Source organism: Antechinus flavipes, chromosome X, assembly GCF_016432865.1.
Source record: "Antechinus flavipes isolate AdamAnt ecotype Samford, QLD, Australia chromosome X, AdamAnt_v2, whole genome shotgun sequence".
Classification (NCBI taxonomy): domain Eukaryota; kingdom Metazoa; phylum Chordata; class Mammalia; order Dasyuromorphia; family Dasyuridae; genus Antechinus; species Antechinus flavipes.
This window is the reverse complement of record NC_067404.1, coordinates 1,500,853-1,572,941: the sequence shown is the minus strand read 5'-3', so window position 1 is coordinate 1,572,941 and position 72,089 is coordinate 1,500,853. Positions and strand designations below refer to the sequence as shown.

The window sequence follows — 72,089 nt, the reverse complement described above, 5'->3', positions numbered from 1 at the left end:
TATCCACTTCATTACAAGCCTCTGAATTAATGCTTGACTGAAAAAAACCCACATATAGTTACCAAGAGAAGCCATCCTTGAGATCCGCCAAGAAAGGTCTGTCTTTACTGGAGGGCTGGGACGGTTTTAGATCGGGCGCAGGCGGCGGGCAGCGGCAGTGAGAGCACGGGAACAGACTGGAGAGGGGGTGGGGAGTGATTGCAGCCGTCTCTGCGGGGAGAGCTTCGCTACAGGACTGGATACTTTGCTCCGGCAGCAAGTCAGCAGCCCAGCAGAGAAGCTAAAAACACTGGGGCTGAAGAATACAACCCCAAACAGCTGGAGTCTCCCGGGACCTGGCCACCCCCCCCTTCCCCCCCCACAGTGACTCAGCACGTTCTGGGATCTCAGAGCGCGCGCAACACAGTCCGGCTAGTGCCTCACTGCTGCCCCCTGCAGTCTGTAGAGGAAGCTCGATAACACACCCAGCCCCCCCCCCCCCCCCCCAAGAAAGACTCCAGTTTTTTCTGTTTTTCTTTGGTAGTTTGTCTCTGATTATTAGACAGAATGAGCAAGAAGCTGAAGAGGACTTTAACCCTTGACAGCTTCTATACAGATAGAGAGCAGACTCTAAATCCTGAGCCCAAAGAAAGAACACTGGGAAACGAATGTAAACTATCTGCATTTTTGTTTTTCTTCCCGGATTATTTATACCTTCTGAATCCAATTCTCCCTATGCAACAAGAGAACTGTTCGGTTCTGCAAACATATATTGTATCTAGGATATACTGCAACATATCCAACATATATAGGACTGCTTGCCATCTAGGGGAGGGGGCGGAGGGAGGGAGGGAGGGAAAAAAAATCGGAACAGAAACGAGTGTCAATATAAAGTAATTATTAAATAAAAATTAAATTAAAAAAAATTTTCTCTCTGATCTGGGTGTTTAGAATGATGTTCCTATATGTTTTCCTTGGAGAATCTCTTTAAGGCAGCGATTTGTGGATTTTTTCTATTTCTACTCTTCCCTCTTGTTCTAATACTGCAGGACAATTTTCTTTAATTATTTCTTGTATTATTTTATCAAGATTCTTTTTTTTAATTGTAGCATTCAAATAACCTAATTATTCTTATGTTTTTTACTTTTTGACCTGTTTTCCAGATCTGTTTTTTTCTTATTAGATGTCTTACTATTCTATTTTTTCATTCTTCACATTTTGTTTTATTATTTCTTGGTCTCTTATAACCTCAGTGGCTTCTCCTTGCCCAATTCTAATTTTCAAAAAATCATTTTATTCTTTAAGACTTTGTATCTCCTTTTCTAGTTGGTTCATTTTCTTTTAATAATCTTGTTTTTCTTGAATGGTTTTTATTTTTTAAAAGTTTTTTCTCAATTTGATTTTCAATTTGACTCTACTATAAATTCGTTCTGGGCAGGTAACATTTTAATGTTACTTTTGGCATAGGAGAGGCTTTTACTTCAATATCCTCCTCTGAAGATGAATCCCAGTCTTCTCTATTCCCATAATAACTTCCTATGGTTGGATTCTTTCTCCTTGGCTTGTTTCTTCTTCTTCTTTTTTTAAATGAGAACTTATTAGTGTAACAACCTCTAGTCCTGGGATGAGGGAGGTACAGGAGCTTCACTTCAGTTCTCCCCTCTGGCTTGGAACCCCAAACCAAGAACTTCATTGTCCTGATTATAATTCTAGGTCCAGGAATTAGCTGATTACACCCAAATTCTTTTCTTCCTTGTGTGATCCACTTTGGTATGGATAGCATTTTTCATACTAAGTGTTTCAGAGTAGACTTGGATCATTGTATTGCTGAGAATAGCAAACTCACTTGCAAGTGAATATCTCACAGCATTGCTGTTACTTTGTACACAGTAAGTTTCAGTTTGAATTAACTTATGGAGGACTTTCCAGTTTTGTTTTTTTTTTGAGAGCATCCTGCTCATCATTTCTTATATAACAAGTATTCTGACATAATCATATACCTCAGTTTATTCAGCCAGTCCCCATTTACTGAGCATCCCTTTAATTTCCAATTCTTTGCCCTGGAAAAAGAGCTATTATAAATATTTTAGAGCTATTATAAATATTATAAATATAAAATTATTATAATTATAAATTATAAATATTATAAATATAAATATTAAATAAATATAAATATTATAAATATTATAAATATAAAAAATTTATAATATTATAAATATAATATTATAAATATTATAAATATAAATATAAATTATTATAAATATTTTAGGTTCTTTTCCTTTTTTCTTAAATCTCTTTGGGCATACATGCCTAGTAGTGGTTAAGTCAAAGAGTACGCACGATTTTATAGCCCTTTGGCCATAGATCATATGTTTTAATCATTTATCAACTGGGGAATAATTTATTTTTTAATATAAATTTGACTCAGTTCTCTACAAATTTGTGAAATGAGGCCTCATCACAGACACTTACTTCAAAATTCTTTTGATAATGTTGCTGACTGCACTGTCTCCCTGTTTATTCTATTCTCCAACTCCTTTTATCCTGTTTCTCCCCAAAAGTGTTTTGTTCCTGACCATCCCTTGCCCTACTATGGCCTCTTTTATCACCCTCCCCCCTTCTCATGTTCTCTTCTCCTTCTGCTTTATTGCAGGGTGAGATAGATTTCTATACCCATATTGACTGTGAATGTTATTTTCTCTTTGAACCAATTTTGATGAGAATTAGGTTTACTCATTCCCTTTCCTTCCCTTTTTCCCCCTCCACTGTAAAAACTTTTTCTTGCTTCTTTTATGGCAGATAATCTACACTATTCCACTTCTCCCTTTCCTTTTCTCCCAGTGCATTTCTATTTCACCCCTTAATTTTATTTTTTTAGATTATTATCCCTTCATATTCGACTTACACTTGTGCCCTCTGTCTATATATACTCCTTCTAGCTGCCATGATAATGAGAAAGTTCTTGTGAGCTACAAGTCTCATATTCCCATGAAGGAATGTAAACAGATTAACCTATATATCATATATATTATGATTTTCCCTTCCTGATTACCTACTTATACTTCTCCTGACTTCTGTATTTGCAAGTCAGATTTTCTATTTGGTTCTGCTCTTTTCATCAAGAATGCCTACAAGAGAACCGATCAGTTCTGCACACATATATTGTATCTATTGTGACCTATTAACATGTATAGGACTGCTTGCCATCTGGGGGAGGGGGTGGAGGGAGGGAGGGGAAAAATCGGAACAGAAGTGAGTGCAAGGGATAATGCTGTAAAAAATTGCTCAGGCATGGGTTCTGTCAATAAAAAGTTATAATTACTAAAAAAAAAAAAGAATGCCTGAAACTCTCCTTTTCCTCAGAAGGATTATACTATTGTTCTAGGCAGGTGATTCTTGGTTGTAATTTTAGCTCCATTGCTCTCTGGTATATCATATTCCAAGCTTTCTGGTCCTTTAATATAGAAGCTGCTAGATCTGGTGTTGTCTCCTTGAACTGGGAATTATAGAATTTGGTTATGATATTCCTGGCAGTATGCATGTTGAGATCTCTTTCAGGAACTCATCAGTGGATTCTTTTAATTTCTACTTTATTCTCTGGTCCTAGAATATCTTGACAATTCCCCTTGATGATTTCTTGAAGGATTATGTCTATGCAATTTTTTGATCATGACTTTCAGATGGATTAATAATTCTAAAATTATTTCTCCTGGATCCATTTTCCAGACCAGTTGCTTTTTCCAATGAGATATTTCTCTTTTTTTCCTATTTTTTCATTCTTTTGATTTTGTTTTATTGTTTCTTGATTTTTCAAAAGTCATTAGCTTCCATTTTCTCAATTCTAACTTTTAAGGAATTATATTCCTCAGTGAGTTTTTGTACCTCCTTTCTCATTTGGCCAATTTTGATTTTTAAGACATTCTTCTCCTCATTTGATTTTTATATTTCCTTTTGCCTCACTCTAAATTTTCTTTCCAATTTTCCCTCTACCTCTCTTACTCAATTTTCAAAATCCATTTTGAGCTCTTCCATGGCCTTAGATCGATTCTTAATTTTCTTGGAGGTTTTGGATGGAGGAGCTTTGAATTTGTTATCTTCTTCTGGGTATGTGTTTTGATCCTCCTTGTCAAATAGTACCTTTTGATGGTCAGAATCTTTTCCTGTTGTCTGCTCCTTTACCCAGCCTATTACTGGGCTTTTAACTCTAGGTTAAGGTAGGGCTCTGTTTTCAGTGTACTGGTGCACTGTCCCAAGCTTCAGGGGTTTGTGTGACTGTTTTCTGAGATCTTTCCAGGGACCTGGACTGTGAGCCAGCATCACTACTCAGATCTGAATATGGGCAAAGCACAGAGTCCTTCCATGGTGCAGGTAAAGAGGCCTCTGCCATCTCCTTCTGACCAGCTGTTCCACTCCCTTATCTGTAAGGTGAGACTTTCAGAAGCTGATGTTATTGCTGCTGTCTCTACTGCCACCACTAATTCAGAACTCCCAATGCCCACTCCCAGTTTTCTGTGCTGGCACGGCCTTTCCTGTAACTGATTGTTCTCTCACCTTGGTATAACAGACCTTTTGTCTGACCTAAGTTGTCTTCAGCTGGAAAATTGTTCTACTCTTGTCTTTTGGTGGATCCTGATGCCCTAAAATGTTTAGAGTCATGATTTTAAAGGTATTTGGAGAGATTTGGGTAAGAGCTCAGGCAAATCCTCTGCCTTTAGTTTGCCATCTTTACCCTTCCCACCCTGATGCTGGTTCCTTGGCCTTGTGATTATATTCAGCTCAGGGTAACAATGCCTTTCTTTGCCAACTACTCACATCTGATGGGCATCCGTCCCCTCCCACTTTTCCCGCCATCTTCAGGATGGACAGATCCTGTATCCTTGGTCACAGTCTCCAGAAAAACTGCTTATTGGGACATAGAGAATCTCTGTCATGAGCATAAGACATTGTAAGTATGGAAATGAGAAATCCCCATTCTCTCAAGACAAAGGAGCTTTCAGAAGCCCAGGTTTCTCTCCAAGAAAGGAAGGAGACAGCTCAGGGACTGGTCACTGTCATAAAGTTTCTGGAAGGGTAGTGCTGGCACAGGACCTGGTTACAATGCTGTGAAATAAAGCTATTCTCCCCTCCCCAGCGCCATGTTGTTGTTATTGGTGGGGGGGGGGTCAGTTGAAGATACAAGGGTTAGAGTTACAGTTGGGGGTTAGAGTCAGTAGGATTAGGGTTAGAATTGGGAGGCAGTGTGCATTTAATAAAAGAATATTAACTGACTTAGGTTATCTCTGTGATCAGGCCAATCAGAAGATTTTCCCACCTGACATTCAAAGGGCTGTATAATAGTTTAACACCTTTTAAAGTGTTAGGATCTGGGAAGAGGAATGTGTCTAATGGTTGTTCTGGGATGTGGGGGGGGGGAGTAGAAGGTTGTCTCACAGGGCCCTTAGTTCAATAGGCCCAGAACTTCAGGGATAGAAGAACATGTGAGGTGTTTCATATAGGCCCCAGACTTGGGTAAGCAGAACCCATGGAGATGGGTCCCTTAGAGCCATGTCCAAACAATAGTTAGTCATCTGATCTCAGACTCTCCTGCTCTGTTCCCTTCTTCTTGGGATCAGCAAGTTAAAACTACATTGGTGTGTGTGTGTGTGTGTGTGTGTGTGTGTGTGTGTGTGTGTGTGTATGGGTGGGGGGAGGAGGGACTGCCATGCAGAGAGGCAAAGTACCTGGAGTTAGAGTGATACAGAGCTTGAGAAAAGTGAATGAGGAGGCATCTTGCAGGAATGTTTAGGGCCCTCTCTGAGGGTTCTCTGAGATTCATGTACTGGAGGAGAGCTGGGGGCTGATCTGCTATGGAGACTTGGCCTTTTATAGAACCATTTAGAACAGGTCTGGGTTCCCCAGGGATCATGGAAGTCTGTCATATTGTCTGATCCTTGCCTGCAGAAGTGGGCCACAGAAACTCCCTTGGTCTCAGAGCTGCCCCGTTTGCTTTCTGCTAGAAGTTTAGTCAACACTGGGAAGACCAAATCTCCATCGTACCAGGAACTGTGCTAAGCATTGGGAATGTAAATGTAGGAAATGGTGAGGTAAGTCATCCTAGAAGCCCTCCAGAAGTTAGGAAGAATCCTCAAAACCTAGCATGGTTCCAGCAGTGGATACTTTCCAGGTGTGAATTCCAGAGCTGATGTGATCTTGCATGTTGAAGAGTTTTGACTCAGCCTCTCCTAGACTCTTTACACACCTAAGTCTGTGATTGCAGTGGGATGGAGTGGGGATGGCAAGTAATATTCCTAATTTTCATCCACTTGCCAGGTGCCTTCCTGAGGGTGACTAGCATTTCACAGGTGTTGTTTTGGACCTTATTCCTGCTACATCCAGTGAAATCTGGCTTACCCCTTCTAGGCAGTAAAGACACTCAGATGCTAGTCTAGGCTCCTCCAAGCGTTTAGGTCACTGTTCTCTTGGAACAAAAATTACAGGGAATCAACACATTATGACAGAATGTCAAGCACAGCATTTGATAACCCTTCTACTTATTTCTCTCTCCCTTTTAGGTTCTATCATAAAAGAGAAAGTAGTCTGGTGCTGTCCTCACTTCAGCAGCCCCATCTATTCCCTTCCAAAATGCAGGGTCATCAATAGCAAGAACAGCACCAGAGGTAAAAACTTGTACCTCGGCCACTCCAGGCATCGCATACACCAGTACGTACAACCAATAGCTGCCTTCTGAAAATAATGGCAGCATGGCCAGTGAGGTAAGCATTTTTCCAATACTTGTTTGACGGGTGAAGGTCTATAAGCAGAAGGAAAAATAGCAGCTCCAAAGTTTAGGTGATACAACACCTCCCAGCACTGGAGCCTTTGTTCGGCTACTCCAAGGAGATATTCCCCAGGAGGAACCATACAGATTCATGTACACGACTGGATTTTGTCCTGACAGTGAAAGACACGCACCATGGGCACATGCTTTTCCCTCTAGACTTGCCAGAAATCTACTTTTGTATGCAAGAGCTTCCTAGCTCTGGTCACCTGTCCTTTTGCGTTCTCCTCTCAAAGAGCCAGTCATATGTGTTCTAGATGGGGGTCATGTTCACAATGATTGCTTTTAGCAATAATCCTCAAACTGAATCAATCTGTGGTTTTAAAAAAATTGATCCATAGTGTATCCTGCTATTTTATTCTGATTTGTTTTTCCAACATGATGTACCTGGCAGATGAAGGGGGTTACTTCGTAATACTGTGAGAGTGCTAATCAATATTAATCTGGGCCACACCAATTCCTACTATCGATTTTCTACTTTTGCTACTTGATAGACCTCACCTTAGGCAAAGGCAGATCTGTTCTTGTAACAGAACATGATCTTCCAGGATAGTTAGGAAAAGCTGAGGGAAAGGCAAATGAAGTTATTTTTCCTTGACAGAGAGTGGCAAATAAGAAGCCAACGTTATTTGCCAATGAATCAGCCTAGATGTTCTCTATCTAGTCAGTATTTATTAATGGCCTGATTAATTCTTAATTGATTGATTAATTATATTATTGTTACATATTATAATTAATTATTAATGAGCTAAGCATTGGGGACACACAAAAAGGCCAAATACAGTCCTTACCCTCAAAATCTTTACAGTCTAATAGGAGAGACAATGAGTATGAACAAATAAGCTATACACAAAACAAATACTAAATAATAAAGGGAGACACTAACATTAGGAGGGGTTGGGGAAGACTTTTGCTAGAAAGTGGGAGAGGTCAGTAGTTGGACCAGAGGAATGAGAACATTCCAAGACTGGGACAACCAGAGAGAATTTGAGAGATGGAGCATTTGTTTAGTGGAACATTCAGGAGACCAGTGTCACTGGCTGGAAGAGTACATGTCAGGGAGTAAGGTCTAAGAAGATGAGAAAGGTTGTAGGAGGCAGGGTTATGAGGGCTCAGAATGCCAAGCACAGTATTTGCTCCTAGACTTTATTGGGGGCAGGGGATTGTCATGGTTCAATGTGTGTTTTAGAAAGATTGCTTTAATGACTGAGTAGAGGATGAACTAGAGTGGGGAGACTGGAGCCAAACAGATCCACCACCAGCTGTTACAAAAATTCAAGTATATATTGATATCATCTCCTGAACCAAGATGTGTGTGTTTGTCAGAGTCAGAGAGGAAGGGGTGTATGTGAGAGAAGCTGCAAAAGTGAGATTGATAGACCTTGGCAACAGCTTAGATATTGGAAGCAAGAGATAGTGAGAGTTCTGGAAGATTCCTAGGTTGTGAGCCTGAGGGAGTAAGAGAACATTGTTGCCACCTCCATTAATAGGAGGCAGGTTTCTAGGGAAAATATCAACAATTTCAGATATGTAGCTGATGCCATTCTGATGGCAGAAAGTGAAGAAGAATTAGGGGTTAGGGGAAAAGATAATGAGTTCTATTATTGGACATATTGAGTTTCAGATTCTGATGGCTATATAGTTCAAGATGTTTGAAAGACAATTGGAAGTGTGCAATTAAAGAGCAGTAGGGAGATTGCAGCAGGTTAGATAGATTTTGAACTAATCATTATTTAAGATTTCATTGTGTGAAGTCCCCATTTGGATTCCTATCTTTTGTTTGTTGTCTCAGATTTAATTTTTTTCATTGTGTTACAGTCTGTGAAGAGTGTGTTAGCTATTGATACTTTTTTTTGCATTTGTTTGCAATATCTCTGTGCCTATCTGGTCAATTTTTATAAAAGTTCCATATTTTGCAGAGAAATATGTATATTATTTTGATGTCTCATTTAGAAGATTTCACAAGTCTTTTAAATTTAATTTAATTTAATTAATTAAATCTGGTTTCTCCAGAGGTTTATTCAGTTTTCAGGTATAAGTCCATCAGTTGGCTTGGGTCAGTCTGTGTATCTCATATAGATATTGGTAGGGAAGGAATATTGAATAGATACTTGAGCATTTTCCTCCCCAAATGGTTGTGGATAGATTGCAATTGTCCTTTTTGTAGACTGTTTAGTCATTATAATTACACAATGTTTAACTTCATTTTATTAGAACAATCTTGCCCTTCCCCCCCGAGAATAGATGTCTAGTGCAAAGAAACACAGAGCACATAAGAAGTCAGAAGAATGAGCCAATTTGAGTGAGGGACTATACTTAAAATACAAATGGCAGTCAGGAAAATGGAAACCCATTCCACTTGCACCCAAAAGGAATGGGTTACCGCCAGCCAGTATTATTTGGTGTGGTTTTTATAGATCTTTTATCTGTGAGGGAATGAGAATATGAGAACTGGAGACTGGTGCTAGTGGGAGATGGTTGGGAGGGGGAATGGGGATACCTGGGTAATTGCCAAGCAGTTGACTTGTGGGAAAAGAGACTTTTGACAATCACTTCGTCTCCATGGGAACTCAGGGGTTCTGATGGGCTTTTTACTTCCTTGGGCTTTCTTTATTTAGTCAGTCAATAAACATTTATTAAGCACCTACTATGTTCTAGGCAATGAGCCAAATGCTGGAGATACTGTTGTTGTTCAGTCATATCCAACTCTTTGTGACCCTATGGACCATACACCAGGCCTTTCTCTCCTCCACTATCTGTCAAAATCTGTCCAAGTTTATGTTCATTTTTTTCCCATGATACTATCCATTTCATTCTTTTCGACCCCCTTTTCCTCTTGCATGCAACCCACATCAAGATCTTTTCTAATGAGCCCTGTCATTTCATTATGTGGCCAAAGTACTGAAGCTTCATCCTCAGTATTTGGATGAATAACCACTGAATAACTTGAATTATTTTTCCTATTGACTGATTTGATCTCCTTGCTGTCCACAGGACTCTCAAAAGCCTTATCCAGCACCACAGTTTAAAAGTGTCGATTCTGCTGTGCTCATCTTGTCCACCTCTCACAGCCATACATTGCTACTGGAAAAAACATAACCTTGACTATACAGACCTTTGTCAGCAAGGTGATGTCTCTGTGTTTTAGTACACTGTCTAGATTTGACCTAGCTTTCCTTCCAAGGAGCAAGCACATATTCATTTTATGGCTCCCTGTAGTGATAACTTAGAACCCAAGAGTACAAAATCTGACACTGTTCCCACTTCTTCTTCCTCTACTTGCCAGGAAGTAACGGGACCAGTTGCCAAATGTTAGTTTTCTTTTTCTTTGATATTAAACTTGAAGCCAACTTTTTACCCTCCCCTCTTTCACCCTCATCCAAAGGCTTCATAATTCTTCTTCACTTTCTGCCATCAGAATGGCATCAGCTACATATCTGAAATTGTTGATATTTTCCCTAGAAATCTTAATTCCAGCTTTTTATTCTGCATATAAGTCAAATAAGTAAGGTGATAGTAATATACATCCTTGTTGTACTCCTTTCACAATCTTAAATCAATCAATTGTTCCATGTTTGGTTCTAACTCGCTTCTTGGCCCACATCCAGGTTTTTCAGGAGACCAGTAAGATGATCTGGTAGTTCCAATTTTTTGGGAACTTGTCACATTTTGTTGAGCCACATAAAGGCTTGAGTGTAATCAATGAATCAGAAGTACCTATTTCCTCAAAACTCCCTTGCTTTCTCCACAATCCATTAAATGTTGACAATTTGGTCTCTAGTTTCTCTGCTTCTTCAAAAATCAGCCTGCTCTTTTGGTAATTCTCATATTATGTTGAAGTCTGGTCTGCAAAATCTTTAACTTTTTTCAGCAGACAATTGGGTTAAATGACTTGCCCAGGGTTACACAGCTAAGACAAGTTATGGTTCTAAGGACAGATTTGAACTCAGGTCCTCCTAGCTTCAGGGCTAGCACTCTATCTCCTGCACCATCTAGCTGTCCCTTATCCTGCAAAATCTTAAGCATCACCATGCTGATGTGTGAAATGAAGGCAATTCTTCAGTAATTTGGAACATTCCTTGACATTACCCTTCTGAGGATACAAAGCAAGGGTATAAATGGGTCCCTCTCCTCAAGGGGCTCAAAGTCTAATGGGAGAAGAAGTGCATAAAAAAGAAATTGCGGGAGCAGGGTACCAACCAAAGGAATGTTGCTGGATGGGAAATGAAAAGATGTCTAGCCTGGGCTCCCCCCTTATATAAGCAATCTAGGAGATGTTCTCCATTATTCCCCTTCTACCTTCTGTAGTCAGAGGGGTCATAGAGGCAGGGCTATTTAACGCAATTCCAGGCTTCTTAACCATTCCCCTCATTTTCCTGGATGGATCCTGGAGAATAAGTATAGGATCCCCTTTCCCTTTCTTCATAATCCTGATCTATGTGGTAATAGCTCCCTATTCTTTGGGAAGAATGTGTGCCTACTGATTTTCTCTTTTGATCCAGAAGCAGCATGAGTTGTCTTGAAGGCAAGTGCTCACCTATGTGTTGTGCTCATAGCCCCACCAGTGGCATAAAGAAACTGAATTCCAATCTTGGTAGGGGAAAGGTGGGGGTAACAGTAAGGGCGTGGGGGAAAGGGTAGGTCAGGATTGTAATTCTCAATAGCAGTCAGAAGCTCTGTAATCCAGCCTATGTACTGAAGGAAATCAGTACAGATGGCCAGTTCTAGCAGTTCCAGAAAACGATTAGAGCTCCCACAGCACTACCCTCCTCCACTGTTAGAGGGACCGCTCTGGCCCCTAAGTCAGCCTTCTGTCAGGGGCCCAAGTGCTACCAGGGAGAAAATGCTGACATAAAAGGAAAGAGAAGCAGTCAGGTGGCTGGATAGGGGAGGGGGAGAGGTTGCAGGTGAACCTAAGCGATCATTGTAGATAGAACATCTGCTAAAACTCTGGTGGAGAGATGCCCTTTTAACTACCTAGTGCTGGTATAGGCTGGCTGGATCCTTGTATGATCAACTGAACTCATCCTCCTGCTGTTTTGTTTTGTTTTTGAGCCAGCTTCTGTAGTCTAAAAAGGAAGATTAACTTTTGGTCTGAAAGTTTGAGGGACAGGAATGTTTGGACAGTTGAAATTTAATGAGTTTCCTCAAGACTGTTTAGGAAACTTCCCAGCTTTATTGTAAAGCACAAAATCAGGGTATTCCAAAAGCAGACTGAATTGTAAGCCTAACCCTAAAGGCCTTGGAGTCAGCCAAAAATACAAAGGAAAAAATGTGGACCCTATCCTTAGCCTGGCCGATAAGCCTGACAATAGGTAGAAGCTGCTAAACCAAGTCTGCCTCATCCTCTCACAGAAGCATCATGCTGTTAATGGTAGGCTGGCAGGATTTGACTCCCTGCCACTGATTCCCAGCAGTACCACCTGTGGACTGTGTCTCCCTGATTCCTGTGTGGAGGTTTCTCTAGCTCCCTCCCCAGGTCCTCAAAGTTGGGGGAGTGTCTCCCCAGCCAGCTAAGCCAGCTGTTGATTATTGAGGCAGGAGGGAACTGGCAGCCTGGCTCATACACAGTGATGGGGTCTTGGGCTTAACTCACCCTCCAGGCACAGCACCTGGTGGAGATCAGGGAGCTGAGGTAAGAGCTCACACCTTTCGTCTTTTAAAAATGTTTTTCAACCTCACTCAGGGCACAACAATGAGAGTTTCTGTATAGTGGCTTCTCTTTCCTTGTTTTCTGTTTCTAAGAGGGAATCAAAATATAGTCTGGAAATGGGGTTGCCCTTAGGAGCCAGGGAAAGCTTTTGCATCAGAATGGCCCAGGTGGGAAGCTTGTGTTGTGTATTAAGGTTCAATGTGGTTGTTGGAGCAGATAGGACAGTGGTAGCGACAGCTAAGCAGACTGCCAGAAGAGCCTTTGCGTCTTGAGAAATTAACAGATTCGTTAGGATGAATGAGTTGGTGGTGTGGGGGCCACTGTCTAAGATCCCTCCCCGGTACCCACACCATGTTTAGGTAAGCTGGTGCAGAAGGTGGACCAGAACATCTTCTCAAGCATTTAGGGTTAGACTTAAGCTAGGAGTGTGTCTCAATACCTAAAGCCACAGTAGAGTCCCTCTTCAGAGGGGTTGGGTTCAGGCCATTAGGCCAGTTCAAGAAAGGCACTCAGTGTGGTCCTGTTAGTGAAGTTAATGGGCTACTGTTAGAGCAGTGCCTCTCTTTTTAACTTGGATTTCCACCCCTTCCCCCCGTGGACTTCAGGGGAGATGGGTAGGTGGGGGTCATCCCTTGCAACCCCTACTGCAATCTCAACATAAGGACTATCAGATTGGGGTGAGGGGGTTGGTGCTGAGGCTGGGATTCCTGATTACCCAATGGTTCCAGGCCATCTGAACCCTTCTTTCCATCCTTATCCTGCCTGATAATGGACAAGAGGGGTGTCCCATAGTTAGAAAGGGTTTCTCTGAAAAGGAATTGATGAGTGTCAGTGTAGTCAAAAGGTTCACCTGTTACCTCTTTAATTTCTACTCCTTGGTGTAGAAGCAGGCTAGCTAATCAGCCTCTATGTTCTACTGGTAGCCATTAATGAAGCTCAGAATTTCTAGATGTTTGAGCCTCTGCCTCCTTTCCTTTTGGGGTTTTGATGCCTGGCTGCAAGGAAGAGTTTGGGGGGTGAAAGGCTAAAGGGTCAGCAGCAACAAAAATGCTTTTGAGCCATGGAATAGACCTGCACTTAATTCTCTGTCATAGCCTGGCAAGATGGTCTACAGGACTCTAGCCTTAACAAGTCCATCTCTGCAGGCTCCTCCTTATAATTTCAGTTTGAGCAGTCAGCTAAGTAATAAGTGCATGGTCTTGCTGACTTTGGTATTCTGTTCAGATAGTGTTTATCTTAATGCAGAGGTTCAGAAATAGAACCACGAAGCACATAAAACAGTACAACTTTATTGAAGAGATATAGTTGTATGGAGGAAGGCCATTCAAGAAGGCTAGTGGAAACGGCTTGGGTCCACGGGAGCTAGGTGGAATTGGGCATACCCCTTTGGGGCCCAAAAGGAACAGGACCTCCACAACCAGTGGAGGCAGAATTTTTATCTGGATTGTGTTGCACCAGACTTTAGGGAAAGTGAAGAGCCTGGAGCTGGGAATGTGTTCAGGGTTTGTTGTTTGTCCTTTGTTCTTGAAGAGGATGGATGATGTCTTGTCAAGGGGAGGAAAGACTCCCAGGAAATTGGTAGCTGCTTGATATTCAAATTCCCTGTTGGCAAGAAAAAAATTCCTTGGACTGTTATTGCTAGTCTTACTCTGACAGGGTGACTCAGGTGAACTTCCTTGAGACATCCATGTTTGTTGGTTTATCTGAGTTACTGGAACTGATGCTTAGGCAAGAGTAAGTTCTCCTGAGCCTCAGTGAAGCCACCATAAGGATATAGTTCCAATTATCTATGAAATTCAGTATATGTTGATTAAGTACTATGTGCTAAATGCTAGGAATTTCTGTCTTAAAGGAGCTCATGATCTGAATGAGGCAGCAAACAACAATGTAGACAAGATAAATTGCGGCAGGAGGGTCTCAGAGAGAAGACTTTAGCATTAAGCAGGATTCAGAGAAGCTTCTTGCAGCATATGGGATTTTACCTGAGACATGAAGGAAGGAAATGAGGACTTGGAAGTCAGAATTCCTTTGTTGCGTCCTCTTGGCAAGGAGAAGAGCGCTCAGCAAGCGTCCAGTGTTTCTGTCCAATCTAACAAAGGTCTGCATGTACAAAAGTGATTGCCCTGGCCAATGCTCAGATGTCATGTTGTAATCCCTCTCCCAGGGATTAGGTTCTGTGTCATTGGCTCCAGCCCCCCCCCCCAATAATGTTACTTCAGCTTTAGGGGAGGTCACCCCCAGGTCCATTGAACTATTTAACATATTACCTTTTACAAAAGAATATTTACTTCAAAGGTACAGCCAGAACAAACACCAATATTTTCCTCAACACTTGGGAGCATAATTCCCCCCTTATACCACCTTGTACTCTGGGGAAGGGGAGGGGATTAGGTTCACGGTATAATAATAATGAAAAGAAATAACATTTATTTAGTTCTTAATGTGTGTCAGGCACCGTGCTAATTGTTTTACAATGACCACCTCATTTGATCCTCACAACTCTGGTGCTATTAATATTCCTATTTTACTGATGGGCAACTTGAGGCAAATGTGAAGTAACTTGCCCAGGGACACACAGGTAAAGTGTCTGAGGCAGAATTTGAGCTCAGATTTTCCTGATTCCAAACCCCAACAGTTCTTATATGGCACAGAACCCCTAACTGGGGCTCCTCAAACTATGGCCCGCGGGCCAGATGTAGCAGCTGAGGACGTTTATACCCCTCACCCAGGGCTATGAAGTTTCTTTATTTAAAGGCCCACAAAACAAAGTTTTTGTTTTTACTGTAGTCCACCCTCCCAACAGTCTGAGGGACAGTGAACTGGCCCCCTATTTTAAAAGTTTGAGGACCCCTGCCCTAGCTTCTCAGGCTTTTTCTGATAGGTTAGCTAGCTGGCTCCACATCTAGCCTAGAGGCAAGATGCCTCCAAAGGTGTCATGGCTTGAGCCCCCAGGCCCAATGAGGACTCCATCACCTGGGTCTAGAATTGAAAAAGACAAAAAAACTTAAGTGGCAAAACAAAATCTCAGCCTCAAGCTAGTTTCTAAGTGTCACAGAGGGAGAAAGTGAAAGTTATCTTTCCTTCTTCTCAATCAGTTCACAGAGGCAGTGAAGGAGCACCACCGAGTAGCAGGATCAGGAAGCCCAGGTTCAAGTCAAGTCTCAGCCACTAACTGTGTGATGCTGGGCAAGTCACTTAGCTTTTGCCATCCTAATTTTCCTCAAAATTCCTCAAAAATTGGGATGATAATAGAACCCATCTCCCAGGGTTGTTGTGAAGCTAAAATGGCACGATAAGTATAAAGCACTTAGCACAGTGCCTGGTACATAGTAGGTATCTGGTAAATGTTGTTTTTATTCAGTTTGTCCAACTCTTCATAACTCCATCTGGGGTTTTCTTGACAGAGATACTGGAGCGGTTTGTCATTTCCTCCTCCAGCTTGTTTTATAGAAGAGGAAACTGAGACAGACATGGTTAAGGTTATGAGTGACTTACCCAGGATCACACAGTTATTAAGTGTTTGTGATTTAAACTTCCATCCATTCCGTCCACTGCGCCACTTGCTGGCCTAGTAAGCACTAGCTTTCATTAACTATTATGGTATGCCCACTGTGGGTAAATATGCTCTTTAACCCTCATCTTGGGGGAAAAATGCTGATCTTCCCAGTCATATGGTTTTGAAGATGCAGCCTATTGCAGCTATGGAGCCAATGGAAACAGCATGTTGCCATCCATATGGTAAGGGAATGAAAGATTTTGGTTTTGGGGTTCCCCCTCCCCAATCAGGGTGCTTCCATTTTAGCTGATGTGGGAATGTGCAGCCCTCCCTGCCCCTCCCCCCCCCACTTGTAATCTCACCGAGTTGATTGAGAGGTCTATCAAAGCAGTCAGAGATTCTCCTGATTACCTCTACCATGCATGTGTGTACCATTACCTGTAACTAGTGCAATGGACTAGTCTCATGCTTCCCAGTGCATGCAATCCCATGTTATTCAAGTGTGCAAACCAGATCCTCTAAGAATGGATCTGAGTTCCATTCTGCCCTCCACAGCTCGAAAATCTCCGTCAACCAATCAGCACTATCCAGGAGATCCAATCTCAAGTGAAACAGAATTCAGGACCTAATCAGAGTGGAGGTTATGGACAGGCTGATACCTGGGACCTCAGGTGGGATTTGAAACGTTTTAGCTAAAACCATTTACCACAAAATTTGGCGGTTTACTTCAAATTTTTGAATGAAATTTTTATTGATATTTTCTGGGTTTTACATTATCATAAATATCTTCTCTCCCTCCCTCTACCTCCCAGAGAGCCTTCCCATATGACAAATGCTATTTACTACAGAGGAGGAAGAACTGATTACTATATTGAAACATTCTGAAAATATGGTCCATATGTGACTCCTGTGGATCTGACTTCTCCACCAAAGGCTAGATTGGAATTGGCTTCTCATATTTCTTCATTCGAGTCCTTCTTGATTGTTAGGATTTTATTTACTTTTGATTCTTTGATGTGTCATCATACTTTCTATTTACATCACTGTATATTTAGTCACTGCATAGTGTTTTTTTTTTTTTTTTTTTTTTTTGTCTCTGAAGACTTCCTCTGCATTGGCTCATATGAATTGTTCCAGGCTTCTCATACCATGCACTGTTTCACATGCACAGGAATCTCCCATTACATTCTGGCGATGTCTTTCTTAGCCATTCCCCAATTAATTTGTTTCTAATTCTCAGATATCAGAAAAGGTGATGCTATAAATATTTTGGAGTATATGGGAACTTGCTTTTTATCAATGACTTCCTTGGAGTATAAGCTGAATCTCTGGTTCCTGAGATGCTGTTTGTCCTTCATTTTCGAAGAGGGCCAGTGACATCACAGGGTGATGTCTTGACTAAGACTGAATTGTATTTAAGTGAGGCAGAGTTGCACAAAATCACAGCCTCACTTTCTCTTCCAGCGGTGGGACAAAGGTCAAGAAGAGTGGAGATGGCTCCAGATGCAGTGGGGGACCTTAGCAATCTTTGAAGCCTGACTAAGCTCTGAGCACTCCACAGTGCCTGCTTGGGTCACCTTCATAGCTGTTGAAACAGGTTGTTCTCATCTGCCCATTCCACCAGGGGAAGTCTTCACATGCGTGGCATAGACCCTTCCCTAATTCACTGATGAATTTGAAGCCTCTTGAATACCCTCAATTTGATTTAGCTCATTTATCAAAGCAGTTTAACTGGGATGTACCTTCTGCACATTGGGACAGCTTCTTGGAGCCACGGATAAGAGTTGGGTGATGGGTAGACACCAAAGATGAATGAGCATCTTTGTATGGGGTGTTCAGAGAGGACTAGTACCTCTGGTGTGAAGGCCTGCTGAGACTTTTTCAAAAGATCTAAACACTTTAGTCACTTTATTTGCATAATTATAGTTACTTTCCAAAATGGTTGCTCTACTTCACAACTCTAATAACAAGTATCAATGCACTTCTCTTTTTACAATCTCTCCAATGCTGACTTGCAATTTTTTTCCATTTTTGTTAATTTGCAGTTTGAAATCTCGAGGTTTTGATGTGCATTTCTCTCATTAGTGATTTGGAGCAGTTTTTCATTAGATTATGAATACTGCACAGTTCTTTTAGCATTTATTTATTGGGACTATCTATCTGATATATATATATATATATATAGCCACAGATATATATATATATATATACATATATGCATACATATACAGGTATATATGTATACATGTATGTAATTTGGTTTATGAATATGTGATATATATCTTGAACACCAAAATCTTATCAGATAAATTTGATACAAAGATTTTTCCATTTATTTTCTTTACTTAATTCTTTATTTAAAAATATATTTTAATTTTATTATATATTTCCTAGTCAAATGTAAATTATTTTAAGTAATTGTTTTTTTTAATTTGGAATTTCAAATTCTCTTCCTCCTTCTCCTATCCTTCGAGAAGCCAAACAATATAATACCCATTATACATGTGAAGCTATGCAAAACATATTTTTATATTAGGCACGTTGCAGAAAAGCAAGAAAAATAAAGTGAAAAACTATAAGTTTCAGTCTGTACTTGCGTTAATCACTTCTCTCTCTGGAGGACAGGAGTTTTTTTTTTTTTTTTATAATGAGTCCTTTGGAGTTGTCAAAGATCATTGTATTAATCAGAATAGCTAAGGCTTTTAGAATTGACTGTCTTTACAATATTTTTGCTATTACATAAATTTTTCTGATTCTGCCCATTTTACATCAATTCATATTAGTCTTCCCAGGTTTTTATGAAACCAACTCCTTTGTTAATTTTTTTTAGCATAATAGTATTCTGTCACAATCATATATCACAACTTATTGAGTCATTTCTCAATTGCTAAGCATCCCCTCAATTTCCAATTCTTAGGCATCACAACAAAAAAAGCTACTATAAGTATTTTTGTACACATAGAACCTTTTCCTTTCCCTTTTCTTTTTTTGATCTCTTTGTATACAGACCTGGTAGGTGATTTCCTTGGGTTAAAGGGTATGCACAATTTTATAGACATTTGGACATAGTTCCAAATTGTGCAGAAGCTATCCAGTTTCAAGTAATCCAATTAATATGTTTTAGCTTTCATAATATCTTCTATCTCTTATTTGGGTGAAAGTATAGCCCTTAACCATAGATGTGAGAAATGGGTAATGTGTTTCTCCTCTACTTTTTAAAAAAATCTTTAATAGTAAGGTCTTGTATCCATTTAGAATGTCTTGAGAGAAGTGGTATAAAGTGTTGGTCTAAGCTTAATTTCTGTCAGACTAGTTTCCAGTTTTCCCAGAAATTTTTATGAAATAGGAAATTTTTCCCTCAATATTTTGTTTTTCACTTTGTCAAACATTGCGTTACTGCCTTCTATTGTTTCTGAGTCTCCCTTGTCCAGTCTGTTCCATTGATCTATCTCTCTATTATTTAACCAATAACAAATGGCTTTGATGACTGACTGCTGCTTTATAATATTTTAGCTCTATATAAAATTTTAGATCTAAAAATGCTAATCTCCCTTTGTTCTTACATCTCATCATTTCCGTTGATATTCTAGATCTGTTGTTTTTTTACATGAATTCTGTTATTCTACTACATTCTGTTACCAAGTTTATAAAAATTTGGCTTTTTGTTTGGTAATTTGATTGCTATAGCATTAAAAGTGTAATTAATATTGACATTTTTATTATACTGACATTGCCTACCCTTGAGCACTGACTATTCCTCCAGCTATTTACATTTTTCTTAAGGAAATACCTTTTTAAAAACATTTTGTAATTGAATCTGCGTTTTATGCAGTTGTCTATTATTTGGAATTCTATTTCCTTTTCTAATATTGGTTTTTTGTTTTATTATTATCTATGTAGAAATGCTGTTGATTTTTGAGGATTTACTTTGCAGCCCATAACTTTGCTAAAACTATCACCTCGGACTCTTTGCTGAATCCCTGATGTTTTTCAAGTAAACCTTCAAATCATCAGCTAAGAAAGAGTTTTAATCTCTTCTTTAACTATCTTTATTCCTTTGATTCCTTTCTAACATTTCTAGTACCATGTCAAATAATAGGAGGGAGATTAGAGATTCTCACTTTACCATATTCAATGGAAAATGTTCCATTGTATCCCCATTATATGTGATGCTTGTTTTTTATTTCAGATTGCTTTTTATGACATGAAAAAGGTCCCTTTATGCCTTGACTTTGTAGTCTTTTTTTTTTTTTAATCATAAACGAGTATTGTATATAGACAAGGCTTTTTTTGGATCTGAGATGATCATGAGGTTTTAGGTATTTAAGTTTTTAATATGATTAATTATGTTGATTGTTTTCCTACTGATTAATCATTCTTATATCCCTGTAATAAATTCTACTTGATTAACATAAAATATTTTGTGGATATATCTTTGTATAGGATTTTATTAAACATTTTTAAGTCAATGATCACTAATGATGTTGGCATATAGTTTTATTTCTGCTTTTTCTCTTTCCTTTGTTTAGGTATTAATATTCTATTTGTTTTTAAAATAGATTCTGCTAAGTGTGCTTTCTTTCTCAATTTTCGAAAATAATTTCTGAAGCATGGTCCTAATTGTTCTCTAAAAGTAAGATAGAATTCTCCTGTGAATTGGGTCCAGAAATTTTATTTTTCCTGCCTTTGGTAGTTTCTTTACATTTAGGTCTATTTCCTTTTCAGAGATTGGGCTATTTAAGATCTGTGTCTAGTCATCTGATAATGTGGGTGTCTTATATTTTTGAAAATATTCTTTTTTTTTCTTTTGTTTTCTCATCGTGGAAGAACTGTGCTTTGAGTTCTTGATTTAGTTTGATTATTCTTTTTATTTCTTCTGGTTTTGCTATGATTTCATCTTGTACATTTGTTATTTTATTTTATTGATTTTCTTATTAATCAGATCAAAGGTTTATCAATTTTATTACTTTTTTAAAGAAGCAACTTTTAGTTTTATTTGTCATACCTATGCTTTTTGTTTCCAATTTATTCCCCATCTAATTTTTAATATCTTCTCTTTTTTGCTTATTTTGTTTTATTTGTTGATTTTATAATTTTTAAATTCCTACACAGTTCATTAACCTTTTTGTTTTGTTAAATATATATTTGTAATGAAACAATTTTCACCTGAGGATTGTGTTAGCTACATCCCAGAAATGTTGGTATGTTGTTTCATTATCACTTTCTTTTCCTTCAATTTATTGTTTTATAATTTGTTCTTGGAAACTCAGATGTTTTCATTATGAATTTGGATGTCAAGATATTAGAAGCATATACATTTATTCCTGAGAGTGATTCATTTTTCTGTGATTCCTTTCAGCACAATATGCTTTCCTTATTTATCCCTTTTTATTTTTGAATATTTGTTTTTGCTTTACCTGCTTTTTTGGATTCACTTGATACAGAGTAAAGTTCGTATTTATTTTTTTTTTTCATTTCCTCAGTTTTGTTGTGTAAGTCTTTTTAAAAAAGTATTTCTTGTAAGCGCAAGATTGTAGGGTTTTTTTTTTATCCAATCTGTCATTCTTTTACGTTTTATTGGATTTTTTGATCCATTTCTTCCATCTGTCTCTAAAGTTGATATTTTTCTGGTTATGTTTTTCTCCCCTTTCCACTATGAACACCGTATTATGCTTCTTTACTTATTTTACTTTAATTTTTTTTAAACATGGTTCTGTTCCTACTAGCTTTCTTCATCTCCTTCAATTCCCTCTTTAATTTGATACAACTTTTCCTTTTGGGTTTTGTTTATCAGTTTATTTGCTTACAAATCTATTGTTTTCTCTTTTGTTTCTTTGATAAGCACTTCAGATTTCAGTTATTCTAGAATTATTTTTGCCACGGCAGACCAAAAATTCTTCCATCATAATTCTCGTTTCTCTTTTAAATCACTCAGAAACCATGTTCTCCAAAAAATTCCACAGGATCCTTTGTCTCATCAAGTGTTGAATCAAGTTTCTTCATTCTGTAGTATTCACAGATGCCTGAACTTATTTACTAGATCTGGAGACCATATTTCCTTTTGTTGTCATTGTTTTCCCTGTTCATTAATCTAGTTATATTCAAGGTCTTGGAGATAGCTTTCTTTTCCCCTTTTTTTCCTTATTCCCTTTCTGACTCTCCCCTACAATTACATTTTCTTGGGATCTGGATCTCAACATGTCTCAATCTCTTCCTGTGCTGGATCATTCACACCTTACCAGCCTACTAGATTTCTGCCCTGGACAGCTTTTAGGTGGTCAGAACTAGCTCCAGCTGGGTGCTGTGCTCAGGCTTGATGGAGTGCTACACAATTCCCCCCCTACTCCCTCTGATGTCCCACTCCCTTGATCCTTCAATTCTCTGGCCTGGCTTAAGTTGTTTGGAGCTGGGCAACATTGGTATTTCTCAGTTGCAGCCCCTGCTAGACTTTTGCTCCTGAAGGGCTATGGTCAATCCAGCTCTTGAGTCTTAAGGCAATTTTCACAACCTCTATGACCTTGGAAATAGGGATGGGGATCTGGGGCTTAGGGGTAGGTTTTGATGTCTATTTCTTGACCTTGGCTCTGTTACTGTAACCTCAAAATCAGTAGTATGGAAGGTGGTGAAGTAGTACAGAATGAACTCAAGGTTGGTGAGTGTTCGCTTTTATTGTTGATTTTTTTGTGAGATGGTGTATGTGTGTGTGTGTAGTGTGTGTGTGGTGTATATGTATGTTTGTGGTGTGTGTGTGTATATGTGTGCGTGTGTGTGTGGTGAGTGTGTGGTGTGTATGCATGCGTGTATATGGTGTGTGTGTGTGCGTGCGTGTGTGTGGTGTGTGTATATGTGTGTGGTGTGTGTGGTGTGTGTGTGTGTGTGTGTGTGTGTATGTGTGATCTTGTTTTTGACTTCTGGGTGTCCCAGCTATGGAGACAGATTAAATTGCTTTATCTTTGGTGTGTAATTTCTCCTTTGGAGAAGTTTGAAAGTTTCTTCTTTGGAGAAAATGTCTAGTCTATCATCTTGTTACTCATATGAAGTCCAGTTTACTTCAAAATTATTAAGCAAGTTTTTAATAATATTTTATCATTGGTGACCTGTTTTATTGGAGGATATACACATGTTTATTTGTTGTTTTAAAGAATGCACAGGGGGTGGGAGGGAGCTAGATGGTGCAATGGATAGAGCACCAGCCCTGAAGTCAGGAGGACCCGAGTTCAAATCTGGTCTTAAACCTCCTATCTGTATGACCCTGAACAAGTCACTAATCCCAATTGCCAAATTAGCCCCCCCCCCAAAAAAAAAGAGAATGCACAGGGATTGTTTATACTATATCGTACTTCTTTTCCTCCAGTAGACGCTTTCTAGCTAATCATCTGCAAAGAACCATATAATCTAGGACTTGGGTATGCTCAATTCAATCCAGCTCACATGAAGACTGATTGGTCCAATTAAATACCAGAGAATACTGCTTTTTGGCCATATGACCTAAACCCTGCCCTGCTATACAGGTACATAAGCAAGTACTCAGTTATGAGAAAATGAACATTGCTACTAGTGATCAGCCTTCCTTAACATGCTAATAAAACTTCTGATTTCCTTTGAGTGTTGGTCCTCTTGATGAGGTTTAGATTTGAGGTACCCAAATGAAATTAGGATTTCTGGTGGTCAGGGAGTTAAATAAGGTTTAGTGGCAGTGCAAGGGCAGGGAGTTCTGAGGATTCCCTTTCTGGGGCGCAGTTCTCTGTAAAGGAATTTACAGACCCGAAAACCTACGTTGATAAAAGAGGTTTATTATGGGGATTTGAAGTTAGGAAATAGGTGAGGGTAAAGATAAGAGGGCACTGGAAACAGTATTCCAGTAGGCAAAAGCTCCTTGGGCTGTCAAGCATGGTATGGCTGGCATGTTTGGAACCTCTGCAAAAAGAGGGTTTTAGTTTGGCTCTTTTATAATAGGGGGTTTTGGCTACAAGCTGAAGGGAACTCGTGGGTGGAGTCCCAGCTTGGCTCCTTGCTGGGTTTCAGGTAGTGTTAGAATTTGAATTGAATTCAGTGGGTTTGAGGACTGAGCCAACTCCACCTAGATAACAAAGGTGAAACTGTTTGTGCTTGGGGTGGAGTCCTTCACTGAAGGTTTTCTCCTTTAAGGATTTTCAGTTTTGAGGTTCCCTTTTCACTCTCACCCACTTGTAGACAAAAATCTCCCTGGATACTGAGGAACCCACAATGAAAAATTTCTGACTGTTCCCTCGTTGGTTACGAGCAGAGACAGGCTTCAAGTTCGTACTTTTTGACTCCCAAAGACCAGAGGGCTCTCTCATATGGCAGTGAATGAATGGAATATTGCATTTGACACCAAATCTGTGATTGAGAGATTTTCCAAGAGACAAAGGATTTTTTCTGTGCTCCTTACTTCACTTGCATGGATACATGCTGCCCAGATGCCAAGTCAAATTGTGCATGAGCTTCACTGTTTCATGTATTGAGATCCCTCCTATGTCCAAGGACATGGTCCCTAAGGAAATGAATGGGTCAGCAATTTGCTCTGTCCCTAACCAGCCTACAAGGATGAACATAACAGGCTGGAGAACACATGGCATTGCCCTTTTTTTAATAGCTTTTTATTTACAAGATATATGCATGGGTAATTTTTCAGCATTGACCCTTGCAAAACCTTTTGTTCCATTTTTTCCCCTCCTTCCCTCCATTCCCTCCCCCAGAGGGCAGATTGACCAATACATGTTAAATATGTTAAAGTATAAATTAAATACAATATAAGTATACATGTCCTAACAGTTATTTTGTTGTACAAAAAGAATCGGACTCTGAAATATTGTACAATTAGCCTGTGAAGGAAATCAAAAATGCAGGTAGACAAAAATAGAGGGGATTGGGAATTCTATGTAGTGGTTCACACTTATTTCCCAGAGTTCTTTCACTGGGTATAGCTGGTTCAATTCATCCCTGCTCTATTGGAACTGATTTGGTTCATCTCATTGTTGAAGAGGACCACGTCCATCAGAATTGGTCATCATATAGTATTGTTGTTGAAGTATGTAATGATCTGGTCGGCATTGCCTTTTATTGCTGACTGCACTAAGCTACCCACCTGCCCAGCTCTACCCCATATCTTTAGTATACATTTCTTCAATGGCTTATCAATAAGTCAACCCATAAGCACCCCATTCAACTCCTGCTTCATCCCAGGCCTTGCACTAAGTGCTGGAGATAAAGAAGATAAAGAAGATAAGCACTCCTTGTCTTCTAGGGGCTCACAGCCAGTGGATTATGGATAAACAACCCACAAACAATTAGGTACAGATTAGAGATCAGATAAAGAGAAAACAATTAAGAAAGAAGACCCCGGAATTAAGAGGAGTTGTGAAAGACTTCCTGTAAAAGGGGATTTAAAGGAAGCCTTTAAAGGAAGGTTAGAGTTAGAAAGGAAGAGGGAGAGGCTACATTCCAGAAGTGGGGGACAACTGGAAAAAATGCCTAAAGCCAAGAGATGGAGTGTCTTGTTTGTTGAAATGACTGGATCAGAGAGTACAGGAAAGGAATGAGGAAGGTAGGGCAGGGCTAGGTTATGATAGGCTCTGAACACCAGACAGCATTATTTCTGGAGGCCATAGGGAGCCACTCAAGTTTATACTGGAGTAGGGGGAGGTGTGCCACAGTTGGATGTATTTATGTTAGGAAAATCACTTTGGTGACTGGAGTGGGGAGCAGCTTGAACAGGCAGTCCCACCAGGAGCTATTACTATAGTCCAGGCATCAGAGCCTACTCTAGAGTGTGGGTAGTGTCTCTAACCCTAAATGCTGGAGGTAAGAATATCATCTCCTTCAAGGTCAAAGGGATTAAGTAAATCATCATTCATCTTTACATTCAGGTACCATACCAAGCGTAGAACCCGGCTTATAGCGTACACTTAAGAAATATTTTTGGAAGTGGAGTCAGATGGATGATTATTTCGGCCATGAGATGGCACTGTTGCTTCACTGAACAGAAGGGCTGACCAAGGACCCTGGTGGAATCTTTCTGGAGCTAGGGTTCCATCAATGACCCCCTTTAAAATATGAGAACAGTAAGAGTAAACATAGCTCTCGTTTCTCTGGCCTTCTAGACTTCAAAGACAATTCTCTTCCAACAGTCCCAAGAATAATGGGGTTTACTACTATGAGAGGGTCCCAGTGCTTCTCAGGAGAGGAGGGAATTTCCTTGACCCCATGTGTTGGGAAGAGACCAATTTTTATGGATTTACTCAAAGAAACATTTACAAAATGTTTACTGTCCTTACCTACTTGTGACTGGAGTGTCCCTCTGTCTGGAAAAGGTTTACTCAGGAATATCAAAAGAAGAGTATTCCAGAAGAGTATTCATCAGAGACCAGGCAAGATAATATAGTAGGAGGAAACTACAGGCCAGTTCTGCTCCTCCCCACCAGCAGCAACTGTTCCCTAAAGATCTAGCAAATTCAACAGTCCTGATCAGGAACACTGAAAAAAAAAAAAAACCAACAGTGATTCCTTTTGTTTTTCCTCTTAGGTAACCATAGGAAGATGAACAGAGGTTCGTAGGCCCTGCACATACTTATGTGCCAGACACTGCTATTTGTTGTCGTTCAGTCTTTTCAATTGTATCCCATTCTCTGTGACTCCATTTGGGGTTCCTCAGCAAAGATCCTGGAGAAGTTTGCCTTTTCTTTCTTCAGCTCATTTTACAGATGAGGAAACGGAGGCAGGTAGAGGTGAGATGATCAGCTTAGGGTCACATGACTAGTAAGTGTCAGGGGCCAGATTTGAATTCAGGAAGAGGAGTCTTTCTAACTTCTGGCCTGGTTCTCATGCCTCCTGGCAACCCCTAGCTGCCCTTAGGCAGGAAGCCACCACCCAGTGCCCTTCAGTGAGAGGGCACCAATTCTGAGCTCTGTCCCACAAGAACAAGAAGTTTTATTATGGGAGAGGTCTGAGGAATAGGATTGCTTGTATTTCAAAGGTAGGCCCGAGATCCAGTGGGATATGAAAAAGTTACCTGTGTGAGACTAGGAAAAAATCTTGGGCCCAAGCTTGTGTGATGTGCCAGGAACAAAAACAGAAATCACCATCAGCTGTCTTGCTCTCTCCCCAGGAGCAGAATGTGGTGTGTGGTGGGGAATAAGGAGGGGAAAACAGAGAGAAAAGAGTGGAAAACACCCTTTTAAATTGGATTTGCATTATTATAGTTTTCTTAAGACAATAAACAAAACAATGAATCAAGCCCCAATGATTTCCTTCAGCCTTTGCTGATTTCTGAGAATATAAATGTTCACACAGAAAATTGAAAATCAGTTTTCTTGAACTGCCCCATGGTGCCCTTCCCCTCCCGACTCCCAATTTTGCAGGTTGCATGATTCATAAAAAAAAAAAAAAAAAAAAAAAAAAGTGTTGATCCAACGATACTATATGAGGATGTATTCTGAAGGAAGTGGATTTCTTCAACAAAGAGAAGATCTAATTCAGTTTCAATTGATCAATGATGGACAGAAGCAGCTACACCCAAAGAAAGAACACTGGGAAACGCATGTGAACTATCTGCATTTTTCTTTTTCTTCCCGGGTTATTTATACCTTCTGAATCCAATTCTCCCTGTGCAACAAGAGAACTGTTCGGTTCTGCAAACATATATTGTATCTAGGATATACTGCGACATATTTAACATGTATAGGACTGCTTGCCATCGGGGGGGAGGGGGTGGAGGGAGGGAGGAAAAAAGTTGGAACAGAAGTGAGTGCAAGGAATAATGTTGTAAAAAATTATCCAGGCACGGGCTCTGTCAATAAAAAGTTATAATTATGAAAAAAAGAAGGTAGCAAACAATTCCATCAAAAATAAAGTACAATCAAAACTTTAAAAAAATGTGTTCATCACCTTTTCTGATTGTTAAACTTTTCTTCTCCTTCACCTCCTCCCTCCCCACTCTATGTCTCTCTCTCTCTCTGTGTCTCTCTCTCTGAATCTTTGTCTCTTTCTCTATTCTTCCCTCCCTTCTTTCCTCCCCCACCTGTCTGTCTCTGTCTCTGTCTCTCTGTCTCTCTCTGTCTCTTTCTTAAAAATATTATCCATTATACAGATGAGGAAACTGAGACCAACAGATTTAAGTCACTTGCCTAGGATCACAGAGAAGATCTGAGGCTGGATTTGAACTCCAGTTTTCCTGATTCCAACAAGCAATAAACATTTTTTAACATTATATTTGTATCATAAAAGGAATTTAGAGAATCCCTTCCTCTCCTATTTTTGTGTGTGAATGAAATTAACTGATTTTGAACATTTGATAAAATTTACTTATAAATTCATCTAATGCCAAGTTTTTTGTTTGTTTGTTTGTTTTTTTGCCTTGGAATTTCTTCTGTGACTTGTTCAATTTATTTTTGAGACAGTTATTTAAATTCCCTATTTTCTATTGTTAATTCAAGCATTTTATGTTTTTGTAAATATTCACCTATTTCATTTAAGTTTTGTTTTATTGGCATATAGTTAAAAGTAATTTCCAGTACTTTTAATTTCTTCTTCAATTGTTATAAAGTTTCTTTTGTTCATTTTTGATACAGATAATTTTGTTTTCTTTTTTGATATTAAATTGACTAACATTTCATCTATCTTTTGAGGTCTTTAAAAAAACCACTTTCTGGTTTTGTTTATTAATTTAAATTTTATTTGTTTTCAATTTTGTTAATTTTTTTAATTGTTAGAATTTCTAATTTTGATATTCAATTGTGGTTTTAAAATCTATTGATTTTCTGAGGTTTATTTTTTAGTTGCATGCTTGATTTATTGATCAGGTTTTGTTCATTGATGAATTTCATATATTGATGAAAGTGTGTGGAGATAAAAATTTTTCCCTTAAGGATTGCTTTGGCTGATGATATCTGTTTTTCTGTGATATGTTCATAAACCATTAGGATTGTTACTCTTCAATTAATGATCCCTTACTCAATATAATTTTACTTGCACTGTGGCCAGTAAAGGATATTTGATTTTCTACTTTTCTGCAATTTTGTGAGGTTTAATACATTGTTGATATTTGTGAATGTTATGTGCAATGTGACCTTCTATTTCCATTCAGTGATCTCTCGAAATCTGTCATAACTAATGTTACTAAAATAAATAGCCTTATTTCTTATGTATTCTTAGTTTTATCAAGGTCTAAAAGGGGTGCACGAAAGTCCTAGGTTATTATTGTTTTATTGTCCATGTTTCCATGTAACACTTTAAGGTATACTTGAAGTATTTAGGTGTTGTACTTCTTCCTTCCCTGCCCTCCCTCTGTCTACTTAGGGTATCATATCCTTACCTACAGATGCTCTTAAATGCATTTCTATTTTCTCTTTTACACATCTGAAGTCTCCTATGATACCTTTGGGTCTACTGGCTAGATTTCTCTCTTAAGGTCCAGGCCTTAAATCAAAACCAATCTGATTCTCATCAGCCACCAATAGGTCCCAGGCCAAGTCCCATTTGGTCATTGTTTGGGTCTGGATTTACTCAGATTGCACGTAAATTAGCCCTCATTTCTGCTTTGATCAGAAACCCTGGGGTCTTCCCCTCCCAGATTCATTCATTCATTTACTTATTTATATAGAATTTTTGGGACTAAAGGTGAAGGAAGAGATCTTTTGCTTCAATGGCTACCCAGCCTTAAGCATTGAATGGGTGGGGCCTCAGTCAAACTGAGATGGTGGAGGTTTCCCATTTCATCTGGGGCCATCTCCAGGCCTGCTGATCTCTCTCTGGCCACTGCCCCAGATGGCTCTGGAGGGAAAGTGAGGCAGGCAACGTCGCCCAGCCCTCCCTCACTCCAATCCAATCACTTGATGTCATGGAGTCACCTCTCTATATGTCATGGACCTCTTTGAGAATGAAGCAAAAAATAATAGATGTTATGCTATTTGGTATATTTTTGTTAACTGTTACTATGAAATCATTGGGTATGGTACCTTTTAATTTAATGCATTTTTACTATTTGTCCCTTTGAATCAAATCTATTTTTGCTATTGAAATATCTGAGAGCATGATTATTACCCATACTAAGTTCAGGTAAAGCATAGTAAATTTGGGTTCAGCACCTAACTTTAACTGTGTTAATTGTTATGTTTTAACTCTGCATTAAACTGACCTCAGACTCTCACTAGATATACGATCCTGGGCAAGTTACTTCACTACTGGCTGCTTTAGTTTTCTCATTTGTAAAATGGGGATAATAATAGCACTCACCTCTCCAAAAATATTGGTAAAGCACAGTGCCAATATACAAATATATAGATACACACATATGTATACATATACAGATACATGCATATGCAAACCCTTGAGAAGGAAATGGCAAACCACTCCAGTATTTTCGCCCCAAAAATCTCATAGTATCGGCGTGCTGTGGCCCATAGGGTTATGAAGAGTCAGACTCCAATGAACAAGAAGTTTAGTTTAGCTGACCTTAGGCTGGACTTAGGTTAAAAAGGGATGTCCCGGCGAGATGGCAATAAAAGCTAAAAGTCAAAAAGAGTGGAAACCTAAAAGGGGAAGCCTTCAGATGCAAAGCAGACATTCCTGGCTTGGAAATGAGGAGAAATTACAATTCTCCCTTCCATACCACAGCGGGAGGTGGGAGGGCCTCGTTGCTCCCTGTGATTTGGAAGACTTGTGCAAAATTTTTGGCCCTCTCTTTGTAGTAGAGAAGTATGAATTTTTTATTTTTCTTTTATGGGGTGTTTACAATACCTTAATGCAAAATTTGGCTTGATATTATACAGTAGTATACCAATATTTTATGCATTGTTGCATTTCTAAACTTTTTCTCTCATCAGCGCCTTCCACAAAACTCCCTCCCCAAATCCCATTGAGTTTCTCATGATATATTGAAACCAGTGGGAAAGGCATGATGGGGAAGGAATAACTATAATTCATTTGTATATGGAAAGAACAGGAGTGAATGGACTTGTTTCCAAGGCAAGGACTTCATTTACAATTGGAACTCCGGCAACTGAAATCTTAACATTTGATTCATAAACATCCAATATATTCATCATCATTTGTGACATATATCCCTGCTGATTTGTCCAACTTGGAAAAAAATTCCTCCCTTGCTACTGGGTGAGGAAATAAACATTCTTGAATTCTGTAGTAGCAGGAGTGATATGGAAGACAAAACTCACCTGTTTGCCCTTTCAGTTTCCATAAATGCACCCATGTCCAGGACTTGTCACCAATTAGTTTAGATTATTTATCCACTGAAGGAATGACCCATTTTTTCTCACGTCTTTAAGGGTTCTTGATATTGTATTTCCCTCCACCCCCTGGGTCATTGCCTTGTCATGGCAGAGATGCTTATGAAGTTCAATGAAACTATAAGCATTGCCATGTAGGGTTACCCAGGATGGACAGGTCATAGTGGAGAGCGCTGACAAAAGGCGATCCATTGGAGAAGGAAATGCAAACCGCTCCAGTGTCTTTGCCAAGGAAATGATAAAGGAGATGCCATTAGAAGATAAACCCCTCAGGATGGAAGACGTCCAGTACACTACCAGGGAAGAGCGGAGGACAACTGTAAATAGCACCCGTTTGAATGAAGTGGTTGGGCCAAAGCTGAAAGGAAGCTTGGCTGTGGATGTGTCTGGTGATGAAAGGAAAGTCTGACACTAGAAAGAGCAATGTTGTACAGGAACTTGGACTATAAGATCTATGAACCACTCCTGATACCATTTGGTTGTTTGTGAGAACAAACTCCAAAGCCTGAAATAGTTTTAGAAAGAAAATTTTGAGATCATTTGGTAGAGAGAGGCAGAAAGAAGCTGTGACTCCCTCCTCTAGGTAGTGAAAGGTTTACGTTATATAGGACTTTGACAAAGATTTCCACCGATGCATCACACAGGAATCATTTGACAGGTATCACACATGAGACACACATGAATCACAGGAAGAGAACACAAAACACAAGCTTGGGTAGACTCAAAATAAGACTGTGGGAGAGATCTTCCCAAAACAAAAATACTTTCAGTGGATCCAGAATCTGGAGGATCCCCAAATTCCCCATTTCTAGCATTCCTAACTGAGGTCTGGATAACATTCCATATACAAGCAATCTCTAATCACCTGAAGTTTGAATACAAATATTATTAATAAATTATAATTAATCCACAAAAGCCAATAACTTCCATCTGGCTAATTTTCATTTTCAAGGAATGATTTTCTTCTAAGAGTCTCTGTAACTCTTTTTCCAAGTTGTTAAATTCACTTTTCATATCTTTCTTGCATACCTCTCATTTCTTTTTTCACTTTTCCTTTAACACTCCTGTTAGAAATACTGAAAAGTTAGGTTTCCACAGAATGTTGCGAGCTTCACAGTAAAGTAAGATTAAGTTATCACTGACCAATATACTTTCAGAAGGCAAAACTAACTTAGCTTCAAAATTCTGATAAAAGAGTCTAGGCTAGAAACTGACTAGGATCAATGACCGGGAGAAGGTTTTTCTTACTTGCTTAATGAGGCTCATGCATAGTGTCTTCTCTGTCCATCAGACACATTGGAGTGGGGAAGAACACTTCCTAACATTAGGGTTAGGTATGTGCCAGGATCTATTTCTCTGGCAATTAAAGATTAAGTGGGAGGGGAGAAGGAGGGTGCTAATTTAGAAAAACTTGCTCTTAATTCTGTGTTGGTGCATTCTCCCTGAGGGAGATATACCCACTTCTCATGAGAATTAAAGGCTACATCCTACAATCTCTCTCAATCTTTCAAAACAGACTGAAATTGAACCTGTGGTCTTATTTCTCACACTCCCATTTGTTTTTTGAATGTTTTTTTTTTTCCTTTTCTCTCTTAAAATGCCATCAATTCATCTAGAAATTCTTGTTGGACTTGCATCCAATCTACATTTTTTCTTCAAGCTTTTCTCAAATTTGTTTTAAGTTCTTATTTTCTTCTAAGTTTGTGTTTTGATCTTACCTTTTTTATTGTAACGTATGGTAACATTTTTCTTGTTCATTTTTTTCCAGCCTATTTCTATTTTATCTTAGTGTTGCGCTGTGTTTGCTTATGGGTGTGGGGTTGTCTAGCCTGAACATCTGACTTTGTTATGACCTTCTGCTGTTTTCACAGCTCACTTGAGGGAGATGTGCAAGCTTTTGTACTTCCAAGGTTTGGAGACAGATTTTGTTCCCTGCCCTCTTGATCTCAACTTTGCAAGTTCTTGACTCATAATTTAGGTCTATTGGCTTTTGTAGGATTGAGTTTCCATAGACTGCTATTGGCCCCAGATAGTATTATCCCTTTGGGAAGTTCTATGACTTCAAAGTGATTGAACTTCTAAGTCCCCTTTGATCTAGGACTCTTGCCCTGGTTATTTTACTGCTAAATGCTAGAACTGAATAGCTGTTATGCTCCTAGGTTCCAAACCACACAAGCTACATTTCTGGAAATCATTCCTTGGCTATTATACACAACCATGATCAAGACTGTAACACCAGGCTATTCTTTGCTCTGTAACTATGCCAAGGGTTTGAATAATGGTTAACAGAATTGATATTGGGCAGCTAAGTTGCACAGTGGATACAGCACCATCCCTGAAGTCAGGAGAACCTGAGTACAAATCTGGTCTCAGACACTTAACACTTCCTAGCTGTGTGACCCTGGGCAAGTCACTTAACCCCAATTGTCTCAGCAAAAACAAAACAAACAAATAAAAAAACCAAGTTGATATCAGGCACTTATTCCTATTCTCAGCACTGATCCCGAGGTTCTCTGCTATTTCAGTTTTATCCCCTTCTCTGTCTCTGGTGCTAGAATACCCCCTACTACTGCTACTGCACTGTGCTCCTGGCCAGCCCTGCCCAAATGTCCCCAGTCTCGGTCTTCCTTAACTGCCCTGGGCTGAAAAAATGACTCATGATGACTTTATCTTGGCTTTCCAATCAGAATTCAGTGTAGCATGTTTTCTAGGTTGTGGTGGAGTAAGTGTGTTAGGTGAACTGAGCAAAAATATTAGCTCATTTTTCCACATTATTCTTTATCAGTTTTTGAGAATAATTTATGAAGTATATGAGTACTAACTGTTCTTCACAAGTTTAATGAATTTCTCTTGTGGACCAGGAGATTTTTCTTTGGTAGTTCCTTTACAGTTAGTAAAAGTTCCTTTTCTAAGATTAACTTACATAAGATATCTATTTGGTTTAGGGTTAGTTCAAGTATTTTATATTTTTGAAGATATTCCTTTATTTCTTTCTCACTTTAGAAAAAGTTATTTAATTTAATTTAATTCAATTTAAAAAATATTTGTGTTCTGATTTTTCTTTTAATTTCTTCTGATTTCATTCTGATTTCACCTTGATCATTTAGTCTTTTGTTCTTTTTATTTTCTTTTCTCTTAAAAAATAATATTGGCCAAAAGTTTATAAATTTTAGTAGTCTCTTAAAAGTCAGATTTTAGCTTGATTGATCATTTCTATATAAGTTTTCAGTTTATATAATTTTAATACTTCCTCTTTTGTGCTCATTATAGGCTTGCTTAGTTATTTGCTCCCTAATTTTGTATAATCACAAATCATCACTTTTAAAACATTTTGTTGATATAAGTCTCCTTTTCCTCTGAGAACTACTTTAGCTATATCCCCCTCATTTTATGTTGTTTCACAGTTGTCAATTTCTTTTATCTAATTGTTGCTTCTATGATTTATTCTTTGACCCATTCTTCAGAAGCAATGCTTGCATATTCTCTGAAGTACGTAGAGGACTGTATTAGTAAAGCTTACTGGTCAATCTCAGAAGAAGAAGGCTCATTGGCCACTTCCCACACTACATGTACATTATCCTATAGACAGAAACAGGAAAATATAGAGGGGGAGCTGTGGTAGAGGAGACAGATATGCTGAGTTTAAAAAATTGGGAGTTTGAGGTGTCAGTTGTATTTTGGGGTGAAAATATCTGGAGAAGGGAGGGAAACAGAACTAGAGCATGATTAGGGGAAAATTCCCACATTTGACTTTAGTAGGAAAAAAAAAGATTCTATGGCATCAGGCTCTACAATAGAAATAATAGTTGTGTTGGCATTTGAGTGACTAGAAGCTTCGAGGGGGGATGTCTTTTGCCTTTTTTTGTATCTCTGGTGCTAAGCAGTGTAGTATACTCATAAGAGATGCCTCATAAATACTTGTTGAATTGACTTGATACAGGGAAAATATGATTTCATATGCTTCTGGTTGGAAAAAAAAACAGTAATAAATAACCTTTTATAGAACTTTAAGGTTCACAAAACACTGCATCAAAATCATAAAGTATATAAAATCCTTTAGCTGGAAGAATATCAAAAAGATGGGTCTTTGTTTCAGGGAGTCACTTGGAATAACCGAAACTATTATATAATCCCAAATGCCATCACATTTACTCTCTACCAATTGCCACCCACAGGTGAGATAAATCAGCCTAGCTGAAGCAAGCCAGCATTCTGAGGGAGAAACAGGAGGCAGTTTGTGTTTGGCAAGTTATTCCCTCACCATCACCTTGACCTTCACCCCTTCAACTTTCACCATCAACTTTCTCCCCTCAGAGCCTGATGGAGATAGCCCAGATCTTGAATCCAAAAGCTTTGGGAAGAACAGTGCTCCCAACTTGCCCCCCCAGCCATCCTCCTGTGAGGATGCAGCCTGGAACACGACTGCTCATGTGGCAGCTAGGTCCACTGAGGACCCAGAAAGAAAAGTTCATCCCGCCATCCCAAAGATGACAGTCTTTGGCTCTGTTGTATGTTTCAACATCAGAAACCGGTAGGATTTTATCAGTGGAAATCGCATTAGAGAAGAGACCTGACTGTCCCCCCAAAGGACCATAAGACCTCTATTTTCAGCTGACTCACAGCTGAAATCTGCCCCATTAGAATGTGAGCTTCTTGAGAACGGTAGCTGTTGTACTTTTTGTAACTTTAGCTCTTAGTACAAGGCTTTGCACAGAATAAGTGCTTAATAAATATTTTATTTATTCATCCCTTCTTTCTCATCTGCTTCTCATTTGAGGCCTACTTTATCGTCGGTCTGAAATCTCCCTGTGTGCTAACTTTGACCAGGGATATTGGTTGTCTCTACAGATGTATATCTGAATGTGGTTAAGAGGCCTTCTGATTCATCCACTGGGACTTTACTGTGAGGCTCAATCTCATCTATCAAGTCGTAGCAATGTTCTGGGTCTTGAATTAGTGTCGCCGGTGTAGCTGAAAAACTCCACGATCCATGGCGAGCATATCTTCTGTTTAGGGTTTGTAGTAGATATCCTCTATAAGACAACTGCCATTAAACAGCCCAAACCCTTCCTCCTTTCACATACATGGAATTTAAATTGAGCTCATATGTAGTGTGAAACATTTTTGAAGAACAGTAAAGACATACAGTATAGCCTCAGACACTTACCAACTATGTGACTCTGGGCAAATCTCTTAAGAGTTAGTCAGTATGCATTTCCTAAGTCCCAGAACCTACTATGTACCAGGCAGTGTGCTAAGCTCTAGTGACAAAAGATAAAGACAATCTCTATCCTCGAGAAACTTACAATCTCAGAATGATTTCTGAGAGACTGGAGAGACTCACATGAACTGATGCTAAGTGATGAGAAGAACCAGGAGATCATTGTACACAGCAGGCAATAAGAAAATTATAAAATGATCCGTTCTGATGGACATGGTTCTTTTTAACAATGAGATGATCCAGGCCAGTCCCAATGATCTTGTGATGAAGAGAGCGATCTCCACCTAGTGAGAGGACTGTGGGAACTGTGGGGTTTACAATAGCATTTTTACCATTTTTGTTGTTGTTTATTTACTTTTGTTCTCTTTTTCATTTTTCCCCCTTTGATCTGATTTTTCTTGTGCAGCTTGATAATTGTGGAAATAAGTGTAGAAGAAATGTGCATGTTTAACATATTGGATTGCTCACTGGGGAGGGGAGAATGGAGGAAGAAAAAGTGGTTTGCTTTTTTCTTTGCAAGGCTTTGCAAGGGTGAATAAAAAAACAGAAACTTATAATCTAACCGTGGGAAGTGGGGAGAGAAATGACAGTTGAAAAGCAGATTAGGGCAGTAGTGGGAGGGACCAAGGGAATTAACCTGGGTTCCCATCTTAAATGGGGATTTGGAGTCCATGGCTTCATCCATGGGCCTGGAGTCTGGAAGACCCAAGTTCAAATCTGGCCTTAGACATTTGGTAGATGTGTGATCTTGGGAAAGTTACTGTACCCCTGCCTCAGTTTCCTCAACTGTATAGTGGAGATAAGAATCATATCTACCTCCCAGGGCTTTTGTGAAAATCAAATGGATAGTATTTGTAAAGTACTTAGCACAATGTCTGGTACATAGTAGGTTCTGTATCTAGTTTTATTTCCTTGTTCTCTACATATGTGAGATATGCAGGTCAAATTGGAGGAACTCAAATAAATGTACCAGCATTAGGGAACCAGGCAAGATTTTTTGCAGATAGGATTTTAGCTGAGAACTGAAGGAAGAGTCAGGAACAGTATTCCTGACAAGGGAGTGGGAATAGGATTGGAAGTAGGTAAGACAACCAATGAAAATGCAAAGTCAAGAAATGGAGCTACTACTTGTTTCAGGGTCAGCAAGGAGGCCAATGTCCCTGAATTCCAAAGTAGGCAGAGGGAAGTAAAGTGTGAGAAGAATAGGAAGGTAACAGGAGGCTCTAGTTATGACATTATTTGCATTTTGTCTCTCCCATTGAACTGCCTCAGTTTCTTCATCTGTAAAGCAGAGATAAAAACAAATAGCTACTTCCCAGAATTATTATGAGGATCAAATGAGGTATTTGTAAAGTGCACAGTGCCTGGCACAGAGGAGGTACTTCATAAATGTTTTTTTTCCTTTCCCTCTTTACCTCAGTCTTTGAATCTCAGAGACTCCATTAAGGTCAATCATTCAAGAATAGAAAGATGGAAATTAAGAAAGAGCTCCATCAGCACATCCACATTGAAATATCATGATCCCCAATGTGTTGTATGAGGAACTAAAAATGGGGAAAGCGGGAAATTTTTACAGTTTTGAGGAAATTGGGATACAACACTCAAGGCATACTAAAATGGAAATGATTATGGACAAGGTCAAAATTATGCACCCACAATCAGCAAATAACATTTTTCTCTGTATGTGAGCAAGACCAGAGATAGAATAACCCTAAATTTGTTTTTGTAGTTAACATTTCCATTCCTCACTATATAGGCCTATTAGCCATTTCCTGATACACAAAATGATCAAAGGATATGAACAAACACTTCTCAAGAGAACTTCAAGGTATTCACAACCATATGAAAAAAATGCTCCAAATCATTAATAATAAAAGAATTACAAATCTCACCTGAGGATTCACTTCACACCCTGCAAATTGGGAAAAATGGTAAAAAATAGTAACAGACAGTGTTGGGGAGGCTGTGGAAAGATGGGCACATGAATCTGCTGTTTTAGGGCTATGAAATGGTGTTGCTACTTTGGAAAGCAAAGCGCAGTTATACAAATGACATGACTGAAATATCCATACCCTTTGACTCACAGATTGCATTACTAGGCTTATATCTCAGAGAGATAATCAATAAGAAGAAAGTATATATTCCAAACATATAATATTTGTAGCCTCATTTTTTTGTGATAGTAAAGAATTGGAAACAAAATCAATTGGGGAATGGTTAAACACATTGTGGTATGTGAATTCAATGGAATAATATTCACGTGTCATAAGAAATGATATGTGGAGTGAATAGAGAGAAGGATGGAAAGCTCTATATGAACCGAAGCAAAGTGAAGTGAGCAAAGCCCAGAAAACAATATACACAATGACTACAACAATGTAAATGGAAACAACGATGACATGCCAAAAAATCAAAAGCAAATTTAACAAATGTATAAGGATCAAGGAGGGGCTTAAATGAAGAAGGATGAAAAGACATCCCCCAACCTACCATTTAATGGAGGTAGGGGCACTAGAGGTGTCACATATAAGACATGTTTGGAGACTCAGTGTATTGATCAGTTGCACTTTTTTTTTCTTCTCTAAAAAAAATACTATTTGGCATATGGAATGGTTCTTGGGAGAAGCAGAGTGGGAGGGATATGTGGGATACCATGGTGATTTGAGAAACAGAAAACAATAATAAAAATGTATTAAACAAACAAACAAAAAAACCTTCCATTATTCAGTTCTTTCCTGGACTCCTCCCCTGAAGGACTGAAAGGACTTCCTCCCTGTGATCAGTATCTTAACTATGACTTACTTGTCTTTAATCACTGAATGGGTATTGTCTCAGATCAAGAGGTCAATGTCTCCCACTTTATCCAGGATCATCTCCAGTCATCCTGATCTAGAGCATTCCACTGAACCCAAATATTTTGGGAGAAGAAAGTAAGGCTAGTGACCTTGCCCAGCTCTCCCTCACTTAAATCCAATTCCTATTTGCATATCATGGCATCAGTTCCCTGAAATCATGGTCCACTAAGAGAATGAAGGATAAACAACAAAATCATAACCTTGAAGACAAAAAAGGATACTTCCCTTAGCTGTATTATGGTCACTGTTGTTTTTTAAGTGTTTAAACAGCCAGCTTTCCAGAAAACAAAGCAAAATTTAAAAAAAATGTGGCATGCTTAAATGTAATCTATGTTATTAATACTTTCTTCATCACTTAAATCTAGACAATCAAAACAATTGCAACAATCAAGCCCTGATTTGGAACATTTCCTGATTTTCAAGGGATAAATACTCATACTAAAAATTGGACTTGTTTCCTAGATATGGTTCCTATCCCATCAAGTGGGTTTGGAGGTCAGGATTTTGATACTGGAGGTAAGTATGGTTATCGGCTAATAAATGGGCATTTATTTAACATCTGCTAAGTGCTAGGTTGGGGAAGTGGGTAGAATGCTGGGCCTGAGTCGAGGCCTTTCTGAGTTCAGGTCTGTCTGATGCCAGACAGCTGTGTGACCCTGGCTACACCACTTCACCCTATTTGTTTCAATTCCTTCCTTGATAAAATGAGCTGAATGGGGAGAATGGCAAACCGCTCCAGTAGCTTTTCCCAGAAAACCTCAATTGGGGTCACGAAGAATCAGACATGATTGAATGGCAACAAGTTCTCGGTGATATGCTATGCATTCATTACCTTTATCTCTTTCTCTGAGAAGGGTCTCCACTTCTCCCTCCTCGATTTATCTCCATGTTGATGATTCTCATATCTGCCCTAATCTTTCTGGTTCTTGAAGGTCCCCACCTTCAAATCTCAAATCTCTAACTGCTGATGTTGAGGAGCCTTCTTAAACTGAAGATTGGTTCTCTTTCCTCCTAAGCTCTCCTCACCTCTTACCTTCCCATTGCTGTTGAAAGTGATATCATCCTCTAGTCCCCCATCCTTGAGACCTACATGTTATCACAGATCTCTCACTATCTCACCCCCCTATATTTAATCTCTTGCCATGCAATGTTGATCTTAACTTTCTGGCATCTCCATTATATGCTCCTCTCTCTTCACTAGCACCATAAGCCATCCTCAGCTCATACTTCAGCAATTGCAAAAGAATCATGTCCAGCAAGGCTCAGGATAGGCACAACCCAGGCCAATAACCAAAAGCAAATTCTGATAATCTGACAAATCATCAAACCAGTTAAGAATTTTATTTTGTCTTTTAAAAGAAATGACAGAAAATGAGGTATTCTGATCCTCTGAGGAACAAAGGCTGAGGCAGAGAAAGGAGATTATCAAGGATAGCCAGTCATCATCTTGGGACAAAAATCCCAGGCTGAGGGAAGTCCCAAGAAGACATCTTTTTCCAATTTCTTTTTTCAATGCCTGTCTATCCACAATCATATCGTGTAAACTGTTGTTTCCTTACCCAGATATTTCCAGTGACCTGAATTTTGCTTCAATCACAAAGGGTCTAAGGCTACTAGAGATAGATGGAAAATTTAAGATTAGACAACTTCTGCATAAATGTTGGAAATTTCCCTGTGAACTAGAAGCATTATGACTGAATTCATAAATTTGTATCTAAAATAAACTCCCTAAATCATGTGGAATCACATGAAATTCTCTCCTGGGCTCAAATTGAGCTAATAACTGGAACAAGATATTATTCCAGATTGGGAAAATTTTTCCACACAGCCTGAAGTCTTTGAGATTAACTGGTTGGGCATCTTACTTGAAGTGGAATGGGATTTGGTAAATGAATTACCCCACATTCATACCTGTATTTGGAACCTGAACCTTAAAGGAGGAGAGTATAGGCTTTTCTCTCTGTCTGCTTCATTGTCCCCTCTCCTGAGTTCCAGGGAAAATCTCTTAAAGAAAGCTTAGGTATGGTTTCTGTTTAGGGTTTCCCCACAAGGAGTTAGCAGATTCCCTTAAAGAAATGAATAATGTACAAAGGGAGTATCAGGTATGGGACAGGTATTGATTTCCTCAATCATAAAAGAAACACTTAAAACCGAAAATGTCTACAAACACGTTAACAAATATGAACCATTAAGCACCTTTTATAATCTCTTAGATTTTGAGTTTTTCATATACTCATATACTCAGTTTTGAGTATTTCATTTTCCTCTGTGCTGTGTATGTCACACAAGTTCCAACACCCCCTTAACTTACAGAGTGACTTGGCTTTTAACTTTTCCTCCACCTAACCATCTTGGCAACCCTCTTCTCTAAAAAACTCTGTAGTCCTATGGGCAACTGGTGGTCAAACCCTGGAATTTAGGATTTAGCCTCCCAACTTTGCCCATATCTAGAATCCCAAAGCTGGAGGCCCTTATGTGGGAGATGAGAGGGACCTACTTTGCAGGGGTGCCATTCTGTTTCCGCTACTGTTCACGTGCAAATAGTCTCTTTCCATTGGCTGTATAACTGGAATAAGCTGCATCTTTAAAACTCCCCAAATGGACAAGGGATAATATTTTCCTCTTCCTCTTCTTCTCTTGGTCTCTGTCTCTTTCCTGCTCTCTCCAGAGACATTCAGAGATGTGGCTGGCAGGAAGGGTTGCTTCCCCTTCATCCACACCTTTAGGCTCTATGGCCCTGAGAAAAGGGTTTGGGGATTTGGTCTATGTTGCTTGGCCTTTTCCATTCTAAGCATAGCTGGTAGAGTCCCCATTGGATCTGGGATTCAAACCATGTCAACCTTGGGACAGGGTTCTAGGAAGGGTGCTGTTGCCAGCCTAAGAGGAGAGGGTGGCAGGAATCAAGTCCTGGTGAGGCTTTGGACTTGGAAGTTGGTGGGGCTGTGTTCTATAGAAACCAAACCAAGTTGTGAACTGGATCTCTCTGTCTTGCCCAGAGTATAAGATGGTGTCGGAAATGATTAGATTCCTAAGTGTCAGGGGAAATATTTGTTCTTGTTATAGGTGGCTGGGTAGCACAATGGAGAGAGCCTAGCATCAGGAAGACCAGAATGTAAATCTAGTCTCCTCCACTTACAAGCTGTGTGACACCTGGTTTACTCAATAGTTTACTCAACAATAAGAAGGGGATAATAGCACCTACCTCACAGGATGCTTATGAGGATCAAATGAGAACATCTTTGTCAATCACTGAGCACAACAGCTTGCACAGAGTAGGTTCTTAATAAATATTTCTCTCCCTATCCCCATTATACCTTTGAAGTAAAAGCTAATCTGTTCAAGTGATTAAATGGATCTAGAAGAGAGGTGGTTTTTCGACTGTGTCTGAGTCTTCAGAACTCTGTGGGCTGTAGCCCACCAATACCGTCTATGAGATTTTCTTTCTTTTTCTTTTTCAATAGTATTTTTTCCAAATACATGCAAAGATAGTTTTTGACATTCACTTTTGCAAAGCCTGATTTTCCGGATTTTTCTCTCTCTCCCTCCTGCCCCTCTCTCCAAGACACCAAGCCATCCAATATAAGTTAAACTTGCAATTCCTCTAAACACTTTTCCATATGTCATGCTGCTCAAGAAAAATTGGATCAAAAGAAAAAAAAACAGGAGAGAAAAAAGTAAGTAAACAAACAATGACAACAACAACAAAAGGTGAAAATCTATGCTCTGATCCCACATTCAGTTTCCATACTTCTCTCTCTGAATGTGAATGACACTATCCATCCCAAGTCTATTAGAATTGCCTTGAATCACCTACCAGATTTTCTTGGCAAAGATATTAGACTGATTTGCCATTTCCTTCTTTAGTGAACTAAGGCAAATGGGGTGCACAGCTAGTAAGTGTCTGAGGCCAGATTTGAACTTTGGTTTCCTGACACCAAGCTTGGCACTCTTTTCACTGAACTGTACTTTAATGCCTTTACCTTGAGATGCAGAGAACCCCTTTAATTGGTGGGAGCTTGGGCCAATGGCAGAGATGCTACTAGACATCCTCTAAATTCCTTAAAGGGTATTGGAGAAACCTTTTGAAGGGGTGAAATGGGATACATGATCTGTGTCAGCCAGACCATGATATTCAGTGTTACTCTAAAAACTTATAGTTTACTGATCTGGACTTGGGAAAATAGACACAAAACAGAAGGCAGCCAGAGATATGAGTTCAGGCTTGGGGTCACTTCAAGAAATTCACACTCCAGCTGCCATGTACTTCTCGTTGCCATTAATTGGGGTGAGGGGGTTTCTTTCTTCTCTGCTCTCCTACCCCAAGTTCCAAGGTAGAGGCTTGATGAGTCTTGTGTGACTCATTTCAAGAGGAAGGGAAGAAGAATATGTTGTTTCTTAGTTTTTTTAATGGCCTTTTCTGAGAGGTGGCTTCTCCTGCTTCGATAACCAATCATTTTGGACATAGTCCCATGGACACAGGGACTAATTCCCAAGGCACATTTTTCAGTGTTGAGTCAGAGCATGTCTCTCCCTATAGAGTAATGGGCATGGTATAAATCCATGAGTGGGGCTCCAGGACAATAGGCGAAGGGAGAGGAAGCTCTCCAGATCATTCTGGTTACACTTAAGAATGACAAGCAGAAACGTGCCTCATGGAAGTTTTTCCCCCTCAGTCCTTCTCCTCTGGGGCATATGATAGCCTATCAAATAGATGAAGCCCCCCCCCCATTCCCCCTCAATTATTCTCTTCTCTGGGTTCAACAAACCTAGGCCTTCTACCATAACAAACTTTCAGGTCCATCCATCATCCTGGTTAATTTTCTTTAAAATATTTATGCATGTATATATGTGTGTATATATATTGCAATGTTGTATTTCAAATATAAAAATATTCATACCATCCTCCAAAATAACCATGTGAGTCAATTACATATTTTCACCAACTTTTATTTCCTCATTTTTTTCTCCTTTAAACAGACTTAGCAGAACATGCCAGACTTTTCTTGAAAAATGGCACACTATTAGGCACCCTAATGCTTATTTGTAGAAAGTAGTTCAAAGGACCACTCTGATTGCTCATTTAAAGTTCTTCCCAATGTTAAGAGGATGGCCCCAGCCAGCTCTTATTCCAACTGGGAAACCTCAGCTGGTTTACAAAGTGAGTTTCATGTCACCAGTCATTCAGATTTGTGGGCAAGCTGCCAACTCTTCAGAATTAACTTTTTTTAACTTTTCATTGGACGGACTCTTGCTTCAAAAACACATAAGGGAGCAGGGGGAAAAAGTTAAGGAGGCATCTTTAAGCAAAAAAAAAATGCACAAAATAAAAGTTAAAACAAAATTCATGGGAAGGGAAGAAGAGTCTTGGCCAGTTATTCCCCACACTCACTTCTGTTTAGGACTTCTTCCTAGCTCTGTAAAAGAGCAAGTGGTGTTCTTAGAGTGAATATTGCCAAACTAGTTTGGGAAGCAAATTTAACAAGAAGCAACCCTGTATATTTGTATACTTTCAATTTCCTTTGGAATATGACAACTATAAAATGTCAGGTCTGATTTTATAAAGAATAGTTTTAGGGATTCAAAGTAATCTAGGGGATTCTATGATTTGCATAGGTACCAAAATCTATCCACACATTCACCAGCATTGAAAAATACTAATGTGGCCCCACATATGGCAACTATTTTTGATCAAAATTACACTAAACTATCAATGGCATATTTGTTTATGTTTACTTTAAGAAGTACATGAGAAGTAATCTGACATGGTGGCTAGAGTGTTCAGCTCACAGGTGAGCAAGGACCTAATCCAAATTCCATCCTTTGGTCTCTCTGTGATTTCTATCCTCAATTAACCCTGCCACAGAGTTCCCCAAATTAGTGGAATCACAAATCATACCTGCCCCCTCCCAAAATTCACTCCTTATCATTTGGATAGGACAAACTAAGATCATGGTTATTTTCTCTAACAATGTTGTCTGTGAGTGTCACAATTGTTGAGTGTATGTATGGACAGGAAATCCATAAAACCAGAATACACTTTCCTTGGGTTGTGTGTAATTCTAAGAAACTTTTTAAAAGAATCAGTGAAGCTGAGAAATCTTGAGCTTGTGAGAATTCTTAGAGTAGAAAAGACAATCCATGGGATTTAAAAGCCTGAATTAAGGGGAAAAAAGGCTAGGATGTTTGAGTTCCTGTCCAGTGAAGCTGGGGGATAGTCATATAGCTTACATAGCTGACATAATTTGGAATATGAAGTTCTCTCTCAATAAGTTGGGGCAGGGGAGAGGGATTAAAAGGTGCTTCCCCCCTCTTACTTTTTTTTCATTCATTTTTGTTTTAGAGCATTTCCCCCACCCAATTTTCATGTGGGCTTTAACTTATACTCAGTATAAATGCAAGATACCAGTTTTAGCTATAGGAATAACACTTCAAAATTGGAACAGCACAACTTTTAATTTCTATCAGCATTTTACACAACGGTGTTTTCAAAGTTGGGTAATGATTTGTATATTGAATAACAAAAATGGTTTGAATTACATTGAATTTCGATTTTACACTCCAGGACATTTGCAAATTGTTTGAATGTTGTATATAGGATGATCTTCAACTTCTTTTTCTTCTTTGAAATGTGAAAAGTCCAACTTTGATTCTGATCAGGAAAAGGAGGAATAAAGTTCCAGAAGAGGTCTTGAATTGAAGCCGGGAGTCTTTAGACATTTTTAATGGTTTCCAAGGAAAGTCAATTATATGAAGAACTTAATGCCAAATGCCAATTTATAGTCTCAGAGTTCTGGGGTAGGATCAAATGTCCCATAGCAATCTTCACTGGACACCATAGCCCATATATCACAGATCCTCAATAGGGCTATACTGTGGGGCTGATAAGCAATTGGAGAGGTGCATAACGTTTCAATGCTTGCAGAACAATATCCAGCCCCCCTCCCCTTTCCCACCCACACCCACATACTGTGCAGTCGTCATATATTACACCTGGACATACAAAATTCAATCTCTGTTGGCTACTTGTAGGCAGGCTAGAAAATTAGGGGAACCAAAACAAGGGATCGGGATAACCTGCCAAATGACAATATCATTTTTACAACAAGAATCTCAAGTCATCTATACAACAACATTCTGTCAAAGCAATCAGATCGAGAGGGTATCTGGGTACGACATAAACAGTGGCCAAACACTTTTTTTTTGGGGGGGGATCACCAAGAATTTATAAATGGGTGGAACTGCAAATCTTATGAAAAGGGGAAAAAGAAACGCCACATCTGTGCATTTACCATTAGCAATACATGACAGAGAAATGATGGTTATTTTCTCAATTTAGGAAGTTGTGGGGAGGGGTATGACTTGTTTGAAACACTCGAGCTGTACTGCCTTTTGTATTTTTTTTTCCATTTTGAAATATGTAGATTGAGAAATGGAAATCTGCATTTCAGAAAGCTTGCTTTAGGTGGGCCGGATTATAATGAAGTATTCAGGAAAGTATCGAATATTCAAGTCATTCCTCCCATTGACTTCCTTCCAAAACACCCAATACCCACTAAAAAACCACATTGAAACCAAACTGGTATGGGGGAAACCGACCAAGATAGACCATCAGAATATGGAGTAGAGGAAGGTGAAGGCTGATTTGAAGGAAAAGGAGTGATTGAGGAGGTAGGGGAAGTGGAGAAGGAGGGGGAGGAAGAGAAGGGAGGAAGAGGAGGGGGCCTCGGGGGGCCAAGGGTGGGAGGGGCAGGGTAGGCACGCAGTTAAGGCATCTTTTGAAAAATCCCTTACGGCTTTGGTTTTACTGAATGAAGTATTTTACACTGGTACAGACCAAGGGCGATATTTCAAAGCATCCGCAAAGCGGGCAAAGGGAATACACAACGCAGAAGGGTTGCCATCGAGTTTCCAGACGCTAGCAGGTGAACGCAGACCAGACCCCCCCCCCACTCCCCCCACCCTCCCCACCGCCGCCTTTAGCGGGCCGCAGCTTTTACCCCCCCTCCCCCACCCCCCTTCCCCGTGCTCTCCCCCTTTTCTTTTCAGGATGACCTGGAACACTTTTTATCTGCCAGAACCCGAGGCGGGCTCTGCCGCAGGTTGCCCCGCGCTATCGCCGTCGGGGCCCTCGGAGCCCTCGGAACCTGCGGCTGCCGGCGGGCCGCCTCCGGCGGGGCTGCTGCCGCTCGGGGAGCTGGCCGACTTCCACTTCTCCAGGTACTCGGCCTGCACGGGTTTGTGGCCCTGCAGCACCTTGATGGCATCCTCCACCTTGAACCACTGGCGCTTGCGGCCGATGTTCACCGAATCTTCCCAGTCCTCCAGGATTTCGGTAACGGCGAGCACGTAGACGTGGGTGCGGTGCTTGCGCTCCAGGTTCTCGAACAGGCCCAGCAGGCGGCCCAGCTTGCCTCGGACCCCGGCCTCCTCGTAGACCTCGCGCACTGCCGCGGCCCCCGGCTCCTCCTCGGGCTCCATGCCCCCTCCGGGCACGATCCATTGGTCGGGGTGCCCGCTGCTGCTCACCAGCAACACCTCATCCTCTTGCTCGCCACGGAAGCACAGACACGCCGCGCGCTGCTTGAAGCCTTCCAGGTCATAGGTTCGGGTCTGGTCGGGCTTCAGCTTCATCTTGCCTTCTGCCGTTCCCGGACTAGCGCACGCGAGGCTGGACCTGGGGCGGAGGCTGGAGTCGCTGATGGTGAGGCCGCCGCTGCGGATGCGGCTGCTGGGGTTGCCGGAGTCTCGGTCCGGCCGCCTCGGCGTCGGATGCTGATGCTGCAGCCTCTGGGGCGAGAGAACGCCGCTGCCCGGATAGACTGGGATGCGGCTGGCGCGGGCTCTGGGACAGGCTGCCTCCGCCCCCGCCTCCTTCGGAACCGCCCGGGATGCTACTACGCCTCGAGCGTCTGTGCCTCCTCCTCCGCCGCCGTCGCCGCCTAGGCGATCTCTCTTGCCGCGGTCTCTGCTGCCGCGGTCTCTGCCGCCGCCGCCGCGGTCTCTGCCGCCGCTGTTATCTCTGCCACAGCCGCTGCTGTCACCGCTGCTACTGCCGCCGCCGCCACTCAGGAGCTTGGAGAAAAAGGGAGAGGTGCCGACGCACGAGCGACCTACCACCAACCAGAGCCCAGGGCGAGGAGGACGGGTATAAAACGGGGAAGGAGGGGTGGAGGAGGATGGGCAGGCGAGGGGGAGGATGCTCCGGGAGCCAAACGCAGAGCGGGAGGAAGGGAGGAGGACAGGAAGAGGCGAGGGGCTGGGTACACCGCGCCCCCGCTGTCCTTGCCAAATGGGGGCGGCCGGAACTGACCGCGATACTCCTGTGGAGGCGGCGGCGGGAGGGGGGGGGAGAGAGGCGGGCTCTTGGAGACACGGGGCAGCGCAGATAGCAGCGCGTGCCTGCCTTGTTCCCCCTCCCTCCCCCCAGCCCCGTCCGCGCCCCCTCCCCCAGCCCCGCACCGCAGTGGCGTGCGGACGGTTCCTGTGGCCACTCACCGGCACCCCTCTGAGCCCCTACCGCTGGCCCGGCTGCTCCCACACTGCTGCTCGGCTTGCACTCGTCCCTCCACATGTCCTAATGCATGCCTGCACACACGCGCGCGCGCACCAACGCACATACGCGGGCACACGCGCGCGCACCCATACAAGTGCACCCACAGACGTGCGCACACACGCACATGCGCGGGCACACACAAAAGCGCACGCACATCTGCACACACGTGCGCACACCAAGACCGACATCCCCCCAAGCGCACACACGTGTAGACACGCATGTACACATACACACACGATATGCGCACATGCATGCCGAGACTGACCCTTTCCATACAGGCACACACATACATATGCACTCACACACAGAACACACATGCAAGCCCCAAGACTGATGCCCCACATGTGCATAGTGCACCCCCCCCCAAGGCTAACGTCCCTCCACACTTGCACATACATGCGTGAACACGCACACACAAGCCCGCGGGGGGAACACGTGCGGACCCACCAAGACTGCCAACTCAGTTGGGTGGCTGTGTAGCCACCGTATCGCTGGCTCATGCCTTCTCTACGAATGGCACAGCCCTAACCACCTCTACTGTCCAAAATGGGGCATGGAGTCGGGTCAGGAAGGGAATGTGGGGTACTCCATTAGACAATTCTTTCCAAGCCAACATTCGCCGACCCCTCTGATGGTACAGAAGTTCGTGGGCCCGTACTTCCAGCCCTGGCACCCGAATTCTGAGGGCTGCTGGGGATTCTAGCAGTCCTCAATTGCCCTGCCCACATCTTTCTCCTAATTCTGAAAGAACATCAGGACAGACACCTAGGGAAGTGCCGAACTAGTGAGAGAAGACCATCCAATTCATGTTAGCCTTGCAGATACAAGGCAGTCCATTAACCACAGCTCTGATTGTCGAGACAGTTGATTCCTTAGGAGTGTCTTTAAGAGTAATTTGATGTTCTTCTTAAAGCTCTGCTGTTAATAAGTTAGCTCCATATCTGAATATGTGGTGAACTATTTAACCAACAGAACCTCTGCAAATAGCTGGAACCACACAGGGATTTAAAAGGAATAAGTTTCCTTTTCCCCACCTTAGTCAACATGTCCAAAGCTTTCAATCCATTAAGGCACACAGCATCAGCCACGAGTGCTGCCTTAAGTCTCACTTTCTACAAGAACCTTTTCCAGGTCCTTCTTAATCTTAGATCCTTTCCTATGAGGGGGGAAAAAGACAAGGACTGTCTTTTTCTTTTCTCTTATTTCCTTGGCCCTCAGTGCAGTGTCTGATACATAATGGTGTTTTGGTACATACCAGTGGTGTGATGGTACATGATGATACATACTATTGGATTGATGGGTGTTCTAGGTACTGGTGTTTCAAAAACAGTGGGATTTGATTATATTTTTTAGCTTTCCTTTCTGGTTATTTTACCTTGCTAATTTTTTTAAATTGACTTCTCTTTCAGATTTGTGAAAACTTATTAGAAAATAACTATTATTTATTATTGAGATGAGTATTTTCTTCAGAATTCTGTTTACCATATCTTCAAAGTTTTTATTCTCCATTATATCTATTCTGCTTCTAATTTTCAAGGTTATCTTCTGCATTTATTTTGGGGAGGCTCATTTGTTCATTACCTAGTTATAAAATTGCATATCTAGATCCATCCTCTCATTTTCTCTTTTTGTTAATTTGTAATCTCCGGAACTCCTTATCCCAACTCCCATACTCACTGATAAATTATGTACCAGAGGTTCTCTCCTCAAGGCTTTTGAGTTAACTTCTGAGGAACAGTGTTACTTGTCTCTAGTACTCCAGTGCATCATCTCCAATATAAATTGCCAATGATATCAATTGTCACCATATCATTTAACCAATTATGATTAATCAGCTTTTGTAAAGAATTATTTACTGACATGTGTATATACACATACTTTACATATATTATACATATACAGCTAGAGCAATGTTATGGTAATGTCTTATTTCCATCCATTTTGGGGACTCAGAGTTATTCCTTCTGAAAATTTTGGTTGAATAAATGTTTATTTCAATATTAATGACTAAATATGTCTATGACTAAAACCTGTACCACAGGATGTTAAATTTATTTAAAACCTTAAGTATTCCTTAGATAAGATACCAGATGAAGAATTTCAACTATACTTGCCACTTTAGCAACATATAAATTCCTTAGTCAGCCTATTTGTGAACCCGATAAATGTAGTAATCTGATTTAGTTTATTTGATGAGGTTAGTTTGCTTAGGAGATGAAAGAAATTATGACTGATTAAGTTTGTTCAACTTTGGTGCCATTGAAGGAAGTATGAGATTTATTTCTCTTTACTTCACTTGGAAGTAATTTTGCCTATAAGAAGACTTGTCAGAATCTGCAATGGTTTTCTCCAAGACCTGAATCTATACTTATACATAATTACAAAACCTATATATTTACCGCTATAATTTTGGCATTGTTTTCCACACTGTATTATATATATATATATATATATATATAATATATATATATATATATATATATTCTGTATTAGTTACTGCCACATGAACTCAAAGGAAATATTTCTTCCATAACAAATTTGGTGATACTGGAAAGACCAAATCTTCCATTTTAGAAATTTTTAAGGGGAAAATGCAATGTTCTGATTGGCTTTCTGGAGGACCTTAGGACCAGCCTTGGTCTCAGCAGAATAATAACCACAAGAATCGTCAGGAATAGAGTCCAAAGTGTTTATTATCTCCTTCGCAGTCTGTCTCTTTCGTCTGGGGCTGGGTGACCTCCAGAATGGGTCTTGGTTTCATTGGAGGAAAGCAGGAGGCAGGAGAGCCACCACAATGATGGGAGATGGAATCTCTGCGGCTGACTTTGTTCTCAGTTTAAATACTCTATTACAAGTATATCATCATAGGTGTCAATCTTGTAGAACTATATGACATAATGGTGTACTAGAGAATCATTATCTCAATTCTACTGAGTTAACCACCTTGTTTTAGGATTAAATCAATCATACTGAACTAGAGAACTATTAATCACCATGCTAAACTAGATAACCATTGTCTTATCAATTCCACTAATATTGTAACTTGTTGTAGGATTACTAAATCAATCATACTGAACCTTAAGTATATTTCTCCAGAGTTTCTGCCCCTTACAGAAAAACTCAGCCAGGCTATAAAAACTGCTCTCTAAAAAGGAAAAAAAATCACAAAAAGGAAGATAAGCCTGTCTTCTGTGTGCATCCTGTGTACTTCTATGTATTATTGTTCTATATTTTGGTTTTGGTATCCTATATTTGAAAACTCAGTCTGTTGATACTTGAGGGGCTTAGTCTCTTGGCTGCTCAGACACCTTGATGAGCAAACCAATGTGATTTAAGTGTTTAAAGCAAGGTCTGGACTAGGAAACTCTAACTTAAACGACTTAACGTATTTTATTTTTCCCAATTACATGTAAAGATAGTTTTCAACATTCACTTTTATAAGATTTTGAGTTTCATGTTTTTTTCTCCTTCCCCAAGAGGGCAAGTAATTTTACATAGGTTGTAAATGTACAATCATATTAAACAAATTTCCATATTAGTCAAGTTGTGAAAGAAGACTCAGAACAAAAGGGAAAAACCATGAGAAAGAAAAAAAAAGTAGAAATAGTATGCTTTGATCTGCAACGTGACTCCATGGTTTTCTCTGGTTGATGATCATTTCAGAATTGTCCTTTATCATTGTATTGCTGAGGAGAGCTATGTTTATCAAAGTTATCAAGTTTATCAAAGCTCTGCACTGATTAACTCAGAGAACTCCTTTTTGATCTGGTTCTTGTTCTGTTCTAATCCTGGTAGGGTCCAGCATTGTGGTCTGATCCCAATTAAGTACTGTGGTTAAGTGATCCTGGTAAGAATGCACATTTGGCATAATATCAATGAGGAGAGCTCAGATATCATCTAGGGAGCTCATTCTTTCAATATGCTGCTTCCTTATTTGTTCTACGGTGTGGTCACCAACAACAAAACTTGGACTGATATATGGAAATTAATTTTGAGGGGTTCAAATGACTTTATTTTAATGCATTGGTTTAGGTAAATTGGTTCTGTAAACTGGTTTCAGTGATTCTTATTAGATAGAAAAATGTGGTTCCCAAATTATCCTTTTTTTGGGTCCTTTAGATTTTGCTTCAAATATTCCTGATTAAAAAAAGTTCTTTTTACTCTAAAAATAGGGATCTAGTCAGCCCATTTCTTTTTCTAAAGACATCCTGATGAGTTTTCTTTTGGCTTATTTAGAAAAAATTCCCAAGGAATCCAAATTATCTAAAGCTTGAATTTAAAAATTTCTGTGAAAATGTTTGAACAGGATTAACTTCAGGGGAAAGATAGCCCAGGCTCTGAGAAGGATTCTTTGATTTTAACACTGTGGACTTGGATTAGCTAAACTTGGATTGGTTATAGAAAATCAGTACCTTTACCAGATGATTTATTGGCACATTTGGGTAACTCTTGTTATAATAGATTCTGCTCTAACTTTGAAAACTGGGCTGTCCAATGACCACCTTTGACACTTCACCCTACTTTGATGATCAGAAAACCCCACTTCCTCATATAATCAAAGAGTCAGGGTATTGATTCCCAGGATTGCTCTAAATCTTCCCAAGATAAGCAGTGGGAGACTAATAAATGGGAGACTGTATTGATTGAAGTTCCAACAGATCCTGTGGTAGTCAAAGTAGTACTAGTGTTGCTAATGGGTAAAGCTGCAAATGACATCCAGGATTTGTTTTTTACATTAGCCCATGAGTGGGAAGCTATGACATCTGATGGGATTATGGCTCTAATCAGTTATGTTTATGACAGCAGAATAAAAAAGATAAGGGAAAAATGGCTTGAGCAAGAATTTCAATAAAGCTGCTCTAAAATGATACCTTCCTTGGACAAAGAAAAATATGGGCTACTATATCACAATCTGAGTAGTCCCAGGTTTCCAGAACAACTGTGCAGGCTCCTATTGTCATGATGATTGTCTGCATTGTAAGCAGAGAGGACTTTGGGAATAGGAGAGCCCCCCTCCCCCTTAGATCTACTGGAATTTTTTCAAGTCATTAGAGGGAACTGATGCCCCAAACATCTTCATTCTAGCATAGGTAAGAATTTGGGAAAATTCAGCACTACTAAGTTAGTAAAGCATTTCTCCCCTGCTATCTGTAATATACTGCAGTTCTGATGCTAAGCCTCCCTTCCTTCCAATGACCCTTTGATTGATTTTCAGTGGGAGACAAAAAAAATGGCCAGATAGTCTCTTCTTTGTCTTCTGAACTTTGGCTAGGTTGAAGTGACAGAAATGAAGACAAGAAAGAAAGGATACTCTATGGCATTGTAAACTGATTAGAGACTGACTTTGCAGCTGAAATGTAAATTTCTAAGTTTTGATCTGAATGTTTTTGTAAATGATGAAATATCTTAATGGATTTTTTGAGAGAGCGATTTACCACTTTTTAAACCCAAGTTTACATGCAAATAGTACTTAAGATTTTTTTTTAAATAAAAGTTTCCTTTGGAAGATGATAGATTAGTTGTTTTAATAGAAAAATTCACCATTTAGAGAATGATGGGAGAAAAAATGGTTTTCAGCTTACAGTTTAACAAAATTTAATGGTTTAGGTAAATTAGAGGGAAAATCACCTAAAGAGAAATTGAAAGAGATTATGTAACTCAAACATAAACATAACAAAAAAGAGAGAAAGTTTAAGCAAATAGATATAAAGAATGGGTAGAACATTAAGGAAAGTTGGAGTCTTCATTGATATAGTGGAGTAGGGGATTTTCACAAGGAATTTGGGAAAGAGAGGTTTGATGTGGCTTTGTTCTCCCAGAGATAAGGAAGACAAAAAACTTTTTTGAAGAAACCCTTGTTAGGAATTTGAGAAAGATAATAGTTTATCCAGTTTCAACATCTATCAAGTGGAAACTATAGTATTAAATTTGTAGCCTAAAAAATATTGGGGTAACTTACAAAAATTTTGTCCTTGAAGCACCATTAGTGTTCACATTTTTCTGTGGGTGCTATGCAATCATAATATTATATTTACAATGTTCATATTTTAGGAAACTCATTTTAGGAAACCCCCCTGAAATAGGGGGATGAGAGTATGAGACTATCACTATAAATCTTTGGAAGTGAGCTAATCAAAAGCTAACTAACTAGTTTCAGGTGCTGGCCCCTAGAGATCCTGGGAAAATTTGAGACTTTAATGCTACTACCTGTGATTGTAAATCCAGATTTGGTTTGATTGATTGGGTTTATTGTCAAACTAAATAATAATGTAGTTTCATTTAAAATGAGATGTCTTCTTTTATCAGGATAATTGTGCTTTTTACGAATAAGAACTAAAAGTGTAATGACTCTGTACTGGTTTTTTAATGCAACTGGCATAGAATATCAAATTGATAGAAGACATAATTTTCTATGTAAGATGATTCAGATATACATTCAAATAAATTGATGTTATTTGATCGGCAGTGTTTTTTTGGACGATTTAAAATTCCATAATATTTATGCTATTGCTAAGCTTCTAATTTTTCTTGTGTTTTAATTTTTGGGAAATCATTGCATGAGAAGTGCTGTGAATTTGAAAAGTCATACCTAAAGAATAATATAATTTTATTCCCAAGAAATTAACTTCTCTTTTAATCTGGATGCTATTAGATTATGAATTGTGGTGTTAGAGAATGTTGTCAAATGTTTAAAAACTCTCAAATATATATTTGAGTATATTTTGCCTTAAAATTGTTATTTTAATAATTATTAAAGAATAACAACTGGGGAAAAAATTACAGACTTTTTTTCTTATCTGTGAAGTTCTTTGAAGACTTACTAGATTTCTTCTATTTGAATGGAGTAATTAAATCTCATCAGCTCTGACAGCAAGTTGTAAAATTCTGAAATAATGAAGTGGTTTTAATGAAGAACTAGAACTTTTCATAGCTGACATAAGAGAACATGCAAGATTATTATATGAAAAATGATTTTTAAAAAAATCATTTGGCCATTGCTTATGAAAATTATAAATTTTTATCTAGGAGTATTATTTGTTACACTAGTCTTAACAGACCTCACATTTAAAGATTTTATCTCTGCCTTAATGGTTAATATGCATTTCCTTAAGATACGGATATCTGTCAGTATGGAAGTATTTTTCTAGGGTTTGAGTGAGCTATCATGTATTCACTATCTGTATGTAATTACAGAATGTGATTATTTTCTTAATTTGTAATGAGTGGTTTTTGCTCCAGGACAGACTTAAACGTGAAAGGAAGAAGATAAAAGCTTGTATGTGCTTATTGTTAATTGTTATTGCAACAACATTGGAAAAAATGACTGTACTTAGCCCTAAGATTAGCAGAATTTGATATTCCAGGTAAACACTCTTGGAACTTATTTTGATATTACTTTGAGTTTTGATTTCAGGTATGATTGTCTAAATTATTAAATCAATAATCCACCATTCAAGGAAATGCTATGTGCTGCTCATAGGGAGTACAATCTGAGAACTGTTACAGGTGGTTGTATTTGCCTGGGAAACTTAAGGGGGATGATTTTGCACAGGGGATAACATTGAAGGAGCCTCTTGTCTCAGTTTTCCCATTGTGATATGGTTAATCCTTTTTTTTTCTTTTCTTTTCTTTTTTCTTTTTGGTTTGTTTTATTGAATCATTTTATTGTCAAAACATATGCAAGGAAAAATTTTTCAACATTGACACTTGCAAAACCTTGTGTTCCAATTTCCTTTCCCTTCCCCCACCCCCTTCCCAGAGATGTGCTGAAAGAGGACAAGCTTATAATTCTGCATGATTTTAATGGTAGGGAAGACCCAGATTACCAGACATGGCAGGGAGTCCTTGGGATGAATGGAATCAGAAACAGCAATAGTAATGATCACTTACTGCTAACATGACCATCACCAATATTATCTTCCATTTACCTCACAGCAAACACTGGCATTTAATAGATTTTGTGATTTTTTTTTTAATTGAAGGTTTGTTTTTTTTCAAAACATACACAAGGATAATCTTACAACATTGACCCCTGCAAAACCTTCTTTTCCAATTTTCTCCCCTTCCCCCATCCCCTCTCCTAGATGGCAGGTAATCCAATAAATGTTAAACTTGGTAAAATATATGTTAAATCCAATATAGGTGCGAATTTATAAAATTATCTTGCTGCACCAAAAAAAAAAATCAAAAAAGAAAAAAAATGAGAAAGAAAATAAAATTCAAGCAAACCACAACAAAAAGAGTGAAAATGTTATGTTTTAATCCACCTTCAGTTCTCATATTCTTCTCTCTAGGTATAGATGGCTCTCTTCATCACAAGATCATTGAAACTGGCCTCAATCATTATTGGAAAAAGCCATGTCCATCAGAATTGATCATTGTATAATCTTGCTGTTGCCGTGTATAATGATCTCCTGGTCCTGCTCATTTCACTTAGCATCAGTTCATATAAGTCTCTCCAGACCACTCTGAAATCATTCTGCTAGTCCTTTCTTACAGAACAGTAATATTCCATAACATTCATATACCACAATTTATTAAGATGTCTCTGGGACACAGGCCCAGCAGAGACACTGCTGGATCAAAGGATATGCACAGTTTGATAACTTTTTGAGCATAGTTCCAAATTGCTCTGAATTTATTTATTTATTTATTTTTAATTTTTATTTAATAATTACTTTATATTGACAGAATCCATGCGAAGGTAATTTTTTTTTTTTTACAACATTATCCCTTGCACTCGTTTCTGTTCCGATTTTTTTCCCCTCCCTCCCTCCACCCCCTCCCCTAGATGGCAAGCAGTCCTTTATATGTTAGATATGTTGCAGTATATCCTAGATACAATATATGTTTGCAGAACCGAACAGTTCTCTTGTTGCACAGGGAGAATTGGATTCAGAAGGTATAAATAACCTGGGAAGAAAAACAAAAATGCAGATAGTTCACATTCGTTTCCCAGTGTTCTTTCTTTGGGTGTAGCTGCTTCTGTCCATCATTTATCAATTGAAACTGTTAGGTCTCTTTGTCAAAGAAATCCACTTCCATCAAAATATGTCCTCATACAATATCGTTGTCGAAGTGTATAATGATCTCCTGGGTCTGCTCATTTCACTTAGCATCAGTTCATGTAAGTCTCGCCAGTCCTCTCTGTATTCATCCTGCTGGTCATTTCTTACAGAACAATAATATTCCATAACATTCATATACCACAATTTTCCCAGCCATTCTCCAGTTGATGGGCATCCATTCATTTTCCAGTTTCTGGCCACTACAAACAGGGCTGCTACAAATATTTTGGCACATACAGGTCCCTTTCCCTTCTTTAGTATTTCTTTGGGATATAAGCCCAATAGAAACACTGCTGGATCAAAGGGTATGCACAATTTGATAATTTTTTGGGCATAATTCCAGATTGCTCTCCAGAATGGTTGGATTCGTTCACAACTCCACCAACAATGCATTAGTGTCCCAGTTTTCCCGCATTCCCTCCAACATTCATCATTTTTTTCTGTCATCTTAGCCAATCTGACAGGGGTGTAGTGGTATCTCAGAGTTGTCTTAATTTGCATTTCTCTGATCAATAATGATTTGGAACACTCTTTCATATGAGTGGTAATAGTTTCAATTTCATCCTCTGAAAATTGTCTGTTCATATCCTTTGACCATTTATCAAATTGCTCTGAATTTAGAAATATTCCCCAAAAGTTATCAAACTGTGCAAACCCTTTGATCCAGCAGTGTTTCTACTGGGCTTATACCCCAAAGAAATACTAAAGAAGGGAAAGGGACCTGTATGTGCCAAAATGATTGTGGTAGCCCTGTTTGTAGTGGCCAGAAACTGGAAAATGAATGGATGCCCCTCAATTGGAGAATGGTTGAGTAAATTGTGGTATATGAATGTTATAGAATATTATTGTTCTGTAAGAAATGACCAGCAGGATGAATACAGAGAGGACTGGCGAGACTTACATGAACTGATGCTAAGTGAAATGAGCAAAACCAGGAGATCATTATACACTTCAACAACAATATTGTATGAGGATGTATTCTGATGGAAATGGATTTCTTCAACAAAGAGAAGATCTAATTCAGTTTCACTTGATCAAGGATGGACAGAAGCATCTACACAAAGAAAGAACTCTGGGAAATGAATATAAACTGCTTGCATTTTTGTTTTTCTTCCCGGGTTATTTATACCTTCTGAATCCAATTTTCCCTGTGCAACAAGAGAACTGTTCGGTTCTGCAAACATATATTGTATCTAGGATATACTGTAACCTATTTAACATGTAAAGGACTGCTTGCCATCTGGGGGAGGGGGTAGAGGGAGGGAGGGGAAAAATCGGAACAGAAGTGAGTGCAATGGATAATGTTGTAAAAAATTACCTTGGCATGGGTTCTGTTAATAAAAAGTTATTTAAAAAAAAGAGAGATAGAAAGTATAAGACACTAAAAAAATAAATAAATAAATTGCTCTCCAGAATGGTTGGATTCGTTCTCAACTCCACCAACAATGTATCAGTGTCCCAGTTTTCCCACATCCCCTCCAACATTCATCATTATCTTTTCCTGTCATCTTAGCCAATATGAGAGGTGTGTAGTGGTATCTCAGAGTTGTCTTAATTTGTATTTCTCTGATCAATAGTGATTCGGAGCACCTTTTCATATGATTAGAAATGGTTTCAGTTTCTTCATCTGAAAACTATCTGTTCAAATCCTTTGACCATTTATCAATTGGAGAATGGCTTTATTTGAGTCACTTCTCTATATATTTTAGAAATGAGATCTTTATCAGAACTGTTGAATGTAAAAATGTTTTCCCAATCTATTGCTTCCCTTCTAATCTTCTCTGCATTAGTTTTGTTTGTACAAAAACTTTTTAACGTAATATAATCAAAATTGTCTATTTGGTGTTCAATAATAAGTTCCAGTTCTTTGGTCACAAATTCCTCCCTTCTCCACAGATCTGAGAGGTAAACTATCATTTGTTCTTCTAATTTGTTTATAATGTCATTATGTCTAAATCATGAACTCATTTCTATCTTATCTTGGTATATGGTGTTAGGTGTGGGTCGATGCCTAGTTTCTGCCATACTAGTTTACAATTTTTCCAGCAGTTTTTGTCAAATAGTCAATTCTTATTCGTCCCCCCCTTCCCCTCCCCCCCAAAAAAAGGTGGAGTCTTTGGGTTTGTCAAACACTAGATTGCTATAGTTATTGTCTATTTTGTCCTGTGGTCATAACCTATTCCACTGATCAACTAGTCTATTTTTTAGCCAATACCAAATGGTTTTGATGACCACTGCTTTATAATATAGTTTAAGGTCTGGCACAGCTAGGCCACCTTTATTGGCATTTTGTTCATTAATTCTCTTGACATTTTTGACCTTTTGTTCTTTCAGATGAAGTTTATTCTTATTTTTTCTAGTTCTGTGAAATAATTTCTTGGGAATTTGATTAGTGTGGCACTGAATAAGTTGGTTAATTTGGGTAGTGTTGTCATTTTTATTATATTTGCTTGGCCTACCCATGAGCGCTTGATATTTTTCCAATTGATTACATCTGACTGTATTTGTGTGGAAAGTGTTTTGTAGTTAAGTTACTGACTTTGTCTTAGCAGGCAGACTCCCAAATATTTTGTATGATCTACAATTATCTTAAATGGAATTTTTCTTTGTATCTCTTGCTGCTGGACCTTGTTCGTAATTTATAAAAGTGCTGATAATTTCTGTGGATTTTTTTTTTTTTGTATCCTACCACTTTCCTAAAGTTGTGAATTGTGTCTGGTAGTTTTTAGTTGATTCTCTAGGGTTCTCTAAGTATACCATCATATCATCTGCAAAGAGTGATAATTTGGTTTCCTCATTACCTACCCTAATTCCTTTAATCTCTTTTTCTTCTCTTATTGTCAAAGCTAACATTTCTAATAAAATATTGAATAGTAATACTGATAGTGGGCAACCTTGTTTCATCTCTGATCTTATTGGGAATGGTTCTAGTTTGTCCCCATTACATATGATGCTTCTTGAAAATTTTAATAGATGTTATTGATTATTTTAAGGAAAACTCCAATTATTCCTATACTTTCTAAGATTTTTAACAGGAATTTGTATTGGATTTTGTCAAATGCTTTTTCTGTCTCTCTTGAGATAATCATATGATTTTTGTTAGTTTGGTTATTGATAAAGTCAATTATATTAATAGTTTTTTTTTTTTTTTTTTTTTTTTTTTTTTTTTTTTTTTTTTTTTTTTTTACATATTGAACCAGCCCTGCATTCTTGGTATAAATCTTTCTTGGTCATGGTGTATTATCTTGGAGACTTTCTGCAATGTCTTTGCTAATATTTTATTTAAGATTTTTGCTTCAATAATAATTAGGGAAATTGCTCTACTATTTTCTTTCTCTGTTTTTGACTCTACCTGGTTTTGGTATCAGCACTATATCTGTGTCCCAAAAGGAATTTGGTAGGACTCCTCCTTTTCCTATTTTTTCAAATAGTTTGCATAGTATTAGAATTAATTGTTCTTAAAATGTTTGGTAGAATTCACATGTAAATCTATCTGGCCCTGGAGCTTTTTCCTTAGGGGGTTGATTAATAGCTTATTCAATTTCTTTTTTCTAAAATGGGACTATTTAAGTAATTTATTTCCTCTTCTCAATTTGGGTAACCTATATTTTTGTAGGTATTCCTCCATTTCACTTAGATTATCAAGTGTATTAACATAAAGTTGGGCAAAATGACTCCTAATTATTGCTCTAATTTCCTTTTCACTGGTGGAAAGTTTTCCCTTTTCATTTTTGAGACTAACAATTTGATTTTCTTCTTTCATTTTTAAAAATCAGATTAACTAAAGCCTTTATCTATTTTGATGTTTTTTTTTTTAATAAAACCAACTCTTAGTTTTATTTATTAATTCAATAATTTTCTTATTTTCAATTTTATTAATCTCCCCTTTTATTTTTAGAATTTCAAATTTGGTATTTAATTGGGGTTTTTAAATTTGTTCTTTTTCTAGCTTTTTTAGTTGCAATTGTGGTTCATTGATAGAGTCAGGAGGCACATTTAGGGTTAGGGTTAGGGTTTTATTCAATGGATTCTTTTTCCCATTCACAAATTCTATTTTTCAATGAGTTGTTTTATAAGGAGTTCTATGATTTTTCCATTTCACCAAATCTATTTTGTAAGTTTAATTAATATAATTTTTTTGTTCCCTTTTCTAATCCCTCTTGCTAAATTTTCATTTCTTGTTTCCATTTTCTTCTAGCTCTCTTTTAAGATCCTTTTTGAATTCTTCCAAGAAAACCTTGTGAGATGGGGACCAATTTATATCACCCTTTGAGCCTTCATCTGGAGAAGATTTGCTTTTAGTATCCAAAAAAATCTATAGTCAGAGTTTTTTTTTTTTTTTTTTTTTTTTTGCTTTTTTGCTCATTTTTTTAAAAGTTGAGGTCTGCTCTTAGGGCAAAGAGGAGATTGTCCAAGCTTCCTCTACAGGTGACAGTGGCTACACTGGCTCCATGCTGGCTAATTTCCAGTGCTGACCATAGCTATATTCCTTGATATTCTGGAGTTTAGGGCCTCACTCTTTACTTTTTGTGTTTGTGTTGGATGTTTATTACTTCTCTGCTGATCTACTTGCTTGCAACCAAGACAGAGTAGCCAATACTGCTGTAGAATCTCCAGCATGGCACCCATACTGCATTGGGTCTGCTTCCTGTGCTCGGCCCATCTCCCTCTGTGCCTGATTGAAACCAACCTTTTCTGAAGTTCTTCTGAATTATCTTCTGCTGGAAATTTGTTGTACTCCAAATATTTGTGGGTTCTATTACTACAAAACCAGTTCAGAGGTTGGATTTGCTGTTCATTTGTTAATTTTGCTGAGGGACATAGGGAGAATTCAGATAAGGGCATGTCTGCTTTTCACCATCTTGGCTCCACCACTGTCCCCACTTGGTTAATCTTAATCCTTATTATGACACTGTAATTGCTACATGATTGACCACTCCAGAGTAAAGGTTAACCATGACACTTACCTGGACTAAAACAGAGCTGACTTCCAGCTAAGATGGCAGAGAGGAGGCACACAGCTGTGTAAGCTCTGTGTTTTCTCTCAGAATTCATTTCATGACAAGTCTCTGAATTAATGCTTGACTGAAAAAAAAAACTACAAATAGTTACAAAGAGAAGACATCCTTGAAATTCGCCAGGAAAGGTCTGTTTTTGCTCAAGGGCAAGGGCAAGGGCGAGATCAGGTGAAGGCTGAGGGCAGGCAGCTCATAGCCGAGTAGACCAGAGGGGGTTGGGGTGTGATCTCAGCCGTCTTTATGGGGAGAGCTTTGCTACAGGATTGGATACTTTGTCCTGGCAGCAAGTCAGCAGCCCAGCAGAGAAGCTAAAAACACCAGGGGTGAAGAATGCAACCCCAAACAGCAGGAGTTTCTCTGGACCTGGCCACCCCTCCCCCCCCCCCCCCCCCAGTGTCTCAGCACGCTCTCAGAGTCTCAGAGTGCAGGCGCAGCACAGCCATCGCTGTCCTGTTAGGGCCTCGCTGCTGCCCTGCCCCGCAGTCTGTAGAGGAAGCTCGGTAACACCACCCAGCCCAAAAAAGAAAGCAGATTCCATTTAGGGTTTTTTCCTTTTTTTCTTTTTGCTAGTTTGTCTTTGATTCTTCTCTGACAAAATGAGCAAAAAATTGAAAAGGACTTTAACCCTTGACAGCTTCTATACAGATACAGAGCAGACTCTAAATCCTGAGGAGACTAAAAACAGACAGTCTCCAGGTGAATCCCCAAAGGAGGAGATCATCTGTTCCTCAGCACAGATGAATCTCATAGAAGAAATTAAAAAGGCTCTCACAAGGGAGCTAGAAGAAAAATGGGAAAAGGAGAGGGAGACTTGGCAAAAGAACCTGGAGAAGTCATCCCACTCAATTAAAGAGAGACTGGATAAAGAAATACAATAATTGAAAAATAGGATTAGTGAACTGGAAACAGAAAATAACTCTCTAAAAAATAAAATTGGCGAGATGGAAAAAAATTCCATAGAACAAAAGAACTCAATTGGACAATTAGAAAAAGATGTTTAAAAAGTGAGTGAAGAAAATACTTCATTGAAAATCAGAATTGAACAAATGGACTTGAATGACTCGAGGAGACAAGAAGAATCAGTCAAGCAAATTCAAAAAAATCAAACAACGGGAAAGAATGTGAAATACTTTCTGGGGAAGACAACAGACCTGGAAAACAGATCCAGGAGAGACAATCTGAGAATTATTGGACTCCCAGAAAAGTATGATGGAAAAAAAGAGCCTGGACACTATTTTCCAGGAAATTATCAAAGAGAACTGCCCAGAAGTCATAGAAACAGAGGAAAAAATAAACATTGAAAGAATTTATTGATCACCTACTGAAAGGGATCCTAAAATCAAAACACCAAGAAATATAGTGGCCAAATGACAGAACCTTCAGATGAAGGAAAAAATACTGCAAGCTAGAAAAACCCAATTCAAGTATTGAGGAGCCACAATAAGGATCACCCAGGATCTGGCAGCATCCACATTAAAGGATCGAAGGGCCTGGAATATGATATTCCGAAAGGCTAAGGAACTCGGGATGCAACCAAAAATAACCTACCCAGCGAGAATGAGTATCTTTTTCCAGGGAAGAAGATGGACATTCAACGAAATAAGTGAATTTCACCTATTTTTGATGAAAAAAACAGAACTTAACAAAAAGTTTGATCCACAAATATAGAACTCAAGAGAAACCTAAAAAGGTAAAAAGAATTCTTGGGAACTATATTTCTTCTATAAAGATGTATAAAGAATATATGTATACCTTGTTCTAGAAATTAGAGGTGGAAAGGACATTGTACGAGAAAAAGGGTAAAGTGGGGGTGCTACATCTCATGAAGAGGCAAAGGAAACCTATTATATCTGAGAGAAAGAATGGAGGGGGATGAATATAGTGGGTATCTTACTGCCTTCAGAATTGGCTTTATGAGAAAAATTTTAGACATATTCAATTTATGGTGAAACTTCTCCCACCTCATTGAAAAGTGAAAAGGGAAAAGGGAAAGGGGAAGGAATAAGCTAAGCGGAAGGGAACACAGAAACTGGGAGGGAAAGGGGTAAAATAGGGGGAGGAACTCTAAGGTGGGGGGAGGGATCCTAAAAAGGGAGACCTGCGAGAAGCAAGTGGTGCTCACAAGCTTAATACTGGGAAGGGGGGTAAGGGGGAAAGAAGGGAAAAAAGCATAAACAGAGGTTAACAAGATGGCAAGTAATACAGAATTGGTCATTTTAACCATAAAAGTGAATGGGGTAAACTCCCCCATAAAGAGGAAGTGGTTAGCAGAATGTATTAAAAGCCAGAATCCTACAATATGTTGTTTACAGGAAACACACCTGAAGCAGGGAGATACATGTAGGTTAAAGGTAAAAGGTTGGAGCAAAATCTACTATGCTTCAGGTGAAGTCAAAAAAGCAGGGGTAGCCATCCTGATCTCAGATCAAGCTAAAGCAAAAATTGATCTAATTAAAAGAGATAAGGAAGGGCACTATATCTTGCTAAAGGGTAGCATGGATAATGAAGCAATATCAATATTTTTTAATGACTTTTTATTGATAGAACGCATGCCAGGGTAATTTTTTTTACAGCATTATCCCTTGCATTCACTTCTGTTCTGATTTTTCCCCTCCCTCCCTCCACCCCCTCCCCCAGATGACAAGCAGTCCTTTACATGTTGAATGGGTTACAGTATATCCTAGATACAATATATGTTTGCAGAACCGAACAGTTCTCTTGTTGCACAGGGAGAATTGAATTCAGAAGGTAGAAATAACCCGGGAAGAAAAACAAAAATGCAAGCAGTTTATATTCATTTCCCAGTGTTCTTTCTCTGGGTGTAGCTGCTTCTGTCCATCTTTGATCAATTAAAGCTCTCTTTATCGAAGAGATCCACTTTCATCAGAATACATCCTCAAACAGTTTCGTTGTTGAGGTATATAATGATCTCCTGGTTCTGCTCATTTCACTTAGCATCAGTTCATGTAAGTCTCGCCTGTCCTCTCTGTATTCATCCTGCTGGTCATTCCTTACAGAACAATAATATTCCATAACATTCATATACCACAGTTTACTCAACCATTCTCCAATTGATGGGCATCCATTCATTTTCCAGCTTCTAGCCACTACAAACAGGGCTGCCACAAACATTTTGGCACATACAGGTCCCTTTCCTTTCCTTAGTATCTCTTTGGGGTATAAGCCCAGTAGAAACACTGCTGGATCAAAGGGGATGCACAGTTTGATAACTTTTTGAGCATAATTCCAAATTGCTCTACAGAATGGCTGGATGTGTTCACAATTCCACCAACAATGTATCAGTGTCCCTGTTTTCCCACATCCCCTCCAACATTCCCCATTATCTTTCCCTGTCATTCTAGCCAATCTGACAGGTGTGTAGTGGTATCTCAGAGTTGTTTTAATTTGCATTTCTCTGATTAATAATGATTTGGAGAATATTTTCATATGTCTATAAATAGTTTCAATTTCTTCGTCTGAGAATTGTCTGTTCATATCCTTTGACCATTTATCCATTGGAGAATGGTTTGATTTCTTATAGATTAGAGTCAATTCTCTATATATTTTGGAAATGAGGCCTTTATCAGACCCTTTGATTGTAAAAATGTTTTCCCAGTTTATTGTTTCCCTTCTAATCTTGTCTGCATTTGTTTTATTTGTACAAAAACTTTTCAATTTGATATAATCAAAATTTTCTATTTTGTGGTCAATAGTGATCTCTAGTTCTTCTTTGGTCATAAATTCCTCCCTCTTCCACAGGTCTGCGAGGTAAACTATCCTATGCTCTTCCAATTTACTTATCATCTCATTCTTTATGCCTAGGTCATGAACCCATTTTGACCTTATCTTGGTGTACGGTAAGTGTGGGTCAATGCCTAGTTTCTGCCATACTGATTTCCAATTTTCCCAGCAATTTTTGTCAAATAATGCATTCTTATCCCAGAAACTGGTGTCTTTGGGTTTGTCAAACACTATATTATTAAAGTTAATGGCTGTTTTGTCCTTTGAACCTAACCTATTCCATTGATCAACTAGTCTATTTCTTAGCCAATACCAGATGGTTTAAGTAACTGCTGCTTTATAATATAATTTTAGATCTGGTACAGCTAGGCCACCTTCATTTGATTTTTTTTTTCATTAATTCCCTTGAAATTCTTGACCTTTTGTTTTTCCATATGAACTTTGTTGTTATTTTTTCTAGTTCATCAAAGTAGTTTTTTGGGAGTCTGATTGGTATAGCGCTAAATAAGTAGATTAATTTAGGTAGTATTGTCATCTTTATTATATTTGCTCGCCCAATCCAAGAGCATTTAATATTTTTCCAGTTGGTTAGATCAGACTTAATTTGTGTGGAAAGTGTTTTGTAGTTTTGCTCATAAAGTTTCTGATTTTCCCTTGGCAGATAGATTCCTAAATATTTTATACAATCAGTAGTTACTTTAAATGGAATTTCTTTTTGTAACTCTAACTGTTGGGTTTTGTTAGTGATATATAAGAATGCTGATGACTTATGTGGGTTTATTTTGTATCCTGCAACTTTGCTGAAGGTGTGGATTGTTTCTAATAACTTTTTTGTAGAGTCTCTGGGGTTCTCTAAGTATACCATCATATCACCAGCAAAGAGTGATAATTTGGTTTCCTCATTGCCTATTCTTATTCCTTTAATCTCTTTCTCAACTCTTATTGCCAAAGCTAGCATTTCTAATACAATATTAAATAGTAACGGTGATAGTGGCAACCTTGTTTTACTCCTGATCTTATTGGGAATGGTTGCAGTTTGTCCCTGTTACATATGATGCTTACTGCTGGTTTTAAATAGATGCTACTAATTATTTTAAGGAAAAGTCCATTTATTCCTATACTCTCAAGAGTTTTTAATAGGAATGGATGTTGGATTTTATCAAATGCTTTTTCTGCATCTATTGAGATGATCATATGGTTTTTGTTAATTTGATTATTAATATGGCCAATTATATTGATAGTTTTCTTAATATTGAACCAGCCCTGCATTCCTGGTATAAATCCTACTTGATCATGATGTATTATCTTGGGGATGATTTTCTGTAGTCTTTTTGCTAATATCTTATTTAAGATTTTAGCATCAATATTCATTAGGGAGATTGGTCTATAATTTTCTTTCTCTGTTTTCAACCTATCTGGTTTAGGTATCAGTACCATGTCTGTGTCATACAAGGAGTTTGGTAGGACTCCTTCATTCCCTATTTTTTCAAGTAGTTTATAAAGCATTGGGGCTAATTGTTCTTTGAATGTTTGGTAGAATTCACATGTAAATCCATCTGGTCCCGGGGATTTTTTTTTAGGGAGTTGATTAATAGCTTGTTCTATTTCTTTTTCTGAAATGGGAGTATTTAAGAAATTTACTTCCTCCTCTGATAATCTGGGAAGCCTATATTTTTGGAGGTAGTCATCCATTTCGCTTAAGTTATCAAATTTATTGGCATAAAGTTGGGCAAAGTAACCCCTTATTATTTCTTTAATTTCCTCTTCATCAGTGGAAAGTTCTCCTTTTTCATTTTTAAGACTGCCAATTTGATTTCCCTCTCTTCTTTTTCTAATCAGATTTACCAAAGGTTTATAAATTTTATTGGTTTTTTCATAAAACCAACTCTTAGTTTTATTTATTAGTTCAATAGTTTTTTTTTTACTTTCTATATTATTAATTTCTCCTTTTAATTTTAGAATTTCAAGTTTAGTAATTGATTGGGGGTTTTTAATTTGGTCTTTTTCTAACTTTTTAAGGTCCAGGCCCAATTCATTGATCTTCTCTTTTTCTATTTTATTCAAGTAAGCCTCTAAGGATGTAAAATTTCCCCTTATTACTGCTTTGGTTGCATCCCATAAATTTTGATATGATGTCTCATTGTTGTCATTATCTTGAGTGAAATTATTAATTGTGTCTATAATTTGCTGTTTCACCCAATCATTCTTTAAGATGAGATTATTTAGTTTCCAATTACTTTTTGGTCTATTTACACCTAACTTTTTGTTGAATGTAGTTTTTATTGCATTGTGGTCTGAAAAGAAAGCATTTACTATTTCTGCCTTCCTGCATTTAATTTTGAGGTCTTTATGTCCTAATATATGGTCAATTTTTGTGTAGGTTCCATGAACTGCTGAGAAGAAAGTATACTCCTTTCCATCACCATTCAGTTTTCTCCAGAGATCTATCATACCTATTTTTTCTAATATTCTATTTACCTCTTTAATTTCTTTCTTATTTGTTTTGTGATTTGATTTATCTAATTCTGAGAGTGCAAGGTTGAGATCTCCCACTATTATAGTTTTGCTGTCTATTTCTTCTCGCAACTCTCTTAGCTTCTCTTTAAGGAAGTTAGATGCTATACCACTTGGTGCATATATGTTTAATATTGATATTGCTTCATTGTGTATAGTACCCTTTAGCAAGATATAGTTTCCTTCCTTATCTCTTTTGATTAGATCAATCTTTGCTTTAGCTTGATCTGAGATCAGGATGGCTACCTCTGCTTTTTTGACTTCACCTGAAGCATAATAGATTCTGCTCCAGCCTTTTACCTTTACTCTGTATGTATCTCCCTGTTTTAAATGTGTTTTCCTGTAAACAACAGATTGTAGGGTTCTGACTTTTGATCCAGGCTGCTATCCACCTCCTCTTTATGGGAGAGTTCATCCCATTCACATTTACGGTTAAAATGACTAATTCTGTATTTCCTGCCATCCAAATATCCCCAGATTATACTTTTCTTTTTCTTGCCCTCCTTCCCTTCTTCCCTAGTATTAAACTTATTGGTCCCACTAACGTCGCACAGCTCTCCCTCTTTACTATCCCTCCCTCCTCCCTTTGAATCTCTTCCCCTTTCTTGTATCCTTCCCTTATTACTCTTTTTCCTTCTCCCTTTTCCTCTCCCACTTTTTAATGAAGTGAGAGAAGAATCTGTGTAAAACAAATATATCAATTGTTTCCTCTTTGAGCCAACTCTGATGAGAGTAGGATTCACACAATGTTCCTCCCCCTCTCTAAGTTCCCTCATATATGATAGGTTTCCTTTGCCTCATTGTCACATGTAGTTTCCCTCTTTTTATCTCCCTTCTTCCCTTTTTCTGACGCTATCCCCTTTCCATTTCTACTTCCCTTTTTTTATGTTATATCGGTAAAATCAAATTATAGCTATGGTTTTTATGTATGTTCACAGCAGAAATACAGTTCTCAAGAGTTCCTTTTACCTTTTTCTACTTTTCTTGATTCCTGTTGTTGAAGATCAAATTTTTTGTTTAAGTCTGGTTTTTTCCTTAGGAACAAATGGAATTCCTCTATTTCCTTAAATGTCCATCTTCTTCCATGGATAAAAATACTCATCTTAGCTGGGTAGTTTATTCTTGGCTGCATTCCAAGTTCTTTTGCATTTTGGAATATCAGATTCCAGGACCTTCGATCCTTTAATGTTGAGACAGCCAGATCTTGCGTGACCCTTATTGTGGCATCTCGGTATTTGAACTGTTTTTTCCTGGCTGCTTGTAAAATTTTTTCTTTAGTCTGAAAATTCCGAAGTTTGGCCACAATATTCCTTGGAGTTTTTATTTTAGGGTCTTTTTCAGAAGGTGTTCGATGAATTCTTTCAACACCTATTTCCCCTTCCGGTTCTATTACTTCTGGGCAGTTCTCTTTGATGATTTCCTGTAAAATAGTATCTAGGCTCTTTTTTTCATCATAATTTTCTGGTAGTCCGATGATCCTCAGGTTATCTCTCCTAGATCTATTTTCCAGGTCTGTTGTTTTTCCAAGTAAATATTTGACATTTTTTTCCCAATCTTTCATTTTTTTGGTTTTGCTTGACTGATTCTTGATGTCTCAATGAATCAGTCATTTCTATTTGTTCAGTTCTAATTTTTAGTGAGTTATTTTCTTCATTAGCTTTTTTTACTTCTTTTCGTATATGTCCAATTGAGTTGTTTTGCTCTATGGAATTTTTTCCATTTCACTAATTTTTTTTTTTTCTTTTTTTTAGTGAGTCATTTTCTTTTTCCAATTCGCAAACTCTGTTTTTTACCTTTTCCAATTCACATTTCAGGAAGTTGTTTTCTTTTTCCACTTTATCAAATTTTTCTTTTAGTGAGTTATGTGTCTTTCCCCATTTCTCTTCTAGCTATCTTTTAAGGTTTTTAATAGTCTCTTCTAGGAGAGCCTTTTGTATTGGAGACCAACAATTGTCTGGAGTCTGTCTGCTACTAGTCTTTTCAAGGTTGAAAAGCTGTTCTCTTTCTGTATAAAAACAATCAATAGTTCTTTTGATTTTTTTTACTCATTTTGTTAAAGCCTGTAAGGTCTGCCTTCAGAGCCAGGAGGTTACTAGCTTCCTCTGCAGAGCAGTGAAAGGAATATGGACAGATAGCTGTCCTGCCGACAAAAAGCAGCGAGGTACTGGAGTGCTCTGGGAAAGAGTTCCCCACCCGAAAGTAACTCAGGCCTGCAGGGCCGGGCTGGGAAAGTGCCCTTCAAAGAACCCCCATTGTGTGAGATAACGACTGCCCTGGGGCTAGACGCTGAGCAGTGAGAGTTTCACTTCCCAAGCCAAACCCTGCCCTGGGGCTAGGGGTATTAGCAGCTGAGCAGTGAATGGATTTGCAGGGACCGGAAGTGTCTGCCCGGGAAGCGCAGTCAGCTGGGGAGGTTCTATTGCCCCAGGCCGAGCCCCCCATTCTGCCGATTAGAGGCTACCCAGGCTGTGCCCCACTGTCGTGCAGATTAGTAACTGCCCCCGCAAAAGCCCCGAACTGCCGGATGTGGCCACAGGGCTGCGGTAAAGTCTGCCTGAGTCACTTCCGAGTTTGAGGGGTTACAGCCAGATCTCGTTAGGTTCTGGCGTTTTTTAGAGGACTCTCTGTTTTAGGCCTTAACTTCTCTGCCAGTTTACTGCTTTGTAATCAAGGCAGAGCAGTTAGCCTATAGCAGAGTCGTCTCTATAACTTCTCTAGCCACAGAGATCACTCCCGCCCCTGGTTTGCTCAGGATGCTAGCCTCTCCCTGCCTGTGCTAGTCTGTTCCTGGCCCCTCAGGACAAACCTTTCCTGGCGAGCTTCTGGATTGGCTGGTAAGTTGTAGTGCTTCTTATCTTCATGAATTTAAGCAGTGAAGAGTTATTTTTGAGGCTGGATTAAATAGTTGGTT

General features: G+C 39.0%; 1 protein-coding gene across 1 annotated transcript; it reads right to left on the bottom strand.

Annotated features, from left to right (window-relative positions):
* Positions 1 to 47,308: 47,308 nt before the first annotated feature.
* On the bottom strand, positions 47,309 to 48,749 carry LOC127542887 (diphosphoinositol polyphosphate phosphohydrolase 3-beta-like). Its single transcript, XM_051968780.1, has one exon. It carries the CDS (start codon positions 47,913 to 47,915, stop codon positions 47,349 to 47,351), a length of 567 nt encoding a protein of 188 aa, XP_051824740.1. The 5' UTR covers positions 47,916 to 48,749; the 3' UTR covers positions 47,309 to 47,348.
* Between the last annotated feature and the right edge of the window lie 23,340 nt (positions 48,750 to 72,089).

Excerpts from the sequence above, each read along its gene's own strand:
- LOC127542887 (XM_051968780.1), bottom strand. The coding sequence starts at position 47,915 with ATGAAGCTGAAGCCCGACCAGACCCGAACCTATGACCTGGAAGGCTTC.